Genomic DNA, 72,089 nt, shown 5'->3' with positions numbered 1-72,089 from the left:
TCTTCCTGTAATTTTCAGGGAGTTTTTTCTTGCCACTGTCGCCCTCGGCTTGCTCAACAGGGGTTTTTGTATCTGTTGGTCCTGGATTCTGTAAAGTTGCTTTGAGACAATGTCTAGTGTAAAAAGCGCTATATAAATAAATTTGACTTGACTTGACTTATTTCAAAACTCCAGCATTGCTGTGTCTAATCCACTCATACCAGCACAACACACACAGTGTCACTGCAGTGCTAAGAATGACCCACCACCTAAATAATACCTGCTCTGTGGTGGTTCTGTGGGGGTCCTGACCACTGAAGAACAGCATGAAAGGGGGCTAACAAAGCATGTAGAGAAACAGATGGACTACAGTCAGTAATTGTAGAACTACAAAGTGCTTCTATATAATAAGTGGAGCTGTGCAGATCTTGTGAACGGCATTTTACTGGCATGTTTTGAGTCCACTTGTCTCTTTAAAGGGATTCAAATCAATACACAGTTTTTCTGAGTGATCAGCTGAGCAGTATGATGCAACATTTTCTCTGACAGGATATCTCTCCTCCAGCAAAACACTGATTGAGAGAATACATCTGAAGAATGTTCCTGTTGAATCAGTGCCAAGATAAACTAAAAGTGTGTAGCTTACTCAAAAAGATAGCAATAGACTTTGCTGGGCTTTAGAATAAGCTTTTTATCATTATTAATTATGTTCCATCGATACTTCCATCGATAGTGTGTACGAATAGTCAAAGCACGGGATGTCTTGAGAAGGTCATTCAATGTTTCTACACTGATAAATACTGGATACGTTTAGTTGTGGGGTTCAGCATTGGTGGGGACACATTTTTCAGTTACATTTCCTCATAACTTTGTAATGCTCACCACAGCCCACAGTACTTTAGTAGAAGTGCAGTGTGAACTCATTGGTAAATGAATCCAGTGTGGAGTCATTCACTTGGCAGATGTTAACCTTAAGAAACTCCATAAACAAGTCATAGTTAACATGAGGTCAGTGTTTCTGCCTGTACCATATATCATCTAAAAAGCCCTGGGGTATAGTTTAGTCTCACACAAGGCTCGAGGCATTAAAGAGGCCTCAAGTTTGGTGGGTTTTGTTGGCATTGGCAATAATGGTGTTGGGCACTCAGCACCTAATATTGGAAAATGCTTCACTCAAGCAGCCAGTCAATTAGATCTGACTGTTTCAGTGCCATTATATTTATTGATTGATTTTATTATTTTGTGCTCTAGAGGAGGTTTTCTTTAAGAATGTCCCTTAGTTGCCTTAGTTCTTACCATTCTCCCTGTCCCTGCTGATGACTAGCACACCCATAGCATGATGCTGCCACCACCATGCTTCCCCATATGGATGGTATTAGCCAGATAATGTATAGTGCCTGCTTTTTCCCCCAGACCCAAAAAATCTATGAACATGTTTAAAAAATTATAATTCTGTTTTTTTTTTACCAAAGGAATTTGTGAACTTCTGCCAGCTATGAAGAAATCCAGAATGAGAATAAACTATTAAGAAGGGTGCAGCAGTGCTTCCTCCCTATGAAAGATCTTTCCTATAGGAAATCCTAAAAGATACAGAGCCATGATTAGTCTAATCGGTCCAGAGAACTTTTTTAGAACTTCCAAATTAAGAAACATGCAATACTTATTTGTGACATGCTGCTTCCTAGGAAAAAAACAACAAACTATCAATAGCTGTTTAATCTAAGCACTGCCTGCCCTCCACCTTTATTGTATATTCTAAACAAAAACATATTTAGAACTTGATGCCTGCAACACACTCCAAAAAAATTGGGACAGAGGCAAATTAAGTGTAAAAAGTTAATAGAATATTCAGGTTAGAGTGTTCCACAATAGGTTGGTAAATTGATAACAGGTGAGGGAATCATGGTTGGGTATAAAAGGATGAACCATCTAAGGCTCAGACTTTACAAGCAATGATGGGTCGTTGTGACGCTGCCTCGCCGAACCCTAGGTGTAGGGACACGAAGTCAGCGGGTAGCAATGACCGTGTGGCAAGGAAGCAGGGTAGACACAGCAGGTAAGTTTGTAGTGAGCGTTTTAATTACTGTGCGTGAAAACCAATACAAACACACACAAAAAAAACAGTACAAAACGGAAATCAAACGTGGTTTTAAGAAAAATCCTGACTAAAGCAGTTCAGGTTCTTTACCTACTGACTAGACGCCAACCTCAATATCAGGTGGGTCCTCTCGCAGCCAGCCCCTCCTCCTCGTATACCTTTCCCCCTCACCTTTTAGCAGTTACACTCCTCCCCCTTTCTAATGGAATAAACCATTTCTCCTTTAACTAGGGGAAGAACAACTAAAACAATAAAAAAAAACAAATGTTACACCAAACAATAACAAACATACAAAACAAAACTTAAACAAATGTCGACATTAAATTTTAAGCAATTACACAATAATTACTTAATAAAAATATCCTTTTACTTTCCCCAGCCTTACCCATATCACCATCCCCCCACCCTGAGGTAGCTGAGGGCCCTTCAGCTCTCCCCAGAGCACACCTACCCTCCCGCTGGTACATGGATTAAGGTAAGTATAACAGGTAAGTATGATAGGTATGTAGGACAGGTAAGCATAAAAGGTAAGTATAACAAGTAAGTATAACTGGGGATGAAGACAACAGCTGTCTTCATTACACACCCCCCCCCCCCATAACATCGTCACTACTCGCCGTGACGAGACAGAAAGTCCGCAGTGGTGTTCTGAGATCCCTTACGGTATCGTACCTCAAATTTAAACTGTTGCAGGGACAAATACCACCGTGTAATTCTGGCATTCGTGTCTCTCATGTTCGACATCCACTGCAATGATCTGTGGTCAGTCTCTAAAACAAACTCAGTCCCTATCAGGTAGTACCTGAGCGAATCTAATGCCCACTTTATAGCCAAAGCTTCCTTCTCCACAGTGGAGTAATTCAACTCCCTCAGAAACAACTTCCGACTAATGTAGAGAATGGGCTTAAGATCACCGTCCTTCTCCTGCAGCAACACTGCCCCAAGTCCACGTCCTGATGCATCAGTTTGCACCACAAATTGTTTACTGAAGTCCGGGCTGTGCAAAACCGATTCACTACACAAACAGTCTTTCAAGTACTGGAACGCTGCCTCACATTCTGCAGTCCACTTGATTTTTTGTGGCATGTCCTTCTTGATCAAGTCTGTTAAAACTGCTGCTCTTTTGGAGAAATTAGGGATAAAACGGCGGTACCATCCCGCAAGACCTAAGAAGGATCTGACCCTTCTTTTCGTGGTCGGTGCAAGACACCTCTTCACTGCTTCCACCTTGTCAACCTGAGGCCGGACGACCCCACCTCCCAGGACGTATCCCAGGTAGGAAACTGTCCCTTTCGCCAGGTGACACTTGCTGGAATTCACAGTGAGACCTGCCTTGCTGATGCGCTGGAGTACCTCTCCGTCATCTCGCACCAACCTGATGCTCTCCGACGCTGACTGTGAGCTCCGCAGAATCCTTGCCTGCGATTGACCACTCGGCTGCACCATCCCAGTGTTTTAGGACGCCGCCGCAGGATGACTCCTCTGCATCTGCCCCTGCAATAGTCCAAACTGGTGTTGAAGAGACCGCCATCGCTGGTCCTGACGAGCCAACTCGCGCTGCATCAGCTCATCTTTGCCGCGCTGCTCCGTGATGAACCCCCGGAGTAGCTCACACACTTGCTCCAAGCTCGCCGGTGTGCTCCCCACGGTAGATTCATCCACTGCCGCCGAAGACTGGCTCGGTTCACTCGCGCTGTCCCTCTGCACTTCCGTGAGTGAAGTTGCTGCTTTTTTCGGAGGCATATTTTCAGCCGTACACCTCCAATGCCTCTGCCGCTTTTTGTTACAGTTATCTCAGCTCATGGGCGCAGCCATCTTTGTTTAGGGCCGCCGCACGCTCTATACCATCGCTCCGTGTGGCTTACACCGACGCCGCCAACTTTGTTTTGCCCACCGTTCGTTACACATGCGCCATACGCCCACCGCCAAACACCGCCGTTGCCTCTTTTACGCCGTCTCCTTGGCGCTTAACAAACGCTATCGAGGTAAAACTCCGCTGCCACCATTTTGTGACGCTGCCTCGCCGAACCCTAGGTGTAGGGACACGAAGTCAGCGGGTAGCAATGACCGTGTGGCAAGGAAGCAGGGTAGACACAGCAGGTAAGTTTGTAGTGAGCGTTTTAATTACTGTGCGTGAAAACCAATACAAACACACACAAAAAAAACAGTACAAAACGGAAATCAAACGTGGTTTTAAGAAAAATCCTGACTAAAGCAGTTCAGGTTCTTTACCTACTGACTAGACGCCAACCTCAATATCAGGTGGGTCCTCTCGCAGCCAGCCCCTCCTCCTCGTATACCTTTCCCCCTCACCTTTTAGCAGTTACACTCCTCCCCCTTTCTAATGGAATAAACCATTTCTCCTTTAACTAGGGGAAGAACAACTAAAACAATAAAAAAAAACAAATGTTACACCAAACAATAACAAACATACAAAACAAAACTTAAACAAATGTCGACATTAAATTTTAAGCAATTACACAATAATTACTTAATAAAAATATCCTTTTACTTTCCCCAGCCTTACCCATATCACCATCCCCCCACCCTGAGGTAGCTGAGGGCCCTTCAGCTCTCCCCAGAGCACACCTACCCTCCCGCTGGTACATGGATTAAGGTAAGTATAACAGGTAAGTATGATAGGTATGTAGGACAGGTAAGCATAAAAGGTAAGTATAACAAGTAAGTATAACCGGGGATGAAGACAACAGCTGTCTTCATCACAGTCGTGGCTCACAACTTTGTGTGATAATTATCAATCAGTTCAAAAAGAACATTTCTCAATGCAAGATTGCAAATAATTTAGTTTTTTTTACCATCTACCATATATAATATTGTCAAAAGATTCAGGGAATCTGGAGAGATCTTATTCGTGCAAAAACAGAAACCACTGTTCAATGTGTGTGACCTTTAAGCTCTCAGAGGCTTGTCTTTAGAAAAAAAAGATTTGTAGTTCTCTGTGCTAAAGATAAAAAGGACAGTCGTTAAATGGTGCAAAAGCCAACCTCTGTCATGTTAAAGGGGTGCATCATTGCCCATGGCATGGGTAACTTGCATATGTGTGAAGGTGCCATTGATGTTGAGACATACACTGATCAGCCACTTACCATATAGAAGCACTTTGTAGTTCTACAATTACTGACTGTAGTCCATCTGTTTCTCTGCATGCTTTTTTAGCCTGCTTTAACCCTGTTCTTCAATGGTCAGGACCCCCACAGGACCACCACAGAGCAGGTATTATTTAGGTGGTGGGTCATTCTCAGCACTGCAGTGACACTGACATGGTGGTGGTGTGTGTTGTGCTGGTATTTTTAAATACCGTGTCCACTCACTGTCCACTCTATTAGACACTCCTACCTGGTTGGTCCACCTTGTAGATGTAAAGTCAGAGACGATCACTCATCTATTGCTGCTGTTTGAGTTGGTCATCTTCTAGACCTTCATCAGTGGTCACAGGACGCTGCCCATGGGGTGCTGTTGGCTGGATATTTTAGGTTGGTGGACTATTCTCAGTCCAGCAGTGACAGTGAGGTTTAAAAACTCCAGCAGTGCTGCTGTGTCTTATCCACTCATACCAGTACAACACACACTAACACACCACCACCATGTCAGTGTCACTGCAGTGCTGAGAATGATCCACCACCCAAATAATACCTGCTCTGTAGTGGTCCTGTGAGGGTCCTGACCATTGAAGAACAGCATGAAAGGGGGCTAACAAAGCATGCAGAGAAACTGATGGAGTACAGTCAGTAATTGTAGAACTACAAAGTGCTTCTATATGGTAAGTGGAGCTGATAAAATGGACAGTAAGTGTAGAAACAAGTAGGTGGTTTTAATGTTATGGCTAATCAGTATTTATTGGGTATTTAGAGGGACACATGCTGCCAACAAGAGAACATCTTGTCCCAGTCCATGTTTATTTCACCAAGACAATACCAGATCGCAAAATGTATCTGCTTGACTGGCCTGCCTGCATTTCAGATCTGTCTCCTGTTGAAAATGTATGGTGCAGAATGAAGAGGAAAATCAGATGATGGCGACTGTTGAGCAGCTAAAGAATGGAGAAAAATTCCACTTGCAAAACTGTAACACTTAGTGTCCTCAGTTCCCAAACTATTATAAAGTCTTACTAATAGGAAAGATGATGAAACAGGGGTAAATACGCCTCTGTGCCAACTTTTTTGGAGTGTGTTGCAGGCATCAAATTCTAAATGTGTTTATATTTAAAAATACACTGCAGCTGTTAGAGAATTAATAAATTACATATTCTTTTTTTAACTGCATTTTAGAAAACATCCCAACTTTTCTGGAATTTGAGTTAGTAAACAAAAACTTGTTTGATCCTATACTAGTGTACTTTCGTTGTAGTGTACATGTCATTCTGGTTGAACTGGTGACCTGAACATAATAGCCTCTTCACACACATACTTTACTGCATGTTCCATTGAACTTCACTGTTTGATGTGGTCACAATAACCATCTGTGTTTGTTAGCTTTTGCATTTTTCACCACATGAATAACGTAACCATGTTAAAAGCCAGTTGGAAACAAATGGTGTTTGTGCTCATTCGGGCTGCTTATAGTGTAAATTGAGCCATTTCAAATAATCAGCTGGCTTAGACAAATAATTGTTGTTTTCATGTTAATTCCATTTGCACAACATTGTGTTTTTGTAACTGTGTAATAATGTTGAATATTTGAATGAAATAAGTAGAGACATCTAGAGTCTCTGACTGTCAGCCACATGATCAAGAGAAACTAGCAGATCACAGTTAATGTGTGACTGTACTTGTATCTGCTTTATCCTGGTCAGGGTGGTGGGTGCAATTTACTGGGCAAAAGGTCTGAAACCCTCTTTCTCTCTCTCACACACACACAAAGTCACACCTAGGGCAATTTAGTATCTCAAATTAGCCGGACTGCATGTCTGTGGACTGTGGGAGGAAACCAGAGCTCCTAAAAAAACCTACATGGACACGGGAAGAACATGTAAACCACCCAGAAAGGACTCGGACAACTTCTTCAGAAAATTGAACCCAGGACCTTCTTGCTGTGAGGAGACAGTGCTACTCACTGAGCCACCGTACCGTTCACAAAGCAAATAGAGAATTAAATAGAGAATAATTGCATTTTTACTCATCAGTCTACATATAATCACCCAAAATGTTGAGTTGAAAACATGTTTTTCAAACATTTATAAAAAATTAAAACATGCTAGCACACCAGATCTGACATCTCAAACTCGTCGGTTCGAAACTCAGCTCTGCCATCCGGCTGGCTGGGCGACTACATGAACAATGATTGGCTTGTTGTTCATACAGGGTGGGAGCTGAATAGGGACTACTCATAACTAATGCAATTACGACCTCTGCTGGCTGATTGATGGATGCACAGAGTCGAGGAATAATGCGTTGATCAGGGTGTGGCTCTCCGTATACAAAGCTGATCCGCATATGAACTCGCCTCGTGCAGGTGAAAAGATGCAGTCGGCTACTGTCGGAGGGGGCGTGTGTCCATATCGCGCTCCTCTATCAGGGTGGGGATCGGCATCTGTAGAGAGGAAGCATAATGCAATTGGGTAATTGGATATTTTTACTGTGGCACAAGTTGTGGTCAGGTGCATCTTGTTTGATTTAATTATCATTAAGATGTGTATAGAAATCAATTGGAGTACACCAGGTCCCATTTTCATTGCAATTGCTAATGCACACATCTGAGTCTATCAGGATGAAGTCCAGGAAACTCTTTGTGGATTTCTGTGACTAAATTGTGGCCTAGATATAAAGGATATAAAACAATATTCAAGGTAATTCTAAAACGGAAGAAGCTTGGCGCAACCTTGAACCTTCCTAAAAGATCTACAGACGTTCTGTGTAGACATGGGGAAATTGTTCACCAGACAACCATCTCCACAGTACTCCGTAAACTGCACTTTTGGCTAGACAGAAGTAACTGCGGAGTAAAATGCATATCATAGTCTGCTTAGTATATACAGCATGGAAAGGATTCTGGCAACATAAAGACGGAAATTTAACTCTTTTGGCAGAACAGCAAGCACTATGTCTGGTAAAAAACAGGAAATGCACATCACCTGAGTTATAACATTCCTACGCTGATGCTGTGAGTTTACTTCTCAGTGACAGCAATCCTGGTAAAAATCATCCTTGAACAAAACCTCATTTAGACAGCATGCAAAGTCTCAGTAGGCTGAAACTTTACCTTTCAAAAGCCAAGACAATTCTGGAGTGGCTTTAAGGCAAGTCCATGAATGTCCTTGAGTGACCCAGACGAAGCACAGCCCTCACTGAACATCTGTGGAAAGATCTAAAAATAGCTGTTCGCATACTCTCACCATTAAGTCTAATGGAGCTGCAGTAAAAAACAGTTTGTAACTTTTCATTCATTTTCACAAACTCCAAAAAACATGTTTTAACTTTATTATAAGTGATTAAGTGTAGATTGATGCATCAAATAACATTCATACCCATTCAAAGTCAGTTCAACTAAATAAAATCAGTTTTCTGTAAATATAAACACATTTAGAATTTGATGCCTGCAACATACTTGAAAAAGAGTTGAGACAGAAGCATATTTACCCCTGTGTTCCATCACCTCCCCTATTAATGAAACTTTTCAATGGTTTAGGAACTGAGGACACTAATTGTTGCAGTTTTGCAAGTGAAACGTTTCTTTATTTTTGCTTGATACGAGACTTCAGCTGCTCAGCAGTCTGTGGTCACCATTGGCTGATTCTCTACTTCATGCTGCGCCATACATTTTCAATAGAAGATGCACTGATCAGCCATAACATTAAAACCACCTCCTTGTTTCTACACTCACTGTCCATTTTATCAGCTCCACTTACCATATAGAAGCACTTTGTAGTTCTACAATTACTGACTGTAGTCCATCTGTTTCTCTGCATGCTTTGTTAACCCCCTTTCATGCTGTTCTTCAATGGTCAGGACTCTCCCAGAACCACCACAGAGTAGGTATTATTTGGGTGGTGGGCCACTGTCTCAGCACTGCAGTGACAATGACATGGTGGTGGTGTGTTAGTGTGTGTTGTGCTGGTATGAGTGGATAAAACACAGCAATGCTGCTGGAATTTTTAAAAATTTCACTGTCACTGCTGGACTGAGAATAGTCCACCAACCAAATATATCCAGCCAGCAGCACCCCATGGGCAGCGTCCTGTTACCATTGATGAAGGTCTAGAAGATGACCAACTCAAACAGCAGCAATAGATGAGTGATCGTCTCTGACTTTACATCTACAAGGTGAACAAACTAGGTAGGAGTGTCTAATAGAGTGGACAGTGAGTGGTCACGATATTTATAATCTCCAGCAGCGCTGCTGTGTCTGATACAGGCCTGGCATTGTTTTACTAAAGTAATCATGGCCTTAAGGAGAAGACGTTGCCTTAATGGCGGAATGTGTCTCTCTAAAATCCCAATATGCACCTCCATGTCAATGGTACCTTCACACACAGGCAAGTCACCCATGTCATGCCACCTCCATACCATGACAAATGTTGGCTTTTACACCTTTCACTGATAACAGTCTGGATCGTCCTTTTCATTTTTGGCACAAAGAACTCAATGTCCATTTTTGTTCAAAACCAAGCTGAACCATGAACTCATCTGACAATAGCACCAGTTTCCGCCCGGGCCCAGAGAACTCTCAGAGGCGTTTTTGCATAGAATTGATGTACGGCTTTCTGTTTGTGTAAGAGAAGTTCAGGTTGGATTCCTAATGCAGTGGCGGACTGTGTTAAGTGACAATGCTTTTCTGAAGTACTCCCAAGCCCATGTGGCTATATTTATCACAGTAGCATGACGGCTCCTTATGCAATGTCATCTGAAGGCTCAAAGGTCATGCACATTCACCAGTGGTTTTTGGTTTTGCCCTACATGGACTGAGATCTCTTCAGATTTCTTGAATCTTTTCACAATATTATGAACAGTAGATGGTTAAAAAACTAAAGTATCTTGTATTGAGGTTTTTTTTTTTAACTGATTGGCAATTCTCTCCTGAAGTTTGACCCGTAGTTGCTTGTAAAGACTGATCTATTGGTGGGTCCTCATTTTGTACATAATAATGATTCTCTCACCTGCTTATTGTGGAACACTGTAACTTTTCACTCTTATTTTGCCTCTGTTTCAATTTTTGGAGCGTGTTGCAAGCATCAAATTTTAAATGTGTTTCTATTTACAAAAAACAATGATCAGTGAAACCACTGAAAATCTTTTCTTTCTCCTTTTGACATTGCACATAAAGATTTAATAGAACTAACAGATCACAGATTTAATTTTACTGCATTTTACTTTTTCAGCTTTTTCAGAAATGAGGTTTGCATATGTCCTGCTTTTCATTCCAGTGAATGAGGTCAGTGAGCCAAATATCATTTAACCTATATCCCAGCAACCTGGTTTCTTTGATGCTTTAGACATTATGTGCCAAACATATTGGGGGAACTTGTTGGAATTTAAGCAAATAAGATTCCTTTAACAGCAAAGCTTGTAAATCTGCCAGAAACTGAGCTGAGATCTTTTAGTTGATGTCACAATACACAGTTGGAAAGCATTTGTGTTGCTTCATAAAATCAAATCTGTTAAGCATCATCAAGACAAAGCTCATGAATAACTTTTCCACAAATGGGACAGGCTATTACAGTTCATATTTTGATGTTTTGACTTAGTGAGGAAAGAGAAAGCAAAAGGCTGAATCATGCAACATGAGGGTGGGGATGCTTTGCACGTTCTCTCTCAGTAGATTTCTTTTCTCTCTCAAAACTCCTTTGAAGTCAATAAGCTGCACTTTTTGTCTCCAACAGATTTTCCATATGCATTTGTATACATGCTGAAAAATGCAATCTGAGACATCCGGACCCATCTGCACACAAGCTTTACCAGGTATCCCACTATCAGCCAGTGCACTTTCTTCCCAAGCCTGGAATTCAGCTCAGTCCTTTAAGAACTAAACTTAAAGAGTCCCAAATAAGCCTCATTGTCTACAGTCATTGTCTATGGGTAACATCTCCCTAAGTGAAACTTTCCAAAAGAATGTTCAAAAATGCAAACAGCTGTGGCCTCAGTCTCAGCTTCTGACCTCATTTTAAAGGTATGGTTACGAAATCCTTTAATTTGCATTGTTTTTGTAATACTTTGTACCCTAGTGGAACAAGCTTCTAATGATCAGTCATAACTGCTTTATTTTGAACAGGATCACAGTGAGTTTGGCACCACAGATAAATCACATCCAGCCTAAGGCAGGAATACACCTTGAACAAGGTGCCAATCTAGCCCAGGGCACAGCACACATACAAATTAACTCTCACTCACTCACACCAGTGACTATTTTTGTAGCAGAAACTGGGAAGACACTTAAGTATTTGTAGTAAACACATACAGACACAGGGAGAAAATGCTAAACTCCTAACAGACAGTGATCAGAGACAAGGTTCATACTCAGGTGTCTCTGGCTGCACCATTGTACCATGTATGTACAGCATGTATTATATTTTAAATATAATTAAAGCTGAGCAACACAGTGGCACAGTTTGTAATCTGGGTGCCACTAAGCAACATGGGTTCTGAGAACCTGTGTTCGATCCCATGCAAAAAATTGGTATGCTCTCTGATATCTGCATGATTTTCACCTTTTCCACCTTCAAATATCATGCAAAGCGTGAAATGTCTAATGTCTTGATAGGCACCCAGGTGGCGCAGCGTGATATTCCGCTAGCACACCAGCGCAGAGATTCTGAACTCCTCGGTTTGAAACTCCCCGTTGTCACCGCTTGGCTGGGCACCATCTAGCAGGCATAATTGGCAGTGCCTGCAGCAGACATGGTTCTGCTAGGGGCAGGATGACCGGATTATGTGGGTGGGGTCTTCAAACGCTGTTTAAGGACCCTGATTGGCAGATAGAGAGGCGCTGTGCAGAATGCATGGGTCAAAAAGGGATCCGCTAAGGCAGTGGTGTCCAAACTTTTTTCTAGGAGGGCCAGATTTGATAATGTGAAAGTGCCTGAGGGCCAACAGTCCCTGTTGACATTATTTTAAACAATAAAATATGCAGGCCGCTCAGGTGGCGCAGCGGTAATGTACTCACCAGCTCTAGCTCACCAGAGTTGGGGTTTCGAATACATCGTATCGAATCTCAGCTCTGCCTTTCCGACTGGGCTGGGTGGCTGTATGAACAATGATTGACTGTTGTTCAGGGTTAGAGGGTAAGAAAGTTGGATCATAGGTCCTCATAACTGGTGCAACTGCGGCCCCTGCTGGCTGACTGATGGCGCCTGCACAGGGCTGAGGAATAATGCTGATGGGGGTGTGGCCCTCCATACACAGTGCCCGTCAAGTGTATGAACTCGACTTGTGCAGGTGAAAAATGCACTATCTGTACTGATTGCGTACCGGAGGGGGTGCAAGTCAGTTGAGAGGCATCCACAGTCAGCGGTGAAGGGTCAAATCAGTATAGAGGACGCATTCAAGGTAATTTGACACGACTAGACTGGGGGATAAAAATTGGGGGGAAAAGAGGGGAAAAAATATAAATAATTTAAAATAATGCATATAATATGCTGTTATTTAATCATTTTATTTTCACACAGCGAACAACAACCAAATGTAAACATTCAGGTGCCAAACATGGTTTGTGTTTAAACCATAACAATGCATGGCTACCTTTGGAGTATTTCCTGGCATACAAAACCATAAGACAAAAGAGAACAAAAGACGTTCATATTGAACAATCCTTGACATTTTGCTTAAGTTATCTGGCTCACTCAGAAATCATGCTTTTCAAAATATTTTGATCTAATATAATGCATCAATAAAACATCAAAACACAGATAGGATTATTTCATAGATCTATTAAGAAAACTTTTAATACTGTAATGTGCAGAAACAAGACTGGAAAATACTGTTCTAAATTACCATTAAATACCTATAAATACCAGAAACAATCAAGTTACCAGACAATATCTTTACATGTTATTTACTGCTATAAAAAAGTTTAATTGTGTTAATTAATACAGTCTGTGTAAACGCTTAGTCCATATAAATATCAGATACAAATGTGTTTTTAAAAACTACAAACATCACAAATATAAATCATGTTTACAACCATGTGATTGAATAACCTGAATAAACTGTAGAGAGCAAACTAGTTTCGCTTCTTTCTCTAACAGTACCGGAGGGGAAGGAGGCTGAGATATGCGGTTTGATGGACAGGTCTAGCAGCCAATGGAGATACTCGTTAAAGAGATTGCGTGATTTCATTCATCTTTTCATTAATCATTTTGATATTCGCTGCTATGAACAGACAGAGATTTATACCCACAATCAAAACATGTAAAAAAGTGAAAACCGCTAAAAGTGTTTTTAATCAGACAGACATTTTTTTTTTCTGTTTGACTGTGCTGGCGGGCCACAAGTAATACAATTTAAGACAGAAGACGCGGGCCATATAAAATCCGATCTTTGGGCCGGACTTTGGACATGCCTGCGCTAAGGGCTGTGCGCAGGTCGGAGGAGGCGTGAGCAGCAATATACCCACCTTGAATGCAATCAGGGATCCCCCAGCAGCGGAAGACAAATTGACTACGCTAAATTGGGAGAAAATGGGAGAAAATGCATAAAAAATATAATCGAAAAATAAATAAATTGCACCTTGATGTAAATGAAATAGTTTACAGATAGCACAGGATCCACTGCCACCCTGAACATGAAAAAACTAAATCTACTTTGTTTATACAAAACAATAGGTGATTGAAGGAACAGTGTGTGAACAAGGCTTGTGTAACACAAAAAATTATTCCTGTAAAACAACACATAGTTATTCTGACTGGCCATCTGATCAGTATCATGGAACACTGCATTCTTGACGGGAGCGGTCTCTTCCCAGAAGGCAGTACGCCATCCACAGTGCATGGGCGGTCTGTAAGAGTTGTAGAATGCATGTCAAAGCACAGTAAAGCTGTTTTGTAGGCTCACAGTGACCCAAAACTTTACAATGATACTTTTGTTAGTTTGTTCTTGAATTTGACTGTGCATGGTGTCATAAATATGATGAAGACAGGATTGTCTGGAGAAACACAATCCTTATGGTAACAAGGAGTCGAAATCGACTTGATATCACTTAATAATAACAATTCCAATCAGATTACTTAATAAAATGTGTGTGTGGGAAATATTCTTCGGGGGCAGGCAATATGCATGGGGTGAGGCACCAAATAGTGTAATACAGTAAAATATACACCCACTTAACAGGGCCAGCTGTAACCTAGTGGTTAAGGTACTGGACCAGTGATCAGAGGGTTGCTGGTTCAAGCCCCACCACTGCAAGGTTGCTGCTGTTGGGCCCTTGAGCAAGGCCCTTAACCTTCAATTGCTCAAACTGTATACTGTAATGTAAGTCGCTTTGGATAAAGGTGTCTGCTAAATGCTGAAAATGTAAATATCAAACTTAAGATCACCTCTATCGTAATTGGCAATTTTATAATGTTCACATGGCCATTTAATATATAATTACTGACTGTAGTCCATCTGTTTTTCTGCATACTCAGGTGGTGGATCATTCTCAGCACTGCAGTGACACTGACATGGTGGTGGTGTTTTAGTGTGTGTTGTGCTGGTATGACAAAGCATGCAGCAAAACAGATGGACTACAGTCAGTAACTGTAGAACTACAAAGTGCTCCTATATGGTAAGTGGAGCTGATAAAATGGACAGTGAGTGTAGAAACAAGGAGGTGGTTTTAAGGTTATGGCTGATCGGTACACCCACTTTACCATAATTGCCGATTTTACAATATCTATATGGCTATTTAATATCTATATGGTATGCGCAAACCATTTAGATATAGGTATACAATTACTGACAGTAGACCATCTGTAGCTCTGTACACCCCTTTACCTCATCCATCAGTGTTCATAAAACCCAATGGAACCTTTACTGACCTGGGTGGTGAACCATTGAGCACTGCTCATACTTTTCATACTTGTCACTAGTCTTGTCTCCCTCAATTACTTTAGATTAGAAAAGGTTTCTGTATTTAATGTAGGTCTTTGTTTTGTTATCTGTACTGTGTATATTGTATTGTTTGCTCTTTTGTTCTGTGTTGCACCCTGGTCCTGGGGAAACCTTGTTTGGTTTCACTATGTACTTACAGTATATATAGCTGCAATAACAATAAAGCCTCTCTCTCAATGCCACCAACATTAGCGATGAGATGGCAGTGTGCTGTAAGAGTATTCGTGTATCAGGGACAGCAGCAGATATACACTCTATTTTTCTTATGGGTTATTACACCCTTAGTGGACATTGTTGGTTCTGATTTTTTTTTTTTTTAATTAAGGTTGTCAAAGAAACCACACACAGTGCTGTATACCAGGTTAGTGTTATTATGGTCTGCCAACCAAATAATTTCTGGTCAGCGGGGTCCTATAGAGGCCCTTTTCCATAAATGAATGAGATGGAGGGAGTGGATAGAGCATAACATGACATATGGTCAGAAAGTTAATCTATGGCAGGTGTATCTTGGGAAACATACATTCTAGAAAGGTGACCCTAGTAAAGTTACCAGTGAGTGTTTTTGGGCAGCTTAAAATCATGTTACTCACATTGTGAATGAGAATGTATGTTTTCTCTAGGTACTCCAGTTGTCTTCATCCTTCCAGATAATGCTAAATGGTGGGATGGTGGAGCTACTCTGAATTCCCCCAGGTAAGTCGGTTGTTTGGTGATGCCTTATGAAAGATTTGTTTGCTTCTGTAATTTTTTGTTCTATTATTTTGAAATGAGGACACAAATACTTTGTTACTTTATGTTAAGCAAACGTTGTTTCAGTTTAGTACAGGTTGGTGCACTTCAGTTTTGCTTTCTATTTAACCAGAGCTCACCAGTGTCATACAGTGAAACTGTAAACAAAAAAAGGTTATTTGAAGCAATACCACAAAATAACCACTTCTGGTTTTCTAAAAAAAAAAAAAAAACATTTTGGGTTGGTGCCACACACAATTATTTAGCTTTTCTTAAAAGAACTCTTAATGTTTTGCAGCACCATTTCTGGATAATGCTAAATGCCAAAAATGAAATGAATCTGTTCTTTAAAGTGAAGAAGACTTGCACTACAAAATGCATCAAATAACAGAGAGGTGCTTTACTTCTACAATTCTTAGATCTTACACCTAGAATGTAAGAAAATGCCACCCGGTCTAAGGTAGCTAGCAACTTTGTTTAAAAAAAAAACACTTACCTTTCAGTCTGAGTTAAGTGACACTACTGTTAACTACTGCTAGTGACCGTTAGTACAGGATTAATTATTAACTGAAGTAGCTACAATTCAACTGTGAGCAAGCTTCTACACTGGTCCCCACATGAATAATATTAGCTTGGTAGCTAACTCGTGGTATTTTGTAAATAGGCAAACGTTTGATTCATTATATGCGGGATCTTCAAAAAGTTTCCTCACTTCTATAATTTGGTTGGAAACGGTGAGGGCGGGAGTAGTAATTAGTCGTGTCTGTGACTGAGAGAGACACGTGTCGTGACTGAGAGAGAGCTTATAGTCCGGATTTAGCGCCATCTGATTTCCACCTTTTTGGACCACTCAAAGAAGCATTAAAGGGAAGAAGATTTTTATGTGATGATGTGAAACCAGCGGTGCATCAGTGGCTACATGCTCAACCAAAAACATTGTTTGCTGATGGTATTACTAATGCATCAGAAGGTGACTGTAGAAAAGTGATGTAATATGTTTTTGAAATTCTTAATAAATAGAGTTATTAAGGCATCATTTACCAGGTTTTGGCTTGTTAAAGTCTTACCTGATATTTTAGTCCATGATCTTGACTGTAAATTTCCAGCACAAAGCACCCATATTAAGAAGGATTCTATAACAAATAAAGGTTTTTAATAGAACTGCTTCCAAAAACATTTTTATTTGAGTGTAGTTAAAATAGCATAAATAAATAGAGGACTTTAAAATATGTCTTTATTAAGACTCAGCACATGACTGTGGTACAAACTGCTCATTTGTTATTTTCTCCTAAAAGTGAAAAATCACATACATCACACACACACACGTCATATCAGAGTCCAAATCATCCATGTGAAGCCTGTGGTCCCTTAAAGTTCATAATTACAATTGCAGTGATGTCCATTGCAGTCATTTATCTTCTTCACTGTCCATTTAGCCTTTTTAGCCATTTGCACAATTACATTACCATTAGTATCTGAACTGAATCAGATAATATGAAGCTGTGGAAGCAAAAAAGCCTTAAGATGCCACTTTGGGCCAAGAATTAAAACTCTAACAAGTAAAACTTTGGTTTGTCAGCAATAACATACCTAGTGAGTGTAATAGGGACATGTTCCTTTCCATTACTCTAACATCAGCATCGTCTAAGAATGTGCTTTTGCTTTCTAAGTAAACACACAGTCTTAACTCAACTCCATGGCCTTGTTTATGTGGGGGATCTGCCAGTAAAGAAAGACCTTAAAGGGATTTTTTTTTCCGTAAGTACTGTACTCTTCACTCTGCTGCAAAGCAAGCAAATAACTTGTTACGGTTCACTGGGGAAATAAGAAGCAAAGGAACTTCTTAGAAAAACCATGACCCTGCAGTATAAGAGCAGCACGTTGTAAATACATTTATTAACTATTGCATTTGGCTTTGTAATCAGCACTTGTCCAGCAAGCAATCTCTCTAGGGAGAAAAAAAACATGTGTAGTAAGAAAAGGACCAAGGGTTGGTTGAACCAACAGAGCTTGTATCAGGCAAGCTTAGTCAATCATACATTAAAGACCAAAGCACCATCCGCTCACACCATGAATTTCCACCATTTTTCTATAACCACTTCTAATATCAAGTTATCAAGTTTATTTAAACTTTACACAGTGCAAAGTACCCCCTTATTTTAATAAAAGGTTATTTCTTAAAATACACTTAAAAAAGACAAACCCACAGTGACTGTACGTGCCTTGTTTAAAAGGTTTTTTAATTTTTCTAACCAGAACAATTGGTTCACAAGTGACGTTTTATTACAGTACTTTTTCCAGTGATTGTTTAGGGCGGCGTGTAAAGCAAATGAAAGTGGTTTATATTTTCATAGTCACACAATGACATAATGTGGGCTGTCTGTACTGAATATGTTAGCATTTATTTGCCAGTAATATGCGTTTTTTAACCATTGTATACTAGATTTATTAGAGTTAAAAGCCACTGATATAGGACATCTGTTTTTAGTGTTGGCTTGCTTTCTATTGTAATTATGCTGTTTTAGTAGTACAAGTGGGTTTGAGCAAGCTATACACTGATCAGCCATAATATTAAAACCACCACAGCTTTATCAGCTCAACTTACCATATAGAAGCACTTTGTAGTTCTACAATTACTATTTGTAGTCGATCTGTTTGTCTACGTACTTTTTTTACCTGCTTTCATGCTGTTCTTCAATGGTCAGGACGTCCCACAGGACCACTACAAAGCAGGTATTATTTGGGTGGTGGATCATTCTCAGCACTGCAGTGACAATGACATGGTGGTGGTGTGTTAGTGTGTGTTGTGCTGGTATTAGTGTCCACTCTATAAGACACTCCTACCTAGTTGGTCCACCTTGTAGATGTAAAGTCAGAGACGATCGCTCATCTATTGCTGTTGTTTGAGTTGGTCATCTTCTAGACCTTCATCAGTGGTCACAGGACGCTGCCCAAGGGGCGCTGTTGGTAGGATACTTTTGGTTGGTGGACTATTCTCAGTCCAGCAGTGACAGTGAGGTGTTTAAAAACTCCATCAGCATTGCTGTGTCATATCCACTCATGCCAGCACAACACACACTAACACACCACCACCATGTCAGTGTCACTGCAGTGCTGAGAATGATCCACCACCCAAATAATACCTGCTCTGTAGTGGTCCTGTGGTGGTCCTGACCATTGAAGAACAGCATGAAAGGGGGCTAACAAAGCATGCAGGGAAACAGATGGACTACAGTCAGTAATTGTAGAACTACAAAGTGCTTCTATATGGTAAGTGGAGCTGATAAAATGGACAGTGAGTGTAGAAACAAGGAGGTGGTTTTAATGTTAATGTTGTTTTAATATGATCGGTGTATATTTCAATAATATTAAAATAAAGGCTCACCGTCAAAAACCCCTATAGATGTTTAGCAGCTGATATTGTTACACATAAAGCCTCAGCTGTGGCATGGCATAACTTTGGTTGGTGCAATAGGTATGAAGTCCTTCTTAAAATTAATTTAAGCTACAATCGACTATAGTTAAGACCTGCTAATCCAACCAACCCCTGGTCTATATACTAATAAAGCTCTAATCTGCATTAGCAGAAACATTACCATATAGAATGTAAAAAAGCCTTTGTTTTTGCAGTATCACAGGCTGTTCGGCAGTAACTGATGTTTGAGATCTGCTTAATACCAGTTCAGAAACATTTCGAGACTGAAATCTGTAAATTACCCGAAATGGCAATTTGTGCCACATTTTACACTCAGACTAATGTTAAAACGACACACTACATGACTTTCAAAGTCGTCAGACCGCTATACTGTCCAGACTACACTCTGATCTCTTGTAATTGGACATCTTTAAGTCATTATGGTTCGCACACTACATGACTAAACAGCGATAGGGGGTCACACACACTACATGATCTTTTACCAAGAAGAATCAGAGACGAGTCTGTCTGGTTTACCAAACTATGTTTTGTCAAGAAAACACACGCAGGAAGTCACAAGGGGGGGTGACACGATACCATACTTGAGAATGTTTTTGTCTTCCTTCCAAGAAATGATTCAAGTTGTTTGTGTGCTGATTTGCAGCAAAAAAAAAAACAAGGGTCAAAAAGAATCTGGGTGAAAGAGCGGATTGGAATACGTGGCCAATAGGAAACATTTGTTCTGCGGAGAGTTGGAGGTAAATAAATAATTTTGCAATGAAAACGTAGGTATTATGATTTGGCATGGATGATATGGTTACAAATACTGTAAAGCTTGTGTGTATGCTGATGTATTCTGATATAAACTATATTTTGCTGTAGCCATGCATGACATTCATACAGCTCCTCCCTTGGGTTTCGCCCTACTCTGTATCATTGGCTATAGCTCGACACCGCACTCACTCCCTGTCATAACACGGTCATAACAGGGGTGTCAAACTCATTTTCTCCATTATGGTGGCCCTCAAAGGGCCGATTGTAACGTATCCTGCTGTGATTGCAGTCTGCCTTTTAAGTCTTGGAAAAAAAAATTTTTTTCTGGAGGCTAAATTCTTTGTTTGGTGTCAAAAAGCCAAATTAATACTGTATATTTATAATGTATATCTACATTTATATTGTACTCCTTTACCACAGACACAGCCTCATAACACAAGACATAACACATACCGGTTTTTCTTCTTGAAGCACATTTCATCTTTCATTAAATTTCCTTCCTTCTGCTTCAATTTTCTGTTCTTGTACATTTTGGAATTATTTGTAAATATTTCTCAACATCAGTTGTTGGAAAACCGCCTCAGTTAAACGCTGACCCATCTAGTGGCGGGATGAGGTCACTTTGCGGGTCAGAAAATCGGCATGCATTATGAGAGATGCAGTTTATGTACGATTTTACAGTGTATTTTAAGACAATCATACGTCTTTTAAGCTCTCGCGGGCCTTGAGTTTGATGCATGTGCACTATGGGATCTGGAGTCACCCACAGGTCCAAGAGCAATCTGCCCTTTAAGCTGGTGCATCTGTTAGCAACCGCCAAAATTGTCTGTGAGTGGAAAGTCAGGACTAAAATCATGTAGTGTGAACTAAGTTTAGTTCTGTGTAAAGAATTATACTGTAATGTTAGAACCTTCCCTTATATGCTTTCACTTCCTCCCTGGACCTTAAACATAAGTAAAAGTATCTTAAAATAAACCACTAAAAGTGCCAGACCTCTAGGACATTTCCTAAAAGAGGGATTCCCTCATCATTTCCCAGGATTATCTGAACTCTAAATCCTCTAACTAATACAGTGTACGTTCATAAAATCCTTCTAACAGTGTGCGAGGCGACATTCGAAATCCTTTCTGCTAAGACAGTCAGTGATGCAATGAGCCATTTTAAACAGTGGACATAGTGGTCAGTCACAGGCAAGTCAGCAAACAAAAAACAAACCAGTAACAATTGTAGATTTGGTTGTAATGTCAAGGTCAAACTCATCAAAGACTCTCTAAGATTCCAAGATTTTTGTTAAGACAGTACAAATTCTAAAAATCTCAAAATTCATAGTAATTAAAAATGAAGATGACCATTTTATTGGGTTTTACATGAATTAAGGCATCAAGCCGATTCTATAAGTGTTCGCACACTATTATACAGCTCTAGCACCTGTAAAACCTGTGGGACATCACTGGCAGGCTCAACAATGGCTTGCTTTAAAATCTTAAGATAATCTACTTAACCTGAGTACTGAGGTCAAGATCTTTAGACTTTCTCTTCTTAGTACATATTTTAAATTACAAGGAATGTGTAAGAGAAAGATACAAATATATGGATTTTCATCAAGGCAACATGGACTGTGGGAATACGTTTTAGCCAGAAAAGCCAAGAAAGTGAGATTTAAGGTCCATGAGCTGGTGTTTGGTCCGACTATCTTCATAATTCTCTCTGAAAAATCAATCATCTTTATAGATCATACAAATTTCTAAGCTGCAGGCTCTTTGAGATAAAGATAAACTATGCGGCTCTTGTGTTTCGCTCTTTAACAAAGTTCCTCCTAATAGATTCCGACTGCAAAGTCATTGTTTAAAAACTGTCATACATAGTGAGAGTCCTCTCGAGCTGCTGCACCACTCGCTGGTAAAAGCTGATCTGCTGACGCAGATAGGCCTGCATCATGTCCTTAAAGTCCACCTCCCTGCGCTGGTGGAAATGGTTCATCTCGGCCTGCAGAGCGAAGCCCACCGTTCTGCAGCGCTTCCGAATACCGTCGGCCTCGTCCTGATCCATCTTGCCTTCGTCGCTCATGCGCTGCGACTCTTTCACCTTCGCAAATGCACCTGCAAAAGAGAAAATATAGAGTTTGATATGCTGCAGCTCTAATAAGATGGTGAAAGCTGGGTATAGAAGATATTCCATTAAGATCAAAATGACTGCTAATGTGGATATCGCTCATTAGTGTTGGGAAAAGAAAGCTACTAAACTGGCTGCTGTAAACTGGCCCTAGTTGTAAGTGAATGGAAGAGTGTGAGATGCCCTGCCCTCGCATTTTCCTCATTAGTGATTAGGATAAACTACTCCAGGTCCCGTTTAAAATACATGGAACAGTGGTCTTTTGGCAAGGTCAGAAAGTCAATTTAATTTGTCACTTGACTTACCAATGTGTGCATTAGTGCCCATAATGTTAGCAACTATAACTAGTGTACTGTACACTGATCAGCCATAACATTAAAACCACCTCCCTGTTTCTACACTCACTGTCCATTTTATCAGCTCCACTTCCCATACAAAAGCACTTTGTAGTTCTACAATTACTGACTGTAGTCCATCTGTTTCTCTACATACTTTTTTAGCATGCTTTCACCCTGTTCTTCAATGGTCAGGGCCCCCCCAGTACCACCACAGAGCAGGTATTATTTGGGTGGTGGATCATTCTCAGCACTGCAGTGACACTGACATGGTGGTGGTATGTTAGTGTGTGTTGTGCTGGTATGAGTGGATCAGACACAGCAGCGCTGCTGGAGTTTTTTTTTAATACCGTGTCCACTCACTCGGTATTAAAATACCGTAGACACTCCTACCAAGTTGGTCCACCTTGTAGATGTTAAGTCAGTGACGATCACTCATCTATTGCTTCTAGACCTTCATCAGTGGTCACAGGACGCTGCCCATGGGGCACTGTTGGCTGGATATTTTTGGTTGGTGGACTTTTCTCAGTCCAGCAAGGACAGTGAGGTGTTTAAAAACTCCATCAGCATTGCTGTATCTGATCCACTCATACCAGCACAACACACACTAACACACCACCACCATGTCAGTGTCACTGCAGTGCCAAGAATGATCCACCACCCAAATAATACCTGCTCTGTGGTGGTCCTGTGGAGGTCCTGACCATTGAAGAACAGCATGATAGGGGGGTTAACAAAGCATGTAGAGAAACAAATGGACTACAGTCAGTAATTGTAGAACTACAAAGTGCTTCTATATGGTAAGTGGAGCTGATAAAATGGACAGTAAGTGTAGAAACAAGGAGGTGGTTTTAATGTTATGACTATATTTCTGTGTATATTTCTGTATTTCACAATTATTATGGCAGCAATTCATGACTTCGATTCCTGAGTCCTTTCTGTGTGGGGTTCGCATGTTCTCCCTGTCTCTGTGTGGGTTTCCCCCAGGTGCTACGGTTTCTTTTCACAGTCCAGACATGCAGTCAGGTTCATTGGAGATACTAAATTGTGAAAGTGAGTGTTCCCTGTGATGCCTGGCGACCAGACCAGACTATTTCATTGAAACAGTATTTTATTAATATGTAGGTCTAGCTAAAATAAATATGAGCCCCAGTGCTTAGCCCTTAAGTAAAAGGTTAACTTTTAACAGTTTACCTACAGATAAGATTGTTAAAATGTCTGCTAAATGTATAACTGTAAACATGACTCACTCATTTTTTGCTTGTACACCACTGTAAACCTGACTGAGCAAACAATTACTGCAGTAGGTTAGAGGGCAACAGTGTTCTGTATTCTTTACAATGTGTAAGTGTGAATGCATGCTGTTTTCTCTATGATCTATTCCTATGCGTCATCGGTGAGGTCAAGCCATTTCACACAGAAACGTAGGAGCAGCATGGATCACCACATCCTGTTCAACCAGCCATATAGGATCAGAAGAGACAACAGGATAAATCATGGCTACACAAACACTGCAGCAGTGGCTTATCCGACCAGACACACTGGACTTTCGTCAATGTTAGACAATCACGGCAGATAATGAATGTGAATGGTATAGTAATGGTATATAAGATCTGCATACAGACTGCCCACCTCAGGCTGAAGCGCCAGTGGCACAGAAATCTACAGCAAACAAAAAAACTGAATACTGAACTAATTGTGATTGTTTTTAAAACTCAACTAGACTGGTTTTAAGACGACTGTACCCTAAATCTTGCTTTAAAGGCTGATAATAAAATATTTAAAATACTTTGATCTGGGTCTTGACTTGGTCTCAAACATATTTGTTCTGAATTGACCATGAACTTCTAGCCTAAATCTATAAAATGCACAGCACTAGGGTCATGGGAATCTGGGTTCGATCACTATCTCCAGTCAGTCTGTGGGTACTTTGTTTCTCACACCTCCCAAGAGATTAACCGGCTGCTTTAAAATGCCCTTAGTTGTGAGTGGGTTACCAGGTGAGCATCAACCCTACAACACTGGTCTTTTTCAATAGTGTACTGTGTTTTATAGTGTTCGTTTGTACACATCCAGCCCTGTAATCTGCAGAAGGAAGCTAAATCACCTGCATGTGTGTGTATGTGTGTGTCCGTCATGGTGAAGTGTAACCATGCAAATTTACAAGTGACCACATTCCACGTGAAAATATTCCTGTCACGTGAAAATAAGTCCTGGTCTTAGACTTAAGTCACGGCAGACATGTGACTGAACTTCAACTCACTTACTGAGTACTGAATCTGTACTGTATATAGGACATGTACTGTACATAGGCTATGTAAATGACACAGCATTTTTGCATTAACTACTTAGCACTGTGGATAAGGACAACATTACTATCCTTTAGTCACATTACTTCAACAATACTGTTGAAGCAAATTAAGGTTCATTATTGATTTTCCAGTGGTTTAATTACAAATGAATGAAAATCAAAGTAATATTTTCATAATGTATAAACATTAATAAGGTATCCTTGTAGTGCACAGTGTTTTGTGTCTGGCATTCACTGGTCTGACATAGTCCAGAGTCAAGACTCGAATTAACACTAATTTTTGCTCCCAAAATGACTCTTAATTAATTCTAGTGCATCTTATTATTTGAGCAAAATAACATTATTAATATAGTATTTTGTGTAATATCTTTATCATATTTATATATTATTTGTTTATAATTCACAGGTTTCATTAATACTGTTTTTGTTCATAAACAAATGTTTATAGACATAAGGCTATGCAGTCTGTGTTAGTGTATAAACATAGAGATTGATGAATGAATGATGCAAGAAGCACCAGCGAAAATCTTGCCCAAGACACCACATTGGTCAGTGCCAACTCTACCCTTAATTACATATTTTATTTTAATTTCATCAACCGCTTTAAACTAATCAAGCTCGCGGCAGGTCTGGTTTCACTGGAAAACAATGGGCGCAATGCAAGAATACCCTGGACAGTGAGCCAACCCATCGCAGGACTTCAGCCATCCCTCCACTCAAACATAGCCAATCGTGTCTTTGTACTCTCCTGCTGAACCAAAAGCAACACTGAGTACAGTCGTGGCCAAATGTTTTGAGACTGACACAAATTTTGGTTTTGGGTGCCCAGGAAAGTCCAGTACAATTGCCAGGACAGTCTCCTAAAGAGGACTCAGCTATGGGATTGGGTCACCACCAATGCATAGCTTGCTCAGGAATGGCAGCAGGCAGGTGTGAGTGAATCTGCAGGCTTTTGGAGGATGACCTGGAGTCAAGAAGGGCAGTAAAAAAGCAACTTCTCTCCAAGACAAACATCAAAGACAGACTAATAGTTTGCAGGAAGTACAGGGATTGGACTGCAGATGACTGGGGTAAAGTTATTTTCTTTGATGAAGCCCCCTTCAGACTGTTTGAGACATCTGGAAGAATGATTGTCCGGAGAAGAAAAGGTGAGCGTTACCATGAGTCCTGTGCCATGCCAAAAGTAAAGCGTCCTCAGACCATTCATATGTGGGGTTGCTTCTCATCCAATGGAGTGGGATCACTCACAATTTTGCCTAAGAACACTGCCATTAATAAACAATAGTATTAAAACATCTTCCAATAGCAAGTTCTACCAACTATCAAGGAGCAATTTGGTGATAAACAATGCCTGTTCCAGCATGGTGGAGCACCATGCCACAAATGATAAACAGGTAAAATTTTGGGTCCATGGCCAGGAAACTCCTCAGATCTAAAACACATTGAGAACCTGTGGTCAATCCTTAAAAAAAAGTGGGTGGACAAACAAAACACAGAAATTGTGATAAACTCCAAGCACTGATTAGGCAAGAATGGGTTACCATCAGTCAGGATTTGGCCCAGAAGCTGATATACAGCATGCCAGCACGATTTGAAGAAGTCTTGAAAACTAAGGGTCAACACTGTAAATATTGAGCCAGTTAAACCTTATGAAATGCTTATAATTAAAGTACATCAGTATACAGTATAGAAACATCTGACAAAAATAGATCTAAAAACAATGAAGCTCAAAACCTGTAGTTGATGTTCATTTAGTATGGTTTTATACTGCAAAATGCTCATTAACAGGTACCTATAGTAAGTGTTGCTGCATAACAACTGTAGCTGAGCACAGTTGAGAACTGTACAATCATACACCTCCCTCCTCCAGCTTTGTAATCTGATAGCATGAGTCCCAATGTTACTTCCTGGCTGCACCCTATTGTTTTTAATCCAATTTACAAACACTGCAATGCTAACACAGCTCAGAGGCAAGCCCATAAAGCAAACTACATAAGCTCTACATAATAGAGTTTTCACAGCTACTAAGGGCATAGCCTACCCTTAATTCCAATAACTCATCAAAAGTGGATGGATCACATTCTAAAGCTTTATTCACACCGCAGGCCAAAGTGGCCTCACTTAGATGTAAATTGTTAAAATAATTGTAGTGAACTGCAGGAAACTGAAAATGGTTCATTTTAATCCAACAGTTCAAGCAAGGTCAGTTTTACTGAAACAGGCTGCACTAGGGTTGAGCATGCCAGTGAGAAAACAATCTTAGTGCCATCTCAAACTGTACAAGCAACCCCCTATTCATTCCTCTGTAACAATGTGATTACGATCTAACGTTCTGCATGCCTTGCCAAGTGTAACTTGGTAGCTCGGTTCGAAAAGCTTATCTTCCTCTAAATGTGCATAAATAATGTGCATGGATAAAACTGTTGCTCTGGGTTGTATAAAGTTTGGAGCTTAGTTTTAACCAAGCAAAGAGAAGTAAAATCACCATCTGATGAGTGAATTGTGGTTTCTGATGCATTTTAGCATTTTAAAGCATTATAGGGACACATTTTTTTTAAATAATGTTTTTCAGTCACAACAATTGCTAACAGGTGTAATAGATCAATTATATAATGATTTTATATGCTTCCAACTTTACAGCAACAGTTTATGGGAAAAAAACCTTTCCTGTTAAGGCATGTCTGTGCCCTGAGTACAAAGCAAGGTGTATAAAGACATGAAGAAATTCTGGGTTTAAAGAAACTCCAGCGGTCTGCACAGAACCCTGACATGAACTCCATTAAACAGCTTTGGAATTAACAGGAACATTAATTGTGGCTTTCTCGACCAACATCAGTGCTCATCCATACAAATTCACGAAAGAGTGGCTCTTGGTATAGCTGAAAAGATCACACAGATGTCACTCTGTTTTAATACAATTAAATACAAAATCAGGTACTTCAGATTTTCAGTATGCTGACACACGACATAGCACAAGTATGCAACCTGACGTACTGTCTCAAGCAACTTGAAAAAAGAGGCATTACACACAGTTTTCCACTGAGAGAGTTGACTAGCTTGATGCAAGAAACCTTTAAGATAGTTGTGCTTTCAACCAAACAGCAAAAAATACATAGAGGCAGGAAGAGCATTAAGAAAAATGTTGCAATTGGGAGAAATCTGACCACTGGATTGGATTCAATCGAGGGAAATGGATAAATAAATGAAAAATACTAATGGTAGCACATTACACTGATCAGCCATAATATTAAAACCACCTCCTTGTTTCTACACTTACTGTCCATTTTATCAGCTCCACTTACCATATAGAAGCACTTTGTAGTTCTACAATGGTCAGGACTCTCCCAGGACCACCACAGAGTAGGTATTATTTAGGTGGTGGGTCATTCTCAGCACTGCAGTGACACTGACATGGTGGTGGTGTGTTAGTGTGTGTTGTGCTGGTATGAGTGGATCAGACACCGCAGCGCTGCTGGAGTTTTTACATACTGTGTCCATTCACTGTCCACTCTATTAGACACTCCTACCTAGTTGGTCCACCTTGTAGATGTAAAGTCAGAGACGATCACTCATCTATTTCTGCTGTTTGAGTTGGTCATCTTCTAGACCTTCATCAGTGGTCACAGGACGCTGCCCACGGGGTGCTGTTGGCTGGATATTTTTGGTTGGTGGACTATTCTCAGTCCAGCAGTGACAGTGATGTGTTTAAAAACTCCATCAGCGCTGCTGTGTCTTATCCACTCATACCAGCACAACACACACTAACACACCACCACCATGTCAGTGTCACTGCAGTGCTGAGAATGACCCACCACCCAAATAATACCTACTCTGTAGTGGTCCTGTGGGAGTCCTGACCATTGAAGAACAGCATGAAAGCGGGCTAACAAAGCATGCAGAGAAACAGATGGACTACAGTCAGTAATTGTAGAACTACAAAGTGCTCCAATATGGTAAGTGGAGCTGATAAAATGGACAGAAAATGTTGAAACATGGAGGTGGTTTTAATGTTATGGCTTGATCAGTGTATTTTTATTCAATTTCATTTTCTGGAGGTAAAATTTACCACCTCTTTATCCTAGTCAGTATCATAGTGGGTCATGTTTCCCTGAAATTACTGGGTGCAATACAGTACCACACCCCAGACAGGATGCAAATCCATTGTGAGGACTCAGCCATCCCCTCTCCCTCTAAGAGGTAGCCAATCATGTCTGTATGCAGACACCCAACCGGCCAATAGCATAGGGATTCAAATCCTGGATACCAGAAAGCACATTATATAAAAATTATACTGAAACTGCAGCTTTACTGTAGAGACAAACCCGGAATATTTCCTTATCAGAGATCTGACAGGTTTACACATTTAGATAACAAATCAGAGTAGATACTCCACTAAAGAAATAGTTTCATTCTAGTCTATTTGATTTGAAAGTAGACATGTTACTACCTCTTTTATACCCTGGACAGGGTGTGAATCCAACGCAAGGCTTCAGCCACACAACCCTAAACATCATTTTCCTGTGTTTACACTCAGGATGGACACATCAAAACATTCATTCATTCATTCATTTTCTTATCCGCTTATTCAGTTAGGGTCGCGGGGGGTGCTGGAGCCTATCCCAGCTTTTTAATGGGTGCAAGGCACACAGTAACACCCTGGATGGGACGGCAATCACACACACATACACACACCCATTCACCTATAGGGCAATTCAGTATCTCCAATTAACCTGACTGCATGTTTTTGGACTGTGGGAGGGAAACCGGAGCTCCCGCAGGAAACCCACGCAGACACGGGGAGAACATGCAAACTCCACACAGAAAGGACCCGGACCGCCCCGCCTGGGGATCGAACCCAGGACCTTCTTGCTGTGAGGCGACAGAGCTACCCACTAAGCCACCGTGCCACCCACATTAAAACAGAGAGCAGCAATGTTTCTTTCATTCTCAAATATTAAACATTCACTATTGCTTCATATTAGGCAAATGATATCAATTAGTTTGACAAAAATGACCTGGTGACAAAGCAGGATGCCAAAACGTTTGAAGCATCAATAGCAAGATTTTAAAAAAAGCATCAGTTCTGTTATTTCGAAGCATTAGAGTAGAATTTATAGCACAAGCCTATGAGTTACATGTTTGTAGTGTCCTTCTATTTAAGTCATTGTGCAGAAGATAAGCCGAGTAGTCATTTGCTTTGATATGTTGTAAACACTGAAGAGCTTTTATGCTACTCAGTAGACCAAAACGCCAAAGTCCTTTTAGTTATGATAGTACCTCACAACTTCAACTAAGATCACGGGACTACACACAATAATTATATGCCACAGTTAATTGCTGCTTTAAATTTAAACTGCATTGGTTCTACTGCTATCAATATTTTGCTATCATGACATCTCTGGTGACAAATGAGATTCCACATATCCCAGCTTGTTTGGAAGCTAAGGTCAGAACACAGGGTCAGCTATTATATGGTGACCCTGAAGCTGAGAGGGTTGAGGACCTAGCTCAAAACCACAACCTTCCAGTAAATAGTAATATTAAGATGAACTTGGAGATCCCAGCGTTCAAACAACCCATGAATATTTAACTCCAAATCATTTATAGCATGATCATAAAAGTTGTGACTGCTTACTGAAGCTTTTAGGCTGCATTCACATGCTGTACCATTGTTTGTTAAGACGTGCACTTTTGCTGCTTTGACCTCCAGTTTTTACTGCTTGACACTGTGCTTTTATTTGTGACTGAACTCTGACTCAGTTTGCCACTGACCTTTTCAAAGCGCCACCATTGAGACCAATTGTTTGCATGACGTACACAGAAGCAAAGCACCAACATGGAGGACATTAAAACATAACATAACATAACAACATGACATTAAAACCACCTCCTTGTTTCTGCACTGTCCATTTTATCAGCTCCACTTACCATATTGGAGCACTTTGTAGTTCTACAATTACTGACTGTAGTCCATCTGTTTCTCTGCATGCGTTGTTAGTCCCCTTTCATGCTGTTCTTCAATGGTCAGGACTCCCCCAGGACCACTACAGAGCAGGTATTATTTGGGTGGTGGATCATTCTCAGCACTGCAGTGACACTGACATGGTGCTGGTGTGTTAGTGTGTGTTGTGCTTGTATGAGTGGATCAGGCACAGCAGCGCTGATGAAATTTTTAAACACCTCACTGCCACTGCTGGACTGAGAATAGTCCACCAACCAAAAATATCCAGCCAACAGCGCCCCGTGGGCAGCGTCCTGTAACCACAGATTAAGGTCTAGCAAAATGACCAACTCAAACAGCAGCAATAGATGAGAGATCGTCTCTGACTTTACATCTACAAGGTGGACCAACTAAGTAGGAGTGTCTAATAGAGGGGACAGTGAGTGGACACAGTATTTAAAAACTCCAGCAGTGCTGCTGTGTCTGATCCACTCATACTAGCACAACACACACTAACACACCACCACCATGTCAGTGTCACTGCAGTGCTGAGAATCATCCACCACCTAAATAATACCTACTCTGTAGTGGTCCTGGGAGAGTCCTGACCATTGAAGAACAGCATGAAAGGGGGCTAACAAAGCATGTAGAGAAACAGATGGACTACAGTCAGTAACTGTAGAACTACAAAGTGCTTCTATATGGTAAGTGGAGCTGATAAAATGAACAGTGAGTGTAGAAACAAGGAGGTGGTTTCAATGTTATGGCTGATCAGTGTAAAGTTATACAAGTCTGATTCACAATCGGTAAAAGTCGATGAAAAAAAGATGAAAAAATAGTATGCCTTATAAATTACAGTATTCAAATAAGTGTAGCACCACCTTGTCGTAGCATAGCATGTGACATCTACATGTTGGTTGCCTTGGAAAACCTGCATTAGTTTACAATAACTAACATTAACTATTAGCTTTCATTAGCCAACTCGATGAAAAATAAGAAAAAGGGGAGGCACCTTTGCATTTACCTAGATGCAGCAATGAATTTTATAGAGTAAAAAAACAATAAATGAAATGAAAAACAATGTCACGAGCTTGCTAACTAACTAGCAGACCTACTAGCTTTCTACTAGTTATAAACTGCTTTTATCATCCAGACAGTGACTGTGATATCAACATCAACTTAGTGAAAGCAGCTGATCATCATTCCGAATCATGATGAACTTTGAGAAGGGACAGCATTGACACTTCACAGCAGAGCATCTGGTAAGTGCGAGACAGGGTTATGCAGGTTAGATCCCCAAGCAAATGGCCCACATTAGCCTCCTGAAAGCAGATCGACTCACTTGTGGTCAGCATTTAAGTGCAGTTATCACACTTGGACCAGCTGGTGCTGCCTACCCTCCTACACCATCCAGCTGAACCTTACAAACTTGACTTTGAACAGTTACTCTCCTCCTTACTGGCTTGTATGCATAAGCTATTGGGTTTCTATTCATCTCCTCAAAATACTGTTTAGTTTTGTCTACTGCCATAATGTGACTAAAGCAACAAGCACTTACTCTGACTGATGTCTAACTAACCAACATCATGACAATCACTGACGTAACAGGTAACATGATGATGAGCATTATTTAGTACAAAACATAATTCATAATCATGAATTTTTGTTTCCCAAAATAAGTTCTAACAATAAAACAATAGAAAAATACAGCATTACTGAGACTGGGTTTGCATTTTAGATAGCAAGTCTCCTCATCCTGGAGCCACTTGTATTGGCTTCATAGTTCTTTATTATAATTGAACTTACTTAATTGAGTTTTTATCTTTTCACGTCTCTAAATGACGACTATGCAGAGTTTTCTTTTTTTAAACTGAAATATACTTTAAAAATAGTCATTGTGTATCTGAGTTTGTTAATGTTAGTTGTATCGCATGCATGGTTCTAATTTGCTCAAGCAAAAATGCCTTTGTGTTCCTTATTCTCGAAGGCAAATGGGTTCTAAACAGGCATGGTCAAAAACCAATATGAGGGTGTGTCTAAAATCTCCTCAGATTTTACAGTCCCCTAAACCACGAGCATTGTTAAATATCTAAATAAGTACTGAGTATGCAGGGCCCTGTGATTTTTACTCAATTTAAAAATGGATGTTCCATATAAACAAGCATGAGCATAAAATCTTGTATTTAAGGAGGTCAAGTGTTGCATTATGCAAAAAAAAAAAAAAAAACAGTCACCCCTATTTTCATAATATGAAGTGTGGAGCTCCATCCCAAATACTTGCAGGAATATATGGGAATGGTCCCATTCTTGAAAACTCACTCTCTTGGTAAACTAAAAGTATAGGTCGTAATAGACCAAATGTGCATACTGAAGGTGAACATTTGTAAGAGATTAGTAGTAGGTACTTTTGTTATTACAGTTTGCTTGCTGTTCAAGGTATAACTAAATCCCGGTACTAACATACACGAGTCACAATTATTATATACACTGATCAGCCATAACATTAAAACCTCCTGCCTAATATTGTCCCTGTTGTGACAACAAAACAGCTCTGACCTGTCAAGGCATGACCTCCACAAGACCTCTGAAAATGTGCTGTGGTATCTGGCACCAAGACGCTAGCAGCAGATCCTTTAAGTCCTGTGAGATGCAAAGTAAACCCTCCATGGATCAAACTTGTTTGTCTAGCACATCCCACAGATGCTTGATGTGATTAAGATGTGGGGAATTCCGAGGCCAAGTCAACACCTTGAACAACACTTTTCCTCAAATGACTCCAGAATTGGCTGTCCTAATGTTGGCACTTTCGACAATGGACAGGGGCAGTGGTAGCTTATTGGTTAAGGTACTGGACTAGTATTCAGAAGGTTCAAGCCTCACTACTGCCAGGTTGCCATTGATGGGCCAATTAGAAAAAAAAACCTTAACCCCAATTGTTTGGATTGTGTAGCGTCACAGTTGTCAGTTGCTTTGGATAAAAATCCAATGTCAGCATGGGCACTTTGATGTGGCTAGCTGCAATGCACTGTGTGTTCCTTCACTTTTCTATCAGTCAGCATTAACTTTTTTCAGCAGTATGTGCTACAGTAGCTCTTCTATGGTATCCAACCAAGAGGGCTTGAAATAAGAAATGTGCCTTGGATACCCACGGTCACTGATTGTACTTCAATTGGACCACTTTTGGAAGGTATTAACCACCTTAAAAGAGCAGGCTTTTTGGAGATGCTCTAACCCAGTCATCTAGCCATCACAATTTGGTCCTTGTCAAATTTGGTCAAAGATGCTTTGACACTGACTGTTACTTGCTGCCTAATATATCCCACCCCTTGACAGGTGCTATTGTAACGAGAAAATCAAAGTTATTCACCTCACCTGTAGGTGGTTTTAAAGCTGATCAGAGTAGTTGTGGGTAAGGTTACATAAAATAATAAATTAAGAACAGAGATATCAATGCTGCATAAATATTCTTGTGCAAACTGCATCAGATTTTATTACAAAGTAAGTTGCCACTGGTAAGGAAGACTTCATGCAACAAGTATATATCAAGGTGTAGGTAACAGGAGCTTTATAAGGTTTCCAGGGACAAAATTATCAACACTTACATTAGAAAAATGACTGAGGCATAACCAAAACCAGAAACTATCCCTGGTTCAATAACCAAGCACTTAAACAAACAAAAATGATAAGAGTTTGTGTATTATCCAAGAAACACCACACCCACAGTGAAATCAGGAGATTGGGGCATTATGGTATTATGCTGCATCTCTGCAAAAGGTACTGGGGAATTACATGTCGTCTAAAGAAAATCCCCAATCGAAACATGAATGTTTAAATGTATCTGGATATATTAGAGGTGATTTTGATCTTACTGACCACGAAACAACAGCCCTAACACAATTTATTTATGTATTAGGATTTTGATGTTATTGTTACATTCATGACAGGTAGTTACAGGTTACACATGATTCATCGATTCAAGTTTAATGTCAAACACAGTCACAAACAATTTTGTATCTCAAATTCACCCCACTTGCATGTCTTTGGACTGTGGGAGGAAACTGGAGCTTCCAGAGGAAACCCACACAGACAGAAAGAAAGGACCTAGACCACTCCACCTGGAAATCAAACCCAGGACCTTCTTGCTGTGAGGCGACAGTGCTACCCACCAAGCCACCATGCTGCCCAATACCAAACACAAAGCCAAAATAACGTTTGTTTGTAAAAAAAAAAAAAAAAAAAAAGAAGTCCGAGCCAATTTAACTTAAATTTAATTAAAAATTTATGACCATTTTTAAATTAATCAAGGGTGTGACTTAAAATGACTGTTATAGGCCGCTCAGGTGGCGCAGCGGTAAAAACACACGCTGGAACCAGAGCTGGATCTCGAATACATCGTATCAAATCTCAGCTCTGCCTTGCCGGCTGAGGCTGAGCGGCCACATGAACAACGATTGGCCTGTTGTTCAGATGGGCGGGACTAAGCCGGATGGGGTCTCTCTCTCATGACTGGTGCAATCACGACCTCTGCTGGCTGATCGATGGCGCCTGCACAGAGATGAGAAAAGAGTGCTCTCAGGGTGTGTCTCTCCGTACACAACGCTGAGCTGCACTGCACTCATTAAAGTGTAGGTGATAAGATGCATACGGCATGCTGCCCACGTGTCGGAGGGGGCGTGGGTTAGCTTCGTTCATCTCAAATCAGAGCAGGGATCGGCAATGGTGGAGAGGAAGAATGCAATCGGGCAATTGGACACGCTAAAAACGGAGAAAATGGGGAGACAATGCATAAAGAAAATATAAATGACTGTTATAGTGGGTAAAATGTGCATAATAAAACCCAAACAAAAAATGCTTTTTCATCCTTTGCCTACTTCTATTCTATTGGTCTCAGATTTACAGACAAAGTAGATGTGTCTTTCAGTGCTGGGTAGTGCTGATTCATCCAAACAAATCTCAAGCAGGCTGTGGAGCTAATAGATCCCAGTTCTGTAAAATGCATGCAAGCAGTACAGATTTACTGTGTGTCAGAGAAACAGATCAAGAAAAAATGAAAAACATACATGTGCAATCCTTCCAGCTTGGCCTTGTATTATGAGGCCCAAAGTAGTCTGAGGTAAGTGCAAACCCCTTTAAGTTAAATCATTTAAATCAAAACGTAGTGGGGAGCAGACTTTATTCCTAAATACTGCACAAAAGTGCAGAGCTACACAGAAGGCTTTTCAATTGTGAGCTGTGTTTAATGTGCCTAACAGACCTGTAGAGTGATGTGGAGGAAACACTGTGAGGAATGTCAGGCGCTTTGGTCTGAGATGGAAAAAACAGGCAAAGATTTTCCTTAAGATTTATCTGTGCGCAAACAACAACAAACTAACTCAGGATCTGGCAAAAGTAAAACAGAGTCAGAGAATGCCAGCACCCATCAAGGCTGCACGGCATGCATTTCTTTTTTTTATTCGGTACTATTGCAATGTCTTTTGCAATACAGACGTCTAAACACTTTGAGCTCAAATCTTTGGTATGTGATGAAGATTAAGGTCTGAAAAAGATCTTCTGTTTCAAGCAAGTAATTATAGCTAGGTAGTCACTGTCTCCACCAGGAAATACCTTATTACAAAGCACAGTTAGGACAGGCTCCTGTGCATTGATGCTAGACCTGGAGGGTTGGTATTAGAACAGAACTGACTAATTTAATCCACTAACATATTATACGCTACACCTCACTTGCATGTCTTTGGACTGTAGGAGGAAATCGGAGCTCCCGCAGGAAACCCATGCAGACAAGGGGAGAACATGCAAACTCCACACAGAAAGGACCCGGACCGCCCCACCTGGGGATCGAACCCAGGACCTTCTTGCTGTGAGGCGACAGTGCTACCCATTTGGCCACCATGCCACCCCATAAATATTTAACCTATTACAATTCCCTTCCCAGTTTAATATAAAATTAGTAGGAAAGCCATTTTTTCTATATTGTCCCAAGCTTTTCGATGCCTATATAGTTGATTAGTTCCACCTTTTGACCAGTTTTAAACCATAGGCCTTGTGATAAGCCTTATTACTAGGTTTCCCAGGCAAATCTTGCCCAGATGGATAAAACATTGAAAGAAGTGTTGATTTCAGTCAGATTTTGAGAGCAAACTACAACCACATCAAGGTACTGAACAACATGCTGAACAAACAAGCTTCACTTAACCATGCAGTTCTATAATATACACTGATGAGCCAGAACATTAAAACCACCTCCTTGTTTCTACACTCACTGTCCATTTTATCAGCTCCACTTACCATATAGAAGCACTATGTAGTTCTACAATTACTGACTGTAGTCCATCAGTTTCTCTGCATGCTTTGTTAGCCCCCTTTCATGATGTTCTTCAATGGTCAGAACCCCCACAGGACCATTATAGGTATTATTATAGGTATTATTTGGGTGGTGGGTCATTCTCAGCACTGCAGTGACACTGACATGGTGGTGTTGTGTTAGTGTGTGTTGTGCTGGTATGAGTGGATCAGACACAGCAGCACTGCTGGAGTTTTTAAACACCTCACTGTCACTGCTGGACTGAGAATAGTCCACCAACCAAAAATATCCAGCCAACAGCGCCCCGTGGGCAGCGTCCTGTGACCACTGATGAAGGTCTAGAAGATGACCAACTCAAACAGCAGCAATAGATGAGCGATCGTCTCTGACTTTACATCTACAAGGTGGACCAACTAGGTAGGAGTGTCTAATAGAGGGGACAGTGAGTATTTAAAAACTGTCTGAGTCTGATCCACTCATACCAGCACAACATACCCTAACACACCACCACCATGTCATTGTCACTGCAGTGCTGAGAATGATCCACCACCTAAATAATACCTGCACTGTGGTGGTCCTGGGAGAGTCCTGACCATTGAAGAACAGCATGAAAGGGGGCTAACAAAGCATGTAGAGAAACAGATGGACTACAGTCAATAATTGTAGAACTACAATATGCTTCTATATGGTAAGTGGAGCTGATAAAATGGACAGTGAGTGTAGAAACAAGGAGGTGGTTTTAATGTTATGCCTTATCGGTGTATAATCCAGCACAAAATCACTTGTAAAACAGGTATAGAACATAAAAACTGAACAAACTGTTCCTTCCTCATGAGCTAACCACTAGGTGCAACAAAAGAAGTCCTTTTAAATCCCGAACAAATTAGTGCAAAGTTACACAATAGCAGTTCCTCCAGAAACCCTGGGACTGTAGTTTAGTGTAGATGTAGTGCAGTGAATAGACTTGTACTGTCTTGACCACTTGTGACTTATCTCGGTCATTCCTGCATGTTGGAACTGGATCTTTGTACATATCCTTCCCCACCCTTGTGTCAGAATGCTGCTACTTAGTCTACATCTGTAAATTAAATAACGTCACTCTCACTGGTCATACTTTGCAACATCGTCTCTGTCTTTTTCCCATCAGAGTTAAACAGATGGAAACGTGATTAAGACGGGCTTGTCCCCTCCCTTGGCACCTATACTTTCCCTTTTCCTGTAAAAAACTTCAGCAGTACGTTTGTGTATCTGTGTGTGTGTGTGTGTGTGTGTTTGTGTCTGCTCCACATCAAAGCCACAGCCCACAGCTCTTTTTTTCCTCAGAGCTGGGAAGCCATAGCACACTGAAGATATGCAGGTAGAAAAGTCAAAATAATGCTGACCAAAAGCTCTCCCATGATAGCCTCATTCTGATTCATGGCTACCCTGTACCCAAAATCAGTGTTTTACATGTCCAAATATTCATAATGTTTCTCTGTCTATTGACTTACTGCAGTAATGGTGAATAGGATACAGTGGGGCCAAAAAGTATTTAGTCAGCCACTGATTGTGCAAGTTCTCCTACTTAGAAAGATGAGAGAGGTCTGTAATTTTCATCATAGGTACACTTCAACTATGATAGACAAAATGAGAAAACAAAATCCAGGTAATCACATTTGTAGGATTTTTAAAGAATTTATTTGTAAATTATGGTGGAAAATAAGTATTTGGTCACCCACAAACAAGCAAGATTTCTGGCTCTCACAGACCTGTAACTTCTTCTTTAAGAAGCTCTTCTGTCCTCCACTCGTTACCTGTATTAATGGCACCTGTTTGACCTCGTTATCTGTATAAAAGACACCTGTCCACAGCCTCAAACAGTCAGACTCCAAACTCAACCATGGCCAAGACCAAAGAGCTGTCGAAGGACACCAGGAAGAAAATTGTAGACCTGCACCAGGCTGGGAAGAGTGAATCTACAATAGGCAAGCAGGTTGGTGTGAATAAATCAACTGTGGGAGCAATTGTAAGAAAATGGAAGACATACAAGACCATTGATAATCTCTCTCGATCTGGTGCCCCACGCAAGATCTCATCCCGTGGGGTCAAAATGATCATGAGAACAATGAGCAAAAATCCCAGAACTACACAGAGGGACCTGATGAATGACCTGCAGAGAGCTGGGACCAAAGTAACAAAGGCTACCATCAGTAACACACTACGCCGAGAGGGACTCAAATCCTGCAGTGCCAGGCGTGTCCCCCTGCTTAAGCCAGTACATGTCCAGGCCCGTCTAAAGTTTGCCAGAGAGCATATGGATGATCCAGAAGAGGATTGGGAGAATATCATGTGGTCAGATGAAACCAAAATGGAACTTTTTGGTAAAAACTCAACTCGTCGTGTTTGGAGGAAGAAGAATGCTGAGTTGCATCCCAAGAACACCATACCTACTGTGAAGCATGGGGGTGGAAACATCATGCTTTGGGGCTGTTTTTCTGCAATGGGGACAGGACGACTGATCCGTGTTAAGGGAAGAAAGAACGGGGCAGTGAAAGCATTGAAGATGGAACGTGGCTGGGTCTTCCAGCATGACAATGATCCCAAACACACCGCTCGGGCAACGAAGGAGTGGCTCCGTAAAAAGCATTTCAAGGTCCTGGAGTGGCCTAGCCAGTCTCCAGACCTCAACCCCATAGAAAATTTGTGGAGGGAGTTGAAAGTCCGTGTTGCCCAGCGACAGCCCCAAAACATCACTGCTCTAGAGGAGATCTGCATGGAGGAATGGGCCAAAATACCAGCTACAGTGTGTGCAAACCTGGTGAAGACTTATAGGAAACGTTTGACCTCTGTCATTGCCAACAAAGGTTATGTTACAAAGTATTGAGTTGAACTTTTGTTTTTGACCAAATACTTATTTTCCACCATAATTTACAAAAAAATTCTTTAAAAATCCTACAATGTGATTTCCTGGATTTTTTTTCTCATTTTGTCTCTCATAGTTGAAGTGTACCTATGATGAAAATTACAGACCTCTCTCATCTCTCTAAGTAGGAGAACTTGCACAATCAGTGGCTGACTAAATACTTTTTGGCCCCACTGTATGTTAGCGTGATGGCTATTTTTATTTGTATGTATAACTTGTGCACTTTAAAAGTGCATCCTTACAGTTAGATTTGGTAGAATTTTAGTTTTAGTTGTTTACTTATTGATTCAACCACAGATGAAACCCTGCATTCAGAATCTATATGGTCGCTACAAGCTCATCTACGTTGTTTTGGTAGCAAGCCATCTCACTTTCCATCTTTTTGATCAATGATTAATTCTCATCCATGATATTTACTCAATAGGTACATCTGTAGGTTGTACCACATTTTGTTGAAGATTTACTGCCTTGAAGAGATATATGTAAAGCTGTAAGCATTTTACCACTTCAAAGAAATCTAAGCGTCTGTTATATATTACACTGATCAGCCATAACATAAAAACCACCTCCTTGTTTCTACACTCACTGTCCATATAGAAGCACTTTGTAATTCTACAATTACTGACTGTAGTCCATCTGTTACTCTACATACATTTTTAGCCTGCTTTCACCCTGTTCTTCAATGGTCAGGACCACCACAGAGTAGGTATTATTTGGGTGGTGGATCATTTTCAGCACTGGAGTGACACTGACATGGTGGTGGTGTGTTAGTGTTTGTTGTGCTGGTATGAGTTGATCAGACACAGCAGCGCTGCTGGAGTTTTCAGCACTCACTGTGCTGTGTCCGTGTCCACTCACTGTCCACTCTATTGGACACTCCTACCTAGTTGGTCCACCTTGTAGATGTAAAGTCAGAGACGATCGCTCATCTATTGCTGCTGTTTGAGTTGGTCATCTTCTAGACCTTCATCAGTGGTCACAGGACGCTGCCCACGGGGCGCTGTTGGCTGGATATTTTTGTCCAGCAGTCCAGCAGTGACAGTGAGGTGTTTAAAAACTCCAGCAGCGCTGCTGTGTCATATCCACTCATACCAGCACAACACACACTAACACACCACCACCATGTCAGTGTCACTGCAGTGCTGAGAATCATCCACCATCTAAATAATACCTACTCTGTAGTGGTCCTGGCAGAGTCCTGACCATTGAAGAACAGCATGAAAGGGGGCTAACAAAGCATGCAGAGAAACAGAAGGACTACAGTCAGTAATTGTAGAACTACAAAGAGCTTCTATATGATAAGTGGAGCTGATAAAATGGACAGTGAGTGTAGAAACAAGGAAATGGTTTTAATGTTATGGCTGATCTGTGTCTATGTTATATGATCAAATGTCTTTGTCTTTTACTGTTTAAAAATGTATGTACAAACCACATTTGCAAAAATCTTGGGACATTTTGTAACATCTAATAAAATAAAGAATCTGTAATTTTGTGCTCCCCACTTTGTACCAAATTTCATGAGAGAAGTCAACCAGTTCAAAAGGTTTCTGCCCAGATTAATTAAGGTCTTTTACCATCTACTACTGTACATTGTGAAAAGAATTAAGAGAATCTGGAGAGATCGTAGTCCTTGTAGGTCATGAACGGAAACCACTGTTAAATGTGAGTGACCTTCAAGCCTTTAGATAGCACTGCATGAGAATCTATCATGCTACAGGGATGAATATAGCCACGTGGGCTCAGGAGAACTTTAGAAAACCAGACAATCAAGACAAGCATTGGGGATCTTTTCTTTGTACTTTTATCAGTTAAATAAAAATTCAGGAGAATTAACAAATCACTGGTTACAACACATCCCAACTTAATACAAAGACGTTCCCAAGGCAGCTGCCTCAGGCAACTGGATTAACTTTCCATTCTTTTCCACCCCTGCACTTCACATTAACAATTGTGTCAGACAGTGCCACCTCATTTGTAATTCTCAGAGGAAACAATATTGAAACCCGAAAACGTATTTAATTTGAGGTTTTTAAATGGAAATACACTGTCCAAACTGTTTCAGTCAGCCAGCCTCACCCCCAGATGACAATCTTTAAAACAGGCTGCTACTTTTGTTACTTATTTCTTTTACAACTAAAAATGCATAAGACTTCAGATATGTAAAGCCTATAAGTATTCACTGAAAAAAAGTTGCTTTAGCTATGGCCTGGATACATTTCAGAATGTTAGTTTTTCACCCCCTCATTCTAACCTCCTAATTCAATTATATCTGATTGCAATTTCTTCAGCACATGTTCAACAACTGTCTATCTAATTTAATATACGGCAACTGTATGCTGTTCTTTCTGAGTTATGTCAGATGATGAGCGTGACCTAGTTTAAAGAGTAGTAATTATACAGTAGACACCTGCCAAAGATAAACATTTGAAAGAGCATGACCCGGCGGTTTCTAAAAATTGATTGTTGGACTGTTTTTCACATTGATACTCACCTGCAAAGAAGCCATTTTTAAATGTGCCTGGCCTGTGTAACTGGAATGTGAAAAAGTAACTGCCCCCCCACCCAGCTGCTATTTATTTATTTATTTATTAGGATTTTAACGTCATGTTTTACACACTTTACATGGTTACATTCATGACAGGAATGGTAATTACTGGTTACACAAGATTCATCAGTTCTAGTTTTAATGTCAAACACAGTCACGGACGATTTTGTATCTCTAATTCACCTCACTTGCATGTCTTTGGACTGTGGGAGGTAAATGGAGCTTCCACACAGACTCCACACAGAAAGGACCTGGACTGCTCCACCTGGGGATTGAACCCAGGACCTTCTTGTTGTGAGGCGACAGTGCTACTCATGCTCAGTCATGATTACTGCCAGAACTGTAGTATCTGAACATCACTTTAACACAACCTGTCTGCTGATGTGAAATACACTGATCAGCCATAACATTAAAACCACCTCCTTGTTTCTACACTCACTGTCCATTTTATCAGCTCCACTTACCATATGGAAGCACTTTGTAGTTCTACAATTACTGACTGTAGTCCATCAGTTTCTCTACATATTGTTTTAGCCTGCTTTCACCCTGTTCTTCAATGGTCAGGACCCCCACAGGACCACCACAGAGCAGGTATTATTTAGGTGGTGGATCATTCTCAGCACTGCAGTGACACTGACATGGTGGTGGTGTGTTAGTGGCTTGAATCCCACTAACCCTCAATTGTTTAGACAGTGTACAATCACAGTACTGTAAGTCGCTTCGGATAAAAGCGTCTGCTAAATGCCGAAAATGTAAATGTACTGTAGGTTAATGTTAGAGCTCTACATCACTATGGTAGAATGTTTTATTAATTCAGTGAAAACCTAAAGCCTTGTTAATATGACAGAAATGATGCTGCTATAAGCTTGGCGGTTATTGGTTAACCATTGACTAATGTCAGATGGTTATCATCTGAAATAATTTGTCAAAATTTGCATGCCTAGATACAATAAAAAAGCCATAACGCTACTTTGTTCCTTACTTGACTGAGTAGTTGTGACACTGGGGATGTAATGCAGGCCTAGCTGAAATAAAAGTCATGTTTCATGGAACAAGGCCACAGGAAGTTAAATAATTCCACATGCTTTCCCCTCTCTCAAAATATTTTCTTCACCATGGCCCAAAGCTTCAAGACAAAATTCAAAAGGCTCCAGAACTGATTTCACAACTGTAAATTCACTTGAGGAGCAACACACACCAGGGAGCATGTTTTTATTTCCCCTTGTTTATTTGTTCCATTTTCTCTTTCCTTTTGTATATTTATTATTCTCTCTGATCACTCCCTAAACGTGTGTAGGCAGGGGAAATAGCCTCTCAGGTTTCTGATTGCCCAGTCCGCTCCTGCAGCGACGGGAGATCGACACCTGAGACGCTGCAAGGGTCCAAGCTATTGTTTCACTCTGGCTCGGCTAGAAAGACAACACCAGAAGGTGCATTTCCAAGCTACATGTTTTATACATCCTTACATGTAGCTGTCTCTAAGCAACATTAAGCTTGCTGTTTCATCACAACAAAATGTGAAAACCATAGAACAAACATCAGCCAAGTCATCCAGCAGCAAATCAGACGGCACAGCCCAAAAAGTCTGGCAAATTGCATCACAACTGTTTTGTTTTATAAGTCATAGCCCAACCCCATTCTTCCCCTGGCCTTATATCTCAATCCCATTATGTGGTTGATACCACACCCTTAGGACTTTGCTCAGGGCTGCCAGCAGTTCACCATCTTGCCGAACAGCAGATTATCTATCGAATTATATAAAAGGCTTTGTAAGAATGGGTGAAAAGCATGTGACAGATTAATATGCTGGGGAATGACTATCTTTCCAATCGCCTTGGAGCCTAATCACATTACATCTGCGACAATAGGGTTATCACAGGCTTGTGATTCCCAGCATTCAATGTTACGTAGCGTGGCATGGATTCAAGTTCCTGGCTTTGTAAAGGTTGAACATGCATTTCCTTGGGCAACATTCCCAGGCTGAAAATGATTTAGCACCAAATGCATGGCAGAAAGATAAAGCAAAGGCTTTTCAGACAAGTACATGCTTGTTTTCACCATGAATACTTAATAAGTAAGCAAAGACAATTAAGCATACTGTCACAAGAGAATTTTTTTGGCAATACCAGTGATGACACCAGGGCAAAAACAGAAAGTACAGTAAGCACATTCCATTTTTTATTAATACTATTTTTGCATTTACTGATATCCATTTACCAAGATGTATCTTTACTCCACTCACACACAACACACATCCTCTCCGACAAATGTGCGGTGTCCAACCGCTTCTTTTTACTGCCGGAGTTAACACAGAGGGCAGAATCACGCACTGCTCTCCATTTTTCACCATCTCTATGCAGGCGCATCTGACCAGCCAGTAGAGGCCGCATTTGCAGCACCAGTGAGGACTCCCTTCAACCATCCCTCCCTGACAGAAACAGCCAATTGTTTCTATGTAGGCATGAAGTTGGTTGATAGCAGATTTGAGATAAGATGTTTGTTTGTTTATTAGGATTTTAACGTCATGTTTTACATACTTTTGGTTACATTCATGACAAGAACGGTAGTTACACATTACACAAGGTTCATCAGTTCACAAGGTTATATCAAACACAGTTCTGCAAACGCCACACAGAAAGGACCCGGACTGCCCCACCTGGGGATCGAACCCAGGACCTTCTTGCTGTGAGGCAACAGTGCTACCCATTTAGCCACCGTGCCGTCCGATTTGAGATTAGAACTCAGGTATCTGCAGTAGCGGGCTAGTGTGCACCCTTCTGCGCAAACCTTGACTTATAAACCTCATTGAAACTTTCTACTTTACCTGTGTAAATATTGTAAAACAGGTGCACATGTGGGGCAGAGGTCTATTATGCTAGATTCAAACTCAGATCTCTGCAGTGCATCTACAGAGCTACAGACATGACTGGCTCTGTCTGAGGAGAGGGTTAGGCCAAAGCCCTGAAATGAATTGGCACTCTGTCCAGTGTACCAGACTCACCATGACCCCATGATAAAATGGCTAATGAAAATGGAACAAAAAAATGTCCATACAGTCTACATACTGTATATTTCACAGTTATAGATGAAGTGGTGAATATTTAATTGTTCTTACTATATAAACATGATATAAACCCTGGCTGGATTGTTTACATTCCTCCTACCAGTTAAGTAACAGCCCTCACTAAAGAGTGAGCATCTCATGTTCCAATGATTGCAGCACATAAAACAACATGATCTGCTGTCATTAACCTTGTAACCAACAGAGATATTAAAACCATTATGCACCTTTAAATAAAGTGTCTGAAGTAACAAGGCACCTGTTTTTTATTCACACCCTAAATTCTGATCTGGAGCCAGGGCCAATTTTTCAACACATTTCCGAACACTCCCTAATACCAGTCTCTGGTATCTAAACATGGTGGTTTGGAGATCGCTGTACCATGTGTGAAACTGATCCAACTCCCAAAGCCGAGCACCAACAATGCAATTGGCTTAATGCATCCTGTAAGTTTATACTGGAAATTTTACATCAGTGGGAGAAGGGCTCCTGATAAAATGGAAAATATTACAGATTTATAGCACTGAGTCTACATTCACGCAGTGGCTGAATTTAGATACATCTATATACAGTTCATTAAGAAGACAGGAAGAAGTGGATTCTACAATAGATTGATTCTCTGAGAAACGTTTGGGCAGTCACTATTAAAATAAAGTAAAAATAGAATTGGACTATGACAGTATGGAGTTATTCCAGTAGAAATGCTCCAATCAGTCACCAGTTTGTGGCCTGAGTCTGAGGTAACAAATGCTGTTGCACATTTGCTTTACACAAAGAAGTAAAAGGTTTGATGACAAAAAAGCATTTGCAGACACTATTGTATTGGTTGCTAATAGCCTGAAGAATATACTTGTATGATCACATTTTCTGGTATAATAAAAAACATGAAATAATGAAAGCGGTCAACACTAGTTGCTTTTGAAAGGTTAATATGAGGTCAGGTCAATAAATATGGTAGCAAAACTGGCAAAAGAGGGCATTAAATGGTGGTTCCTATTTTTTGGTAGTTCCTAATTTGTACCCTTAAACTCGACATGCACCTTAAATTCGTGTTTAAACCTGAAAGTGTGCGACTGCCACTTTGTTCAGTGCTTGGCTTGGGGGTGCAGTAAAACTTCATCAAAGTGAGCATATAAAGATGAATCTGCATTTGTGTGGAATAACTGTGTTTAGCTGGATTTTTCTCACCATTTCACTTTTAAATTTGTGTTATAGCTCGGGGTGCTAGAGACAGTCTAAAACACTTAACGTGACAATGTATTAAAGAACGCCAAAGGAACACTAAACCTCTCCTAATTATTACTGCTTATGAGGTTCTCTACACTAATGAAATTCCTCGCTCATTGTTTTAGTACAATAAGTCACCTCAAGCTTTGTGCACCGCCACACTCTAAGGGAAATAACAGCACAGTCAGCGCAAAAGCTATTTTGTCACTTCTCATGTGAATGCGCCTTTACTGAACGGAATATTCCAAGATCAAGCATCTCCACAATTAAGAAGCATAAGAGAACAATAAGAGCAGGTTCTATTATATTTAACTGTTTTTCAATTGTATTTCAGTGTTTGTTATATTATGTTTGTGCTATTTTCAGTTTAGAGGTGTCAAAACCAGCCCCATTATTTAACATTAGCCTAAAATATATGCAGTTCTACAGGAGCATGGAACACATTAACAGGTTTCCCATACATCCTTATGAGAAAAAACACCTTAAAACTCAACGTCTTTTAAACTCAACACCACTCCCAGAATTGACTGACATCGAGTTTCAGTGTACTACTGCATTCTGTTTATAAGCGCCAACCATAAGGGTATAACCTACAACACTGATCAATGTCATATAAACAAACAATGGCAAAATTAACAAAAATCAGGTAAATTTACTATTACATTGCGTCGTCGGCGAGAAGAAAGCATCTTCGCTCTTTAAATTGTAGCTCTTTATTAGGAATTGCTGTTGAGTTACAAAAGCATAAAAAAAGACCAGATCCGACATAAGCAGATCCCTCCCACTATGCTATTACAAGCCAACAGAACAGGAAGGTCACTAAACATAACACATTTAACGAAGATGGCAACTTTACAAGCTCACCTAAACATGAACACAAATGCGCTATGCGCTACATCATTTTGAACACAACTATATGAGCATAAAGGCTTCTATAACATTGACTATTAATTAAGCAATAGAACACGAGTTCTATTGCCTTCGGCTCGTGCCTGCGACCAAATCACAGCCGTGATGTTATTTGCGATAACACACTCCCTCTCGTGTTCTATTGCTTTTATACAAGAGTTTTTACAAAATAAAGAAAGAAAATAAAATGGCTAATGAAAATGGAACAAAAAAATTTCCATATATTTCACAGTTATAGATGAAGTGGTGAATATTTAATTGTTCTGTCTATATAAACATGATATAAACCCTGGCTGGATTGTTTACATTCCTCCTACCAGTTAAGTAACAGCCCTCACTAAAGAGTGAGCATCTCATGTTCCAATGATTGCAGCAAAATAAAATAAATCTAAGAAGCCCTGAATTTCATATTAAATATGCTTTAATATTGACAATACCTTCCGCCAAAAAGTAGTTCCACAACGAATATAAAGTTTAACACTACAAAGCAAACATCCCAAGTTGCAAAAACTCATTTCAGGGAGGTAAGAACAAGAAGAAGAAGAAAGCAAGAACCTCCGAAGGGAAAAAAAGAAATAAAAAAACCTCTCGCACACACCAAAGGCTATGGATGATAACAGAACTTCTAGGAGCTGCTAACTGGGCTATTAAGCTAACTGTTCGCGTTACAAACACATTAATGTTCCCTACATAGTGCACTAGATTGTGTATCAGATCACGGATATATGTTCCCTACATAGTGCACTAGATAGTGAATTAGACAATTGATTTATGTTCCCTACACAGTGCGCTAGATTGTATATCAGATAACGGATCTAAAACGCGATCGGGAGTCTGTGTCGCCTGCGTGCACGTTTGTGTGCATGAAGCTTGTCGTTAATGGCAACGCGTCAGCGGAGTAATACAGTTGTGGTGTGAAAAGGCCGTGCTGTTATCACGAATATCAGCACTGTTAGAACGCTTCTTGTGAGGTCGGAACTAACTGTTGTATAACCCATTTTAAACCCTATTAATGTTGCATCAGGACCGAAGACATAAGCAGGGAGAAAAGTAAGAAGAAAAGTATCAATGTGAAAACAACAGTGGACAATAATATTCAATATTCAAGTTTTAAAACACCCCTAGATTTAAGCTTAATAAAGCATATTAAAACCACACAACCCTTCATAGCCCAATTCCAACTGATCAGCCCAATCACAACAGAATAAAAGTGCAGACTTATAAGATGTCATCACAACACACAGCAACAACTTACTGGTACACAATATATACTGATGCATGAAATCTGATCATGCTACTTGTGCATGCAGAACAGCTTCTCTCACAAGCTGAATGCAAAATGGGTTGAAACGAAGGGTTAACCAGTTCAGATATCAGTTATCTCTTTGGACTTGTCTGTACAATGTCCCCTCAGAGCTGACAAACTGCTCGTAGAGCATGATCATTGCTTGGAAAACATTTGTGTTGCAAGCACAAACTTGCAGAAGGGTTGGCAAATACAACACACTTTGTGAGGATATAAAACATCTACAGTATAAGGAACCAGCTTATTCATTCAGTCATTTATTTACTTTCATGTTTTACCTCAGATTTAGCCTGGTCAGGGTCACGGGGGTCCGATTTTTCAGAATCACTGGGCGTAAAACACACCCCAGACAGGGCTCTAATCCACTGCATAGACATAGTCTATGCAATAGAATAGATTGTACAGACAGTCTGTTTGTACACGCCCGTCCACCCAATAGCAGCAACGGGGATTCAAAACCTGGATCCCAGCGTTAATGGACTAAAGAAATGTACTAACGCGCCGAAGCTTTGACATTCTATGACTACACAATATACTGACAATTAAGGGTCATTAGTGCATTGCATAATTTGGCATAATCTAGCTGACTTCGAATGATGTTAAAATGTGTTGATGCTAAGGCCTTAAGTAAACATGTCCTAGTCAGGGTTACGGTCAATTAAGTGCTACCCAGTAACACCAAGGACAATGCAGAAATACACCCTGGACAGGCCACCAAACACTAGTTCACCTTGCATGTTTTTGAGAGGTGGGAAAAACCAAAGTACCTGGAGAACACTGATGCAAATATGACAAGAGTATGCTTAACTCCTCAGATTGACCAGAGGCAAAACCAGCAAAACATGTTGCTGGGCAGCATTCCAGCACTACAGCACTACCTGCTGTACTGGTGTGCTGCCCTCCTAGTCCATGCTAACTTAAGTAGTAATAATAGTACACTGTATTTTTCATAGTAAAATATATTTTTAAACTTCTATGTTTCGATAGGTCACATGATGACAATAATTTGCTTTTTGCGACATTGGTGCTCAGTTTTGGCTCATTACTCTTGGCAAGCCATTCACATTTCTCAAGCTTGCTAGGGTTTCTCTGATGGACTTATGTCATAAGAGGCCTTGCAAGCAACTCCAGTCTTAAGTTTCTTTGACTTTTTCTGAAGGTTTGCAGTCTTGTTGATCTGACTGTTGTATGACTTTGCCTTGTCATCATGGGGACATCACGATGCACAAAGTCCTCCACACTTGAGTGTATAACACTGCAAAGGTGATTAAGATTGGAGCCTACCATGCTGCCTTTCCTGGAGCTGGAGTTGCTGTCTTGGCACTCTATGGGCATCTTCAGTCTTAAGGGCATCAGTGGTTGCGGTCTTGTTGAAACGTTCAGACTTAATTCCTTAGCAATTTAACTATATTCTTATTTAATATAGCCTGGCATATTGCTCTATTTATGTGTACTCCAATGACAGATGATGATCCAGTGCAAATGTACCATCTGCAGAGAAGCAGCCTCATATAGTGATGCTCCCACCTCCAGGATTCAATGTGGGTGGGGTGTACTTGTGATTATACTTGTGACTTTTTGCTTATGCATACATTTTCTCGTTCATATTTAGTACAAAGTTTAACATCAAAAGACATCATGCATGTAAACGTGGAGTGAAAAAAAGACAAATGATTAAATACATCAATTAACAATAGACGTTAAATTCTGCAAGTAATAGAGAACTTGACTAGTTCTTTTGGGTCTTTTTTATTTTCCAATGTTTCTTGTCAGTTTAAATGGCAAATCTGTTAAATAATTCCGAATAACAATGTAAAAAAAATGATTCCTTAACATCTAATGTGATAATTTAGCCAGTTATAATAATTTAGTAATGGGATATATGTCAAATAATCTATGTCCATAATGAATAAAGAACTTTCAAACTGATGCACATAAAATGACTTAAGTTTTACATTACCTTTCTGTAAATGAATGATGTCTGGAAAGTTGGACAGCAAGCCTTGGTAGAGTGATAGTTTGTCCAGCATGAGGAACAGGTCTAATTTGGGCTGCTCTGCAAACATCTCCCCAATGTGCTCATACGTCCGGCCAGTGTGCGAGATCGCATTGTTCAGAGCATCTGAACTGTGCGGAGGGTCCAGCATGAAAGCCTGGCTGATGGACTGAAAAGCATTACCCAGGCGATGAAACTCTTTCCGAAAGCCTCCGACATGCTTGCGGACAAGTTCGGAGGCGACGTGCGTCAGCTGCATGACGCTGTCGTCCATTTTCTTGGCAAAGGACTTGAAAGTATCAATACGCTCTTCAACATCTTGCAGGTCCTGATGCTCACTGGGAATATGAAGGGTAAGCATGAAGTGAGCTCCAACCATCTCATCCTTCTCTGCCCGACGCTTGCCCAGCTTCCACTGCTTGTCATCTCCACACATGAGAAAGTGCTCAAAACCTTCGTATTGAGAGAGCACTGGGTGACTAGTCATGTGATCCATCCATAGTATGAGCCGCCGCTTTCTCTTTTCAATGAAGTCTTCTTCAAAGCGCCCAGTTGCTTGCTTCTCAGGTAGGTGGGGTACAGAGATGACAGTGAATTTGTGCAGCAAACGGTTGTAGAGCCAGTCAAAGTGCTTGTAGCGCCGGTACACAGGCCTGTTGGTGTGGCTGGGTGTGACCCGATAGGAAATATAAGTCTTAATGCCCTTGAACTTAGTCTGCTTGGTGGGATCCTCTATGGAGCAGGAGAAAGGCTGAGGACTGTCCATCCACTGAGGCCCTCGAGAGCCCATCTCGATTTTATAGGACTCGGCAATCTTTGCCATCATGGGAACATCACCGAGCACAAAGGCCTCCACACCAGAGCGCACGAAACTGGAAAAGCGATTGAGGTTGCGGCCCACCATGCTGCCTTTCCTGGAGCTGGAGATGCTGTCTTGGCGCTCCATGGAAGGCTTGGCACGATTGTGAACGTGCGAGTGAGAGTACTGAGACTGATACGGGTGCCCATTGGCACCCATCGCTCTACATGGGTCAGCATCCCCGACCACAGTCGAGGCCTCGTCCCAGTCGTCCCAGTCATCGTCGTCGTCTTCATAGTAAGGAGTGGAGGGAAAATATGGCTCTTTGTCGGGGGAGCCTGCAGGGCTCCCGGACCAGTCGGTCTGGTCAGAGTTGGAACGAGGCCGAATGATTTCCACGTACAGGGCAGGAAACAGGCCTCTCTCGCCACGACTGTTCTCACCCTGTAACCAGCCATCTATGGAGTTCTCATCTAAAATAACCAGCTCCTCATTCTCCTGTATGCTGATCTCCCCTTTGTTTTCGCTTTGGAATGCATAAAGTGCTACAGCTCTCAGTGCCATTTTGAAAGAAAGGCCACGTATTAAGATTAAATTCCACTTGTTTATGTATCGATTCAACTTATTTCATTGCTAACACGCAAATTCCTGAATTCAGAGTTGATTACTGGCTGTAAAAATGAGTCATTTCATAGTATGTGAGAAAGTAAGACAAAACAAGTACCATACAGATTAAAACCTAAATATTAAGCATGACAAGTACAGCAATTTCTGCTTCTATATGAGATTTGGGATACTTGTGTTTTCAATGTATAAATTATTGGTTTAAAAAGCATTGGAAGCACTGGTTTAACCATCATCTAGGTGCAACATTTTAGACTCTCACCAAGACTACAGCGTTATATAGTAATTACATACAGTTAAACGGTCGACAAGTCTTCCCTAAATTCTTATGTCCAACTTCATTAAATTTCATTTTTTAAGTAATTCTCCAAGCACTTTAAAGCCCAAATTCCTCAATTCTCAGCTCAACGTTGTTTTGGTCCAGTAAACAAAAGCAACAACCGACTAACTTAGCAAGTGGAGTCGAACTGTATTGTATTCCTGCAATGTATGGCATCGTTCTGGAATCTTCCAAGCACTTTAAACGCAGTTACCGGCTAACCTATAAAGTGGCGGAGTAAAACTGAATTGCAGTCCTGCGGTGCCTGGCTTTACTCATGTTTACCAGAGACAACAAGCAACACAGCACCCAAGAGATACAGTCCATATTATAACATAATCGCAATGCAAATCGCAAGTCGATCAAATCGGCTCAGAAGCTGAAGAGACTTTAAGAATGATGATGGACGTGACTCCGGATTCCATCCTCAATCCTCAATCCGTCACCAACCCGCTCCATTTTGGAAACAATATCAGGCGCATTCTGTTCCAATCCCTAATCACTCCCGGAGCATTTTCAAGTCAAGTTCCTGTAGAAAGTAACAATTATATCCTTTTCATTCAGCAAACGGGTGCACCGACTACTTCCATTACGTGAGACACAGACAATGAATCAGGGAAGTTTTTTCAGGACTATTGAGCTGCCCATTATTAAACACAACAGTGCATCACAATGCAACTCTTTGGCGCCTTCGTGTGGCTAAATACTTACCATTCAAAACACAAACGCATAACTAAATACGTTTTTTATTAGTTGGTTTGTTTGTTTGTTTGTTTTACATGCTTTAGTCTTGACACGTAAAATGCATGAAACATGCATTCGGAATGTTGTTATTTCTCCTATCCCCGACTCATAAAACTTGACCTACTAACGTAGGCGTGATCTCAAATGGATTGATGTTTATTACGTAGTGCACTATTCAGAGTGTAGCAGCCGTTAAAGTGTGCATTCTAGGGCACGCATATAGTGAGTGTCAGGGTATTCGGGATTCAGCCGTAGTTTGTCAGAGATAAGCGTGACCACGCCGCAGCAACGTTACAGCAGCATTAATATCGCCAGGCTTACAACTTTTCCAACAACAGGTTTGATATTTGACTGAAAAAAAATATATGTTTGAGTCTTTGCTACCTTACTGACAAAAAGTATGGACTTTCAAGGCTGTACATTCCAGTGTGGGTATAAAAGAAGTTAGCAAGCTAATGATGCTAACTAGCTAAATGTGTTAGCGCCTCCTGCAAGTGTTCCGTCATATGTTGTTTTATATACATTGGGAATCGAACTTAACAAGCCTCATTCTGGTTTCCAGACGCCCCGCATCTCTCGTTGCATTAGTCCAGTAATATAACGTTTGGCTGTGTTAAAATTTTATGCTACAAATTGCACCGTTTAAACCTGTGTATACTGTACTGTAACAATTACTGACTGTAGCCCATTTCATGCTCTGTACACTTTGTCTCTTCATGTACCTCATTTATCAATTAAAAGGAACCCCCATAGTACCAACGCTGACCAGATGTTATGTGGCGGGCCATTCTCAGTACTGCATTGACATGGTAATGGTGTTGTACTGCTACAAGTGCATTAGGTGCATTAGTGTTGTTGGGATTTTTAAATACTGTTTAAACTTCCTGGCTTTTTTTTTTTTAATCAGGAACACGTTCTCTGTTAGCACATGGGCTTTAATGTACAATGTGTGTTAATCCTCTGGTTTTCATTACCAGTGGCTACTTTCTGACCACAGGACACTGTTGGCTTTATATTTTTGGTTGATTACTATTATCCTTCCAGAATTTGTTTAAAAATCCCAATACTGCTGCACCTGCAAGTACAACAACTCACAAACACACTACCATGTCAATACTATATCCATGGAATAGCTGTGCTGAGAATAACCCACTACCCAAATTACTTCTAGTCAGTGGAGGTTTTTTTATTATTGATTGATAAATATGGTACATAGGGTGACAAAGTGTACTGGGTAAGTTTATCTGTATGGTAGGTGTAGTTGGAATAATAGGTAATGAATCTACAGCACAAAAAAAATCAAAATACTAAATACGGCACGGATATAATTTGCACTCCTTTGTTACATAGTACAAGTTTAGACAAAGTATTAGAACCACTTCCCAAAAATAATTGTGCATGTGACATTCAGGGATATATTTAATTTTGGGCTGATGGTAGTTACTCGTAGTACAAGTGTTGAATGCAGCAGAAATGGTCAGTGCTAAAGACCTGAGTGAAGGGCCAAATCAGTGTGGCTAGATGACTGGGTTGAAGTGTCTCCAAAACAGCAAGGGGCGCTTACAGGCTGCTGTGGCGAGTAACCACTAACAGTGGTCAGAGCAGGGACAGCTCCAAACCAACACCAGGTTTAACAAAACAACATTAAGCATTGAGCAGAAAAACACAAAATTGTATCTTTTGCATTCTGAATCCTGCTGCAGAGTTATGTCACATTTTGAAACTGCCAGTTGAAACCATGTACATCTTAACCTTATCGCTTGCTTTAAAAAAGAACTGCAGATGTTATTCATTTATGTTGTTTTAATATAATATAATTAGGGATGTAACGATACACTCTACCCACGATGCGATACGATTCACGATACGATTTTTTTTCATATTTTTTTAAACAAAATGAAATTGATGACAAATTATGACTAAGTTTCCTTTTATTATTTCTCTTTAAATTAAAAAAAATATTGTTTGTGTGCTTATCTTTTATTTATCTAAATAATGATAGCCCTTTTATTTTTGAGGTAGGTACAAACTATGCAAAACAATGCTGGTTTCAGCGCCAGTGCCCTCTGCTGTTTTAAGTGAATATTGATTCATCTTAAATTAAAAACCGATTCGAATTGTGGCACATGTGCACCGATTTTTAACTGTCTTGTGGTGCATCGTTACATTCCTAAATATAATACAATATAAGTTCCCTGCACACTACTTTATACTACATGTTGTGTCAGTGTATACTGTGATCTATACCACACTGTCTGTATTGCAATAATGTGTACTGTATACAACAAACCACATGCTGGTTTATCATGGTATACAGTATACTGTGCAATGCATAAAAACATATCCCCAACCTCCAATAACTTTTGCACATATTTATATTTTCTATACTGATACAAATTTAATTTGTATTATATTTTATGAATATGCATACAATTAGTAGGGTGTGGTGGAATCAGTAGGAAGTCATATGATTAGTGTGCAATCAAAAGTGCCACCTGATGTCAATGTAAATGCGCTTGGTCCTAGAAGACCCCATTCCCAAAGAAACAATATATTGACAACAAAAGAGCTTTCAAAACAATGTATTAAACACTTGACTTTTTTCCTTTTTGGCATGTATTTAAAGGGTTGCCACAGTGGATCATTTAGGTCCACCTGATCTGGCAGTTTTTACACCAGATGACCTACCTGATGCAACCTTTCTTATTTTTTCTGGTCTTGAGAGTGGCACTGAGAGCGCACTGACATTCTCCGCCCTCAGACATAGCCAGTCATGTCTGTGTAGATGCCCGCTCAGCTGATAGCACAGAGATTTGAACAAAAATAATAATAATGATAATAATATTACAGGGGACTGTAGTGTAATGTACACTGCTCCAGATTCCTGCACATCCAAGGCAGGTGGAACTACATATAATACATATGAATGTTAAGTTATTAGAATAGGATGTCCAACAAGCTCATCCACATACTTTTAGTCGTACAGTATGTCTGACCATGTCACTTTGTCATGTATCTGCAAAATAATAACAAAAAATACATGTGTTGTTTTACAAGGTCTATGCACTTTCTCAACCTTTTGTTGAAGTCTTATTGTATTGCATATGCATTTCCAAACAGATGTATTGTCTCGTCTTGTAGGTCCATGATGGATGCCCTGACCGATGCTCTCTCCTCCAGTTTCTGTGTTACTAGAGAGGAAAATAGCACTTCAGCCCCACATCCACGCCTGGCACAGTTCAAGATCAAATACAGTTCTCTGGACCAGGATGAGCGGAGGAGAAGATTCCTGCAGCAGCAGAAAAAGTAAAACACACCTTGCATGCCAAACTTATGTAATACAGGGATGGGGAGAGCGGCGCAGTTTACTGTGTATCGGCTAGAAGAAGTGTAGCTCTTACGCAGTGTAGACTTATTTGACCACTTTATTACAAAAATAGAATTAAGTGGCCGAATTGTCCACAAAGTGTTGGAAACATTACTTTTAAGATTTTGGTTTGTTTTTTTGGTTCAATAATCACATCACTAAATTGCTACAGAATTATCAGCTAATGCCTCTTGGCTTGTTTTTTTTTTTACCACCGCTTTATTCTGGTCACGGTGGGTCAAGTTTCCCCAGAACCACTGGGCGAAATGGAGTTACACCAATCATCACAGGGCCTCGGCCAACCCCTTCTTCAGACATAGCCAATCATATCTGTATATAGATGTCTGACTGGTTGATAGAACCACTGGGGATGTAAACCCTGGATCCCAGCAGTAGTGGGCTAGCGTTATTTACCTCTGCGCTACCCGAGCACTCAGTATCTCGTTGCCATAAAGGGATGCTCATGGTCAGCAACAAAAGATGTGCAGCACGTCAAGTGCTTCAGCCACTTCATTTGTTCATTCGTTTTCACTGGCACTTAGCAGTGGCCATCTGTAAACAAGGCAGTAGAGGAATGAACAGGGCACCAATGTATCTAGGATTGTATACTCTCACTTGCTCACTTACTTAGAGGCAATTAAGAACAGGCAGTATATTTATGAGTTTAGAAGTTAGTAGGGAAATTTGGGGACCTTGATGAAACCCCACAAAAAAAAGAACATGCAAAACCTCAATGAACTGCTGGTTTCTTCAATATGCCTCATTGTTTCTCTTACACTGTGCAAAGCAGTTCCTCCTATTCAAATTGAAATTTGTATTTGCTTTTCTTTTCTTTTTCTTTTTAACTTATAGGCTTTGTAAAAAAAAAAAAAAAGCTTCAGCCTGTAGGTCAAAATGATTGGACTAAGATGCTGTCTGAAACACTGATCACTGCGTTTGTGACATGTTGATGATTACTACACAGAATTTTTATTTTTATACATTTGGGCAGTTAGTAACTACCTGTAAGAATCCGGTATTCTTTTTCTTCTGATGGAAAATGTTGCAGCATTATACTTGACCTTTTGACTGGTCAAGGTCACAGAGGGTTCGGTTTCTCTAGGAAACACTGAGCGTAAGGCAGGAGTACCCTGGACAGGACACCAATCCATTGTAGGGTTTTGGCCAGACATCTCAAGAGACATAGCCAATCATGTCTTTGTAGACGCCTGGCCTACTGATGGCAACACTTGAGATTTAAGCCCAGGGCTCAGTGGTAGTGGGCTCATGTAATAATAGACTGCTGTGCCACCCAAGCACCATTTTCTGATTTATTATTGACAAATAGTCATAAAAATGGGTGTTATTAATTTGTAGTAAAGTGAAACCGACAACTTCGTATATTTTTTTAATATTATTAAGTGCCGAGCTTACATATTTGGGATGAATTGGAACATAATCTAAGAGCCAGGCCTTTCGTCCAACATCACTGCCTAACAAATGGTTGTGGAGTTGGCAGTTTCATAGTAAAGCCGAACGTTTTGGAATGAGGTCCAACAAGCTTATGATCAGATGTCTACATACTTTTGACCCTACTGGATATTTGTTAATTCAGTCTGAAAGCTGTGTGATTCATCCTTTTAGTGATTTGTGGTTATGTTTTATGCATTTAGTCATGGGTGTCTGATCATACTGGCTTACTACAAAACCTTAGGGAACGTGGAACTAACTGGAATTACGTCTTACTTTGCTGCTCCAGAAAGATAATAAACAGGAAGAGTTTTGGTGAGACATGAGACATACATTGTGTCACTGTATTATCTTAATTCCCAGTAACTTCATTGTTAGTGTAATGGTGGGAAAGATTTGAATAAGCCTTTTTAAACATTTGTTAAAGAAAAATACCAACTGCCGTTAGGCTGTGATTGTGGATACATTGTGAGTAAACAGGTTTTTGTTTGGTTTTCTTTGTACAAGAGAACATTTCTTGTCATTTATTACAGATGCAATTGATAAAGATGGAGTATTAAGTTATCATTTAGCAATACAGTCAGTTGTTTAAACATTTCTCTTATTTTTAGTTTGATATTAGGATAATTAACCAAAAAGACACTCAGCTGGCATACCAGTAATACACACTAGCCCACTACTGCTGAGATCTCGAGCTCTTGACTAGAAGTCAGACTTCCACAAAGACATGATTGGCTGTGTCTGAGGGTAGGCAAGACAAATGGATTCCTCATTACTTCTGCAATTGTGGCCTCTGCTGGCTGGTCAATGGCACTGGCACGGAGATAGTGAATAACAGAGAGCAGCACACGACTCGGTATGCAATACTGATCCCTGTGAGAATCTGTCTGGGGCAGGTGAAAAGAAGCGGTTGGCTACGACACACATGTCTGAAGGGGTGTGTGTTAGGGTCAGGGTAGGGGTGTGCAGCAGTGTCTAAGTGGATCCAACTAGATGGGACTACAAAAAGGAAATAATTCATAAATAGAATAGAATAGAATAATAATTAAAAATAGATGCAGATTTTTAGATTATTTTGTTAATTGTTACCAAGATTGCCACTAATCGTTAAAGCGTACTGGACAAAAATGTTTCCTTAATGCATGTCCACTCTCTGAAATAACTATCTAGAATAGACTGGCTGGCATCTTACTATAAATTCCCAAGCATACATAATGTAGTCTCATCAATTTGTGAGTAATGCTTTTTCTAAATAAGGATCCTCTTCTTGTAGGAAAAGGCTGAACTATGTGAATCATGCCCGTCGGTTGGCAGATGGGGACTGGACAGGACCAGACAGCGATGAAGAGGTGGAAGAAAAGTTGAACCAGCAGCAGAATGAGGAGGAAGATGAGGGGATGGAGATTGAGCAACGTAAAAAGTTGCCAAGGCATTACGCCAACCAGGTATGTAGTACACTGCCATATGAAGAATACATTTAAAGCACTTAACGATTCAATACAGGCTCCACCTTGGCATAGCAGAAGGTGTGGATGCTGCATGCTTTGGCATGGTGTCTGTGGGTTTCCTCTAGCTACACAGGTCTTTTTTTTACCTTTAAAACTCACCACTGGTTGGTAAAAAGCAATTGCACATGTGTCTGAGGGGAAGCTTGCAAGTCTGTGGCTCTGTCCAGCCAGAGCAGGGATGGTGCATGTGGCAGAGGAATTACAATATGGAATTGGAAACAATTAGGTTGGGAATAATTATCTTAAACCTTGATTTTAAAAGGTACAAAAAAAGAATTTCTGATGTTTTCACTGAGCAGCTCAATTATATTTTGTAATTATAAATACATTTAGAATGTGATGCCTGCATATTAATTACAGTTTTTAATCAATTGCTCAGTTAAACTAAGTATTGATTGTTGCAGTTTTGATGGTTACATTTTTGGCCATTCTTTCTTGATGCAAGACTTTAGCATCTCAATGGTCTGTGGCTACCGATGTCTGATTTTCCTCTTCATTGTGCACCATATATTTTCGAAAGGTGACATATCTAGACTGCAGGCAGACGAGACAAGCACACTCACTTTATGTCTATGAAGCCATGCTGTTGTAGCACATGTAGAATGAGGCCTGTTATTGCCTTGCTGAAATAACCATGGACTTTCTGAGAAAAGATGTGTTTAGTGACAGAGGTTTTCTGAAGAACTACATTCATCACAGTGGCATGGCAGTTTCCGAGAGCTTGTAGGTCTTGCACATTAGCAGTGCTTTCTGACCTTGCCCTAAATAGATTTAATAGAGATTAGAGATGTTTCTGTATTTTCTAAATGTTTTCTTAATATTATGTACAGTAGATGGTAAAAGATCCTAAAATTTTTCATTCCTGTGTTGATAAAAGTTCTTTTTAACCCCAGGAGACCCAAACAGTGATATCCCTGACAAAAAACAATTCTGTATATTTTATCACACTTCCACTGATCAAGAAAATAAGATATTTTTTTTTATCATTAAAAATTTTCTGGGCCTGGAAGTGCGTCCTTCTATGCACATCTTTTTTTTGGATCTGGAGGGGTTCACAATCACATCTGTACAGCAGCCAGGCATTTACCACTGGCAGTATGATTGTATACCAGAAGATATACAAGTACCACCTGTAAGACCTCAAACAAAAACCTATGTATCTGTGTTTGAATCCAACAGATCATTTGCACATTTGATTGAGTTTTCTTTTTTTTCTTTTTTCTTTTTTGTCCCATCGTGCAATCTTCTCAACATGGGCACACACGCATACACACACACACACACACAACTGAACATGTAATTTAAAAAGATTTGAGGACAAACATTTATTTATTTAAGAAAGTTTTTCAGATTATAGTAGAAGAATATTTGCTCAAATGTCCCTAAAACTAAAACTGTTGTCTGTAAAATAGTAGTGTCATTCATTTGATATGAGTTAACCCTTCTGTAATTATGATGAGCACTGGATCCCAGTGTTGCATTTTTGCAACATTCAAAAAACTGACCACAAATCAACTTGACAAAGTGCAGTTTGCTAATATATTACATTTTCTGTTACTAAACATCATAAGAAATGTAGAAAAAATACTACATGATAAATTCTTACTTGAAAACTTTCCAAATTTTAAGTGAAAACAGGAGCATGTGGTTAAAATAAGGCCAGCCCTTTTGTTTGACTTTAGGGAAGTACCTGACCTTCACTATACTCCACCCACATTATTGTTTGTTTGTCCGTTTATTAGGATTTTAATGTCATGTTTTACACTTTGGTTACATTCATGACAGGGACGGTAGTTACTCATTACACAAGATTAATCAGTTCACAAGGTTATATTAAACACAGTCATGGACAATTTAGTGTCTCCAATTCACCTCACTTGCATGTCTTTGGACTGTGGGAGGAAACCGGAGTAAACCCACTAAGACACGGGGAGAACATGCAAACTCCACACAGAAAGGACCCGGACCGCCCCACCTGGGGATCGAACCCAGGACCTTCTTGCTGTGAGGCGACAGTGCTTTCCACTTAGCCACCGTGTGGCCCACCCACATTATTGAAAAACAAAAGTTTAAAGGGTGGGCTGCTGGGAAATGTTGGTTTGCCTATTGTTAGGCATAAATAGTTATAATGGCATCATTTATGAGAAATGTTGCAATTCTGCAACTGTGGGTCTCCTGGGGTTAAACTGACTGACACTAAGTTTGGCTCATAGTGGTGGGCCATGACCCATAATTGCTTGTAAAGGCCCTTGGTGGATTCTCCTTTATATGTAATCATTATTCCCTCCTCTGTTACCAATTCACCTGCTTATTGTGGAATGTTTTAAAAATGGAACATTCTGTTGTTCATTTAGTCTTTTCTTTAAATGTTTGTAAGTTATGAGAATTATTGCATTTTACAAAATGTGTATATACAGTGTATCACAAAAGTGAGTACACCCCTCACATTTCTGCAAATATTTTATTATATCTTTTCATGGGACAACACTGACAAAATGACACTTTGACACAATGAAAAGTAGTCTGTGTGCAGCTTATATAACAGTGTAAATTTATTTTTCCCTCAAAATAACTCAATATACAGCCATTAATGTCTAAACCACCGGCAACAAAAGTGAGTACACCCCTAAGAGACTACACCCCTAAATGTCCAAATTGAGCACTGCTTGTCATTTTCCCTCCAAAATGTCATGTGATTTGTTAGTGTTGCTAGGTCTCAGGTGTGCATAGGGAGCAGGTGTGTTCAATTTAGTAGTACAGCTCTCACACTCTCTCATACTGGTCACTGAAAGTTCCAACATGGCACCTCATGGCAAAGAACTCTCTGAGGATCTTAAAAGACGAATTGTTGCGCTACATGAAGATGGCCAAGGCTACAAGAAGATTGCCAACACCCTGAAACTGAGCTGCAGCACAGTGGCCAAGATCATCCAGCGTTTTAAAAGAGCAGGGTCCACTCAGAACAGACCTCGCGTTGGTCGTCCAAAGAAGCTGAGTGCACGTGCTCAGCGTCACATCCAACTGCTGTCTTTGAAAGATAGGCGCAGGAGTGCTGTCAGCATTGCTGCAGAGATTGAAAAGGTGGGGGGTCAGCCTGTCAGTGCTCAGACCATACGCCGCACACTACATCAAATTGGTCTGCATGGCTGTCACCCCAGAAGGAAGCCTCTTCTGAAGTCTCTACACAAGAAAGCCCGCAAACAGTTTGCTGAAGACATGTCAACAAAGGACATGGATTACTGGAACCATGTCCTATGGTCTGATAAGACCAAGATTAATTTGTTTGGTTCAGATGGTCTCAAGCATGTGTGGCGGCAATCAGGTGAGGAGTACAAAGATAAGTGTGTCATGCCTACAGTCAAGCATGGTGGTGGGAATGCCATGGTCTGGGGCTGCATGAGTGCAGCAGGTGTTGGGGAGTTACATTTCATTGAGGGACACATGAACTCCAAAATGTACTGTGAAATACTGAAGCAGAGCATGATCCCCTCCCTCCGGAAACTGGGTCGCAGGGCAGTGTTCCAGCATGATAATGACCCCAAACACACCTCTAAGACGACCACTGCTTTATTGAAGAGGCTGAGTGTAAAGGTGATGGACTGGCCAAGCATGTCTCCAGACCTAAACCCAATAGAACATCTTTGGGGCATCCTCAAGCGGAAGGTGGAGGAGCGCAAAGTCTTGAATATCCGCCAGCTCTGTGATGTCGTCATGGAGGAGTGGAAAAGCATTCCAGTGGCAACCTGTGAAGCTCTGGTAAACTCCATGCCCAGGAGAGTTAAGGCAGTTCTGGGAAATAATGGTGGCCACACAAAATATTGACACTTCAGGAACTTTCACTAAGGGGTGTACTCACTTTTGTTGCCGGTGGTTTAGACATTAATGGCTGTATATTGAGTTATTTTGAGGGAAGAATAAATTTACACTGTTATATAAGCTGTACACAGACTACTTTTCATTGTGTCAAAGTGTCATTTTGTCAGTGTTGTCCCATGAAAAGATATACTTAAATATCTGCAGAAATGTGAGGGGTGTACTCACTTTTGTGATACACTGTATATATAATCACAGAGGTGCAAACATTTTATAATGATGCATTTAAATTATTTAAACATTAAACTTTTTTTCTTTTCTTTTTTTTTTTCTACAGCTGATGTTGTCAGAGTGGCTGGTGGATGTCCCTGCTAATCTTAGCTCCGATTGGCTGCTGGTGGTCTGTCCTGTTGGAAAACGCTCTCTGGTTGTCGCATCTAAGGTATGGACCTTGGATCTTTAATTTACACTGACGTGGGTGTTACAATATATATGTTTTATAGACAGCCAATTCGGATATAATTATTTATTTATCAGTTTTTATTTAATCAACTAATTAACAACAGCATCTGGGTAGAAACTAGTCCAAGCCCCCTCATCTTCACCCCACCCTCTTTTGCCCTCACAATTTTACAAGGTATAGAAAACTTTCAGATCATTACACCAACATTTTGACCCTCCATCTACATATTAAAGCAGATATCACGCTTTATCGGTCAAGGCGTTGTAGGTTTCTACAATACTTTTAAGTATTGTGAGCCTGTGTCTACTGTAGCCTTAGTTTCCTTTACAGGATGTGTGGCCTTTTGTTGTTTTATCAACTCTGCATTGTAGGACTTTTTGCTCACCGCATTAGTAAACTGTCTGGCCATTTTCTCTAAAACTCTCATCAACAAGGCATTTTGGCCTGCAGAACTTCATCTGACTTGGTGCTTTTTGTTTTTCACACCATTCTGTTTAAACTCCAGAGACAGTTGTGCATAAAAATCCTGGGAGATATGCAGTTTCAGACTTCCTGGCACCAGAAACTACATCACAGTCACTTAGATCACATTGCTCTCTGTTTCTAAGCTTTGATGTAAACATTACTACATACTACATAAACTAAGGCTCTTGACCTGTGTCTGTGTGATATGCCTTGGATGCTGGTATTTCTAATTAAGTGTCTAGAGAGTTTATATGTACTTTTTTACAGGGGGATGTAATGCCAAGTTCATTTACCAGAAATTGCTGCGTGTTTATGCAGATCACCGGCAAACACATTTTGCATTTTACACAACTACTGATTTGTGGAGAAGCAATACTGACTTCTAACAGACTTGCTTGTACCACACCAACATTTAATATGAAATAATAAACTAATTTCTTGACTTATTTTCTTCGCTATTTCCCCTTAAACTGCCTTATGAAAGAAGTGTGAAAATAGGAAACCCCTGATGATAATTACTTGGCTTGAACATTATTCTATGTGTGTTGCTGACAAATGACACATTCTTAGCAGAAAAAGCATTTTATGTAGCGATAACCTATTTTGAAGACCTGGTAACAACAGGGAAGATAACAGTTGTTTAAAAATGGTGAAAAAAAGTTCTATTTCCATTTATTTGATCTAAGTTGTGTTGCCTCGTCTAAACAGCAGTGCCTTGTGGCAGGTTGTGGTAGCTCTCTTGTCTTTTAAAGGTACAGTGCTTTGGAATTTCCTCCTTTGAGTTCTACCACAGTGTTACCAAAGTTAAGTACACTGGAACATTGAACAGTGCTGTTACAAAATAGCACATTCTTTAGGTTCCACAATAAACACCATAAAACTGAGACAAAATGTGCTATATGGCCTAAAGTATGTGTCAGTATAGGTCAGGCACTGTTTTGAATGAGAAGGCCCAGCTCACAATTGTTGAGGGTTGAGGTCCGGGCTCTCTGCAGGCCACTAGAACTATGTGCAAAGAAGTACACTAATGATGGCAATGAAAGGGCCCTTTCCCACATTTTGTAAGAATATTCATTTTATAGAATTTATTTCAATCACCTGTGGACACTGGGTGTGACTAAAACACTTGTGCTAAATAACTAGAAGGGAGTCCACATACTTTTGGCCATATAGTGTACTTTTAGCTTTAGTTAAGTGTTTGTTTTAATTTGTGTTGACTTTTCTTTTTTTGTATTTAATAGGGTTGTACTTCATCGTACACTAAAAGTGGGTACTGTGTTAATCGTTTCCCGTCTTTGCTACCAGGAGGTAACAGACACAACTCTGCCATGGGAAAAGGTTTGTACTGAAGCCAAGAACTCAGCAGTGCAATCTGAAACAGCACCGATAGGGAAATATTGTCATAACCAATTTGTTTTATTCATGTCCACAGATTACACCATCCTAGACTGCATTTACAGTGAGGTGGATAGGACCTACTACATTCTGGATGTGATGTGCTGGAGGGGGCATCCTGTCTATGACTGTTCAGTGAGTCATTTTTAAAAATCTGTCTTCTCATGGCTCAGCTAAAACGGTCGCTACAGTTAACAGCCTTTTACAGAAAGCTCATCGAAAGTACTTAGTATGTATTATTAATACAGCTCATTTATAATTGAGGTTTCTAATGTAACAGACAGAGTTCCGGTTCTACTGGTTGCAGTCAAAGGTCGAAGAGGCTGAAGGACTAGCAGAGATTGCCAAACGGAACCCTGTAAGTGTAGCATCAGCTTAAACTCAGTGTAACAGTGAATAAGAAAATTAATGACCTGTGAATTTTGTTTAAAAGTGTTTCTTACATTGTTTTTTTGCAGTTCAGGTTCGTGAGTTTGAATAGCATCATTTGTACAACAGAGTTAATCCAAAAGGCCCTGGCACATGACTATAGCTTCAACGTAAGTGCAGTGTAATGTGATGTAGTGACTGTCTAATTTAGACTGTACTTTTTAGATTTTTTTTCTATTTATTTATGCATTTTCTCCCCTTTTCTTTCAATTTAGCATAGCCAATTAGTCTTCCACTGCTGGGGATCCCGATTGCATTCATTGAGCGTATACTTACCTGCTCCACGCCCCCTCTGACGCGTGCGCAGTCACTCGACCCCTTCTTTTTCACCAGTGCCATGGTGGATTTTCTGCACAGGCACCTCGATCCGCTAACCAGGGTCCTTGAACAGTGTTTAAAGACCCCACCCACTTAGTCCGACCTTTTCCCAAACAGCAGACTCAATGGCCAATTTTGTCTGCTGCAGGCACTGCTAATTGTGCCCACTAGATGGTGCCCAGCCGACCACTAGAGGAATATCTGGGCACCTAGAGTACATTTTTACCAATCGCTTTATCCTTGTCAATGTTGAGGCTGGGTTCACAGCAGGGTGCAAAACCATGACAAAGCTTCAGCCATACCCTTCTCAGACATAGCCAATCATGTCTGTGTAGACACCCAGCCACTTGGTAGCAGCACTGATATTTAAAATAGCACCTATGAATAATACAAATTATTCAAACTCATCATTTAATCATTAATAACTGCCCTGTTCAGATTCTCAATGCCTCCCAGTAACACTCAGTTGAAGGCTGAGTTTAGGACAGTCTGAAAAGTGCTTGCTTGTCTTGTTTGGCTGCTTTTTTACCACATACCTTATTCAGTTGGTGTATGACTGGTTGGAATGTATACTTTTGCAAAGGTGGCTGTTCTTACTAAACTGGCAAGGTTGCATAAGTGCTAAATCAGTCAGAACAATCAATTAGTTCAAACAAAAAAAAAACATGGCTTCATGCTGATCAGGGCCACAGCAGATCCGAAGCCTGCTGGACTCTGTATCACTTTGTAAAAACTCAATTTAAAATTTTGCCTTAGAGTGCCTGGAGCCAAGGTTTGTACCTGGTTCACAAGACCCTGCAATTGCCCTACAAAAGAACTTGAATGCCAAAAATTATGAAAAGTTCATAAGGATTTTTAAATGAATAATGACAGAGCGACTAGCCATCCTGATAAACCCTTGTTAGTGTGGTGCTCAAGTCAAGCAAGCACATTTCTGTTTGTTGCTTTGGTCCACGCTATAGCACCACTAAGCAAGGATGTGGCTTAATAGTATGATCTTTTTGTCAGTTGAGTCACATTATTATGACCACCAGCTAATATCCAGAGTAACCGTCGTGTGCAGCACAGACATCAGCTAGACGGCTGGGAGTGACACAATAAGGTCTTGGCATGTTGTCACAGGCATCTGGAGCCATGCTGACTATAGTGCATCCCACATCTGCTGGAGGGAGCCTGGGGGAGGATCCATAGAGCAAACACGACGATCAAGGTGGTCCCACGGATGCTCATTTGGGTTCAAGTCTGGGGAATTAGGGGGCCAGGGTTGTACTTGGAAGTCTTGGTCATGCTCTTCCAACCAATGTCGGACATTTCTAGCTGTGTGACATGTCGCATTGTCCCATGGAAGATCCCACCTGCCCCTGGAAGACAATTTTACCCGTGGTACTTTTACCCATGACAGCAACGAGAGACAGCCTATTGCACACCTTATATACCCAGCAACTCGGCTCACGAAACGTGACTTCCATGGTCCAATGGTCATAATAATGTGACTAGACTGTGTACTTTTATCCGTGTATATCCATGAGGATCAAATTGTAGCCTAATGTAGAATGTCTTCAGAAGGAATCATGTATGCAGTACTTTCCAACAATCAATAAAACATTAGTCATCTCTGTGTCTTTCTTGGCTCCTCAGGTGGACGGGCTCCTGTTCTACCACGGTGAGACTCATTACACCCCGGGCAGCACACCACTGGTGGGATGGCTCAGGCCCTACATGGTGTCAGACATTCTGGGCATTGAAGTACCACAATGCCCCCTTACTGCAAAGCCTGAGTATGCCACACACCAGATGCAGCAGATCCTGGAGCACAAGAAGCCATCCAGTGGGGTTCGGCCTGCTGATCAGAACGGAAGATATGAGCTTGAGCATCTCTCCACACCAGACGCACAAACAGAAAACAGCAACCATAAGGAGAGTATGGAGAGCTAAGTGTAAATACTCTTACACTGAGCTCTAGGATTTCTGGCGTTCACTCCACACTGTGTATGGGGACCTTGATAAGTTTCCTGCAGGCTGCACCTAAACCTGAGCTGCATTTGTTCATCTAAACAAGTGTGGTCGCCCTCAAATGACATGCCTGGATTTCATCATTTATCTCTGTAGTACATTTTAGGCCTCATCATTGGCTGTTTTTTAAATCAGAAGCGATACAAACACGTCGATGGGAAGGATTTTACATGCAATGCTATGTGCGTCATTTTAAGTGTGAGCTTCTAGATTTAGCTTGCTAAAATGACAGCCTTGTAGCTCTAGGCTGAAGCTAGAATGCCTAGAATAAAAACTTGTAAAAACTCTGTGGAACGTATGCAAAACTATTCTGCAAGCAGAGTTACAGGTTATTTGACACACTCATGTATGCCTCTCCAAGAAACCAGTGTTATTTTTATTTTAAATTTAGACCATTTTCACGAAGTGGGAACAAAAACCTCATGCAACTCTTTTAGAGTATTTTAATAAATGTATTTTTAATTCAAAACTCTTTAGGTGCTGTCGTTTCTTATCATTATTATTGGATTCATTGTTATTCATATGTTGCTGATGTGTAAAGTTAATATATTGTGTCTAATTTTTTTTTAGCTAAGACTTTAAAAGATAGAAGAAATTCTGTTGGGTACACAATACATGGCAGCGCTTAGCACAGTACAGGACTTCCGAATGAACTTCTATGCAAAGCCATTCAAATTCTGTATTCTCTAGGTTAGAACAGAACTAAAAATGCAAGAGTATTGTGTACCTTTCAAACTCGTGCCTCCAGTTTCTTTAGAAAAGTTATTTTTATTAATATATAATACACAATTGTTTATTTTCACTGCTTCATCATAATCAGAGCTCAGCACCTGGGTGGTGTAGTGGTACACCCGCTCACTACCACTGACATCCAGGGTTCGAATCTCAGAGGTGATGTTGGGCATCTGCGCAGACATGATTGACTAATGTCCGGGAAGGGGAGGTAGCCCAGCAGTTCAGAGGTTCATTTGTCAGTGCACTCTCAGTACCAGTCCCAAGCCCTGATAAAAACAGGAGGTTAAATAGGAGACAAAAACTGTGCGAAGTCTGGTGTCAGAGCAGCGGTAGCTCAGTGGTTAAGGTTCTGGACTAGTAATCAGAAGGTTGCTGGTTCTTGCCCCATTACCGGCAAGTTGCTACTGTTGGGCTCCTGAGCAAGGCCCTTAACTATCAATTGCTCATATCGTGTTCAGTTATAATAATTGGATAAAAGCGTCCGTTAAATGCCGCAAATGTAAAAATGTATGCGGACTAGATCTGCTGTGGTGTTCCAAAAAACATACATGACCAGCTGGGTGACGCAAAAACATGATCAGAGCTCACCCATACACTCACCCCTCACACCGGTTGGGGACAGGAGAGGGTATTTTGGGTATATTTGATTATGAGTACCCAACAGGAACTTCTGTGTACCTTGCATATGTGTGAATGTAGCATTGACGCTGAGGTGCATATTGGGATTTTAGAGAGACATACTGTCTGCTGAAATTAAGACAAGATATTTTTCTGGTACATAGTTGTTTCAGCAAGACAAATGCCAGGCCTCTGCATGCACTACTACAGCGTGGCTTTGCAGACAGAATGCGTGTGCTTGACTGGCCTGCCTGCCTGTCCTTGTCTGCGTGGGTCTTCTCTTGGTTCTTCGGTTTCCCACAGTTCAAAGACAAGCAGTCAGGCCAACTTGAGGTACTAGAAATCGCCCTAAAGTGTGTGTGTGTGTGTTCGCCTTGTGATGGACTGGCAACATGTCACCCAGTGAATCAGATCTACTACGAGTGACCCTAAACAGGATGGAGCGGTGGTAGAACAGATAATAAATCAATGAATAGTGCATCATAAAAAGACATGGTCTTTGTACTAGGTGGCTTGGTGGGTAGCACTGTTGCCTCATAGCAAGAAGGTTCTGGGTTCGATTCCCTGGTGGAGTTCAGGTGTTTTCTGTGTGGAGTTTGTTTGTTTATTAGGATTTTAACGTCATGTTTTACACTTTGGTTACATTCATGACAGGAACGGTAGTTACTCATTACACAAGGTTCACAAGGTTATATCAAACACAGTCTTGGACAATTTAGTGTCTCCAATTCACCTGACTGCATGTCTTTGGACTGTGCATGTTTATTAGACAAATATTTCTGAAAATGTGGTTTGTATATTGCAGTTGGAATACTTCCATTCAAAACTCTAGTCAGATTGCTCTCAAAGATATTTCAACGTTATCTTTTCTTTAGTTGATTAATTTACAAGAATTTGGGCTCAGTTCCTGGAAAGCAACTGAATGTGATCATGTATCATTCAGAAACTAATCTTGCTAAGCCTGTGTTGAGAACATATGTCTAAGAGTACAGTGCTGTATTTAAGTATTTGACACAAATAACCAGAACATTTTAGTCTGTTATCATTTATTTAAGGAAAAATGCTGTTCAGCCCCACCTGGCCCTAGGTGGAAAATGTAATTGCCCCTTATCTACCAAATCAACCATTTACAGTAAATTACTACCAGACCTGTTAAATCTAAACATGCCTTAAATAGAATCTGTCTGGCAATGTGAAGCAGGCTAGAAGCTCACAAAAAGCAGCACATAATGCCACATTCTGATGTGATTCAAATGCAGATTCAAGTCATCACTAAAGCTCTGAAACTCCAGCGAACCACAGTAAGAGTCATTATCAACAAATGAGGAAAACTTACAACAACGATGAACCTTTCAAGGAGTAGCTGGCCTACCAAAGTTTTACCAAAAATGTGAGGAGGTCATACAAAACCCAGCTGAACATCTGAGGAACTACAGGCCTCACTTGCCTTAGTTAAGGTTAATGTGCTTAATTCTACAATAAGAAAGACACAGGGCAAAAATGGCATCCATTAGAAAGTTGCAAGGCACAAAGCACTGCTGACCAAAAAGAACACAGACTTGTCTTGCATTCGCCAAAAACATGTAGATGACTCCTAAGACATTAGGAATAATATTGTTTAGACTGATGAGTCAAAGGTGGAACTTTCTGGAATATGCTGTGGCAAGACCTTCAACAAGCAATTGATGCTCGAAAACCCTCCGACGTGGCTGAATTAAAATAATTCTGCAAAGAAGAGTGGGGCAAAATTCCTCCACTGTGATGTAAAAGACTCATCACAAATTATCGCACATATTTGATTACAGCTGTTACTGCAAATGGTGGCACAACCAGTTATTAGATGAAAAGGTGAAAACAATTAATAGGTGAAAAATCTGGGCAGCACGGTGGCTCAGTGTGTAGCACTGTCGCCTCACAGCAAGAAGGTCCTGGGTTCTATCCTCAGGTGAGGCGGTCCAGGTCCTTTCTGTGTGGAGTTTGCATGTTCTCCAAGTGTCTGTGTGGGTTTCCTCCGGGTGCTCTGGTTTCCTCCCACAGTCCAAAGACATG

General features: G+C 40.5%; 2 protein-coding genes across 2 annotated transcripts; one reads left to right on the top strand and one right to left on the bottom strand.

The window, feature by feature from the left end:
- Window positions 1-21,367: 21,367 nt before the first annotated feature.
- snx33 (sorting nexin 33) lies at window positions 21,368-53,364 on the bottom strand. The gene is made up of 2 exons (XM_062993678.1): window positions 50,946-53,364; window positions 21,368-22,134 (listed from the first exon to the last, which is right to left on the bottom strand). The coding sequence occupies exons 1-2, from the start codon at window positions 52,342-52,344 to the stop codon at window positions 21,881-21,883; spliced, it is 1,653 nt and encodes a 550-aa protein (XP_062849748.1). The 5' UTR covers window positions 52,345-53,364; the 3' UTR covers window positions 21,368-21,880.
- Window positions 53,365-53,675: 311 nt separating this feature from the next.
- On the top strand, window positions 53,676-69,156 carry snupn (snurportin 1). The gene is made up of 9 exons (XM_063003664.1): window positions 53,676-53,805; window positions 56,609-56,773; window positions 59,557-59,728; window positions 63,942-64,046; window positions 65,774-65,870; window positions 65,965-66,062; window positions 66,208-66,285; window positions 66,386-66,466; window positions 68,313-69,156. Exons 2-9 carry the CDS (start codon window positions 56,613-56,615, stop codon window positions 68,607-68,609), a joined length of 1,089 nt encoding a protein of 362 aa, XP_062859734.1. The 5' UTR covers window positions 53,676-53,805; window positions 56,609-56,612; the 3' UTR covers window positions 68,610-69,156.
- Window positions 69,157-72,089: the final 2,933 nt, after the last annotated feature.

Source organism: Trichomycterus rosablanca, chromosome 1 (assembly GCF_030014385.1).
Source record: "Trichomycterus rosablanca isolate fTriRos1 chromosome 1, fTriRos1.hap1, whole genome shotgun sequence".
NCBI lineage: Eukaryota > Metazoa > Chordata > Actinopteri > Siluriformes > Trichomycteridae > Trichomycterus > Trichomycterus rosablanca.
This window is presented reverse-complemented; position numbering and strand designations above follow the sequence as displayed.

Coding starts and splice junctions, on each gene's coding strand:
- snx33 (XM_062993678.1), bottom strand. CDS start 52,344: ATGGCACTGAGAGCTGTAGCACTTTATGCATTCCAAAGCGAAAACAAA. Junction 22,135..50,945: donor CATCATTCATTTACAGAAAG/GTAATGTAAAAC, acceptor TCTCTTTTGCAG/GTGCATTTGCGAAGGTGAAA.
- snupn (XM_063003664.1), top strand. CDS start 56,613: ATGATGGATGCCCTGACCGATGCTCTCTCCTCCAGTTTCTGTGTTACT. Junction 64,047..65,773: donor CTCTGGTTGTCGCATCTAAG/GTATGGACCTTG, acceptor TGTATTTAATAG/GGTTGTACTTCATCGTACAC. Junction 66,467..68,312: donor CACATGACTATAGCTTCAAC/GTAAGTGCAGTG, acceptor TTGGCTCCTCAG/GTGGACGGGCTCCTGTTCTA.